The 72,089-nt window shown below is 36.6% G+C and overlaps 2 protein-coding genes and 2 pseudogenes across 3 annotated transcripts; 3 read left to right on the top strand and 1 right to left on the bottom strand.

The window, feature by feature from the left end:
* Positions 1–25,130: 25,130 nt before the first annotated feature.
* On the top strand, positions 25,131–34,946 carry LOC143616530 (puromycin-sensitive aminopeptidase-like). Its single transcript, XM_077089337.1, has 30 exons — positions 25,131–25,256; positions 25,773–25,850; positions 25,961–26,002; positions 26,084–26,224; positions 26,310–26,385; positions 26,621–26,697; positions 26,967–27,080; positions 27,146–27,220; positions 27,317–27,424; positions 28,155–28,367; positions 29,296–29,357; positions 29,456–29,483; positions 29,600–29,686; positions 29,777–29,802; positions 29,885–29,948; positions 30,046–30,126; positions 30,206–30,277; positions 30,375–30,443; positions 30,526–30,635; positions 30,723–30,803; positions 30,893–31,076; positions 31,166–31,314; positions 31,601–31,739; positions 31,802–31,948; positions 32,784–32,865; positions 32,950–33,125; positions 33,204–33,314; positions 34,237–34,353; positions 34,511–34,582; positions 34,806–34,946. Exons 1-30 carry the CDS (start codon positions 25,176–25,178, stop codon positions 34,884–34,886), a joined length of 2,943 nt encoding a protein of 980 aa, XP_076945452.1. The 5' UTR covers positions 25,131–25,175; the 3' UTR covers positions 34,887–34,946.
* A 10,405-nt stretch (positions 34,947–45,351) lies between these two features.
* Positions 45,352–46,790, top strand: LOC143616117 (uncharacterized; annotated as a pseudogene). Its single transcript, XR_013150604.1, has 2 exons — positions 45,352–45,537; positions 45,729–46,790. The product of XR_013150604.1 is annotated as an uncharacterized LOC143616117 (transcript).
* A 1,958-nt stretch (positions 46,791–48,748) lies between these two features.
* On the top strand, positions 48,749–50,303 carry LOC143616098 (BTB/POZ domain-containing protein At5g41330-like). Its single transcript, XM_077089040.1, has one exon. The coding sequence runs from the start codon at positions 48,818–48,820 to the stop codon at positions 50,237–50,239; it is 1,422 nt and encodes a 473-aa protein (XP_076945155.1). The 5' UTR covers positions 48,749–48,817; the 3' UTR covers positions 50,240–50,303.
* Positions 50,304–50,449: 146 nt separating this feature from the next.
* On the bottom strand, positions 50,450–53,889 carry LOC143616107 (short-chain dehydrogenase TIC 32, chloroplastic-like; annotated as a pseudogene).
* Between the last annotated feature and the right edge of the window lie 18,200 nt (positions 53,890–72,089).

Below are 72,089 nucleotides of genomic sequence, written 5' to 3'. Positions count from 1 at the left end.
TCCGCATGAATCCTGGTAGAGGAAGCTGAACACTAACCTATTAACAACCACGCGTTGAACGGTCGATTCGAACACTAATGCCGGTATTCACCGCATCAAGTGAAGAATCGTTGCGTAGGGAAGGCGGCAAAACCCGCATAAACCCAGGGAATGACAAGACCTTCATGCAGGACAGTTAAAGGGGAAGAGTTCAGCCATCCCACTATGTGATAGTGCCGGTATACCCGCATGAATCCTGGTAGCGGAAGCTGAACACTAACTCATTAACATCCGCGCGTCGAACGGTTAAAAGTCATTCTGAAAGGATAAGGAAAAACCTACGCGCAGGTCAGACATAGGTAAAGTGTAGCCATCCTACCAAGTGCAAGTGCCGGTCCTATCCGCACACTCACAAAGGAGGAAGCAAAACTTCAACCTACTGTCAACCACATTCAAGGTTAACTTATTCTAAACACTTGGGAAATCGCTAATTTAAACTAAGTATGCAAGTCATATAAGGTTTATAAAGCAATGAACCCAAAGGAAATAACAGTCTTATCCACAAAAAGATTTGTATTTCACAAAGATATATTACAAAGAATGGCTGGGTAACTACCCGCCTACAAAACAAAATCTAGTCTATCCTAGCAGCGGGAAGGGATCTTCAAAATCAAGCTTCAGGACCACTTCCACTTGGACCCGCCCCATCAGTGGAGCGTGGCGGTTCAAGGTAAGCCTTGAGGATAGCAAGTCCATCATCAGTAGCAGCGACTTCCTTCACCTTCTCCACCACCGGATGCGGGAAGGCGGCATATTGGTTCACCGCTTGGTCGTATGCAGCTTCGGTGTCCACATCGAACAAAGGGAAGTTGGAAGGCGGGAAGCCTCTCTCAACGAACCCTAGACCAAGCAGGAAGCCGGCCTTTTCCCCATCCTCATGAGAAGCGTTGAGGGCTGCGCTCATGGCATCATCGTAAGTAGTCTCTGAGAAGACCCGATGCACAACCTACAAAAAAAAATACAAGTGTCAAACACCTTTTCTATGTACAAAGGAAAGCGTGAAGACGTAAAGCTAAACATACCTGAGACAACGCTTCTCGAAGAAGCCATTCCTTGGCAACCAGAGCTTCTTTAAGGGCGGCTTGAGCTTGGGTGCAGGCGCGTTCGGCTTCGCTTTTGTTAAGGTTGGCAAGTAGCACTTCCTTTGCGGCAGCCTCTTCGACGCCCTTAAGCTTCCGCTCGGTATGGTCAAGCACGCCCCTCTGGTCCAAGATCTCCTGGAGCTTCTTGGCATCTTCCATCGCCAAGGCATCATGAGCACGTTGGAGAGCCTCTAATTTAGCCTTGAGCTCCTCGTTCTCCATGCGTAAAGGCTCAGCAACGGCTTCAGCCTTGGTGGCCCTCTCGGTTGCGTTCCTCCTTAGCCACCCGAAGCTGTTCGTTAACAGCTTGGGCAGCCTTGGAGCGGGCCTCGAGTCGCGCTTGAACCTCAACCTCGAGGGCCTTGAAGGCCTTCTCCTTCTCCGCAGCAGCTGCGGCTAACTGTTGGTTCTCCTCCCGAAGAGCCCGCGCTTGAGATACTTCCTTGGCGCGAGCTGCTTTCAACTTGTCGTTTTCACGACAAAGCAGCTCGACGCGCGGCTGCATCCGGGCCTGGAGAACCCGAAGCTCATTGGTTAGCCTACCCTCCTGGTAGCTAGCCATGGCTTCCCCCAACGCACCATGGGGAGCAGCGTGGCGAGCCCATTCCACGCACTCCACAGGGGTACGAAGGGTTGTTCCTCGGCGGATGTTCCATCGCGGAACATACACTTCATTGGAATCCGACACTGCAAAAGAAACAAAGCAGTTAGGAAAAGATAAAGAAAATATAAAGGCCAAAAGAACCCTACGCACCTGTAGGGTCGATCACAGGCCGATAGCCACCAAACCCATTGCCTGAACCTAAGGGAAATCCATCCAAAAGGTCGGGCAGATGGGAAGGTGACAAAGATTGGCGAGAAGCCCTCCGCGTACCTGATGGGCCGGCCGTCGGTGCCGGTGGCGGAGGCATAGTAGAGGCCGCCGTGGTCGCCGCAGTGGTTGCCGCCGCAGAATCTGCAGCAATCGTAACCGCCGGCTCGGTGAAAGATGCTGTAAAAATCGCACTTACCACCGGCGGTGACGTCATCTCGGCTGGAACAGTCGGCTCAAAGGAGTGAGCAACTGATCCAGCGGAAGCAGGCGCAGGCGCCTGGGTCATCGCCTCAGGTAGGCTGACCGAGCCTACCGTCATCGGCGGAGAGGTACTCCTCTGCGCTCCACCCTGGAATGCGTCAACATCCACGCCTGCAAAAGAAGATAAGTTTCAATACATTTATAAAGTGATAAATCTACAAAGATAAGGATGTTTGTACTTACGGGTTTTCTTGAGCTTGAACGTACGGACGGGCGGGGACGAATCCGATGGAGCCGGTCTCTTGACGCCGGCCACCGTCGTCGCCATTGGTTCTCCGGAGGTAGCAGTCGTAGCCTCCGGAACAGTGGTCTTCTCACCACCGGGGTTCCCCGCCACCTCTTCATTATCTGACTCAGTGTCAGATAAGACCACTGGATCGGCTGTGGAGGCCGCCTTCTCCTTCCCTTTTCCGCCGGCAGCCTTCCTCTTCCGCACCAACGGAGGACCATCTGCGGATTCCTCAGAAGAAGACGGGATGTCAGGAATTCCAGCAGCAGGTACAGCATTGAGAGGTGGAGGATAGAATAACGCCTTACCTGGCCGCCGGTGGCTCAGGATCTCGTGGCCCAGCGGATAGACCTCCACAAACCGATCCGCTGTTTGTTCCAGGATGGGCAACTCGTTCTCGTCTAGAGCACGAGTACCCACCCGCACGGGACCGTCAGCTTCCCGCGGGTACATGAGCGACTCCAAATCGTTCCCCTCTGAAAGAAAAGAAACAGTTAGAAGACAAACTCATATCAGCAAAAAAGACAAGACATACCATAAGGAATAGAATTCAAACCGTATTCGAGAAGGATGGGAAACCGAGACGCCTCCTTCCATACCCGGCTCATCCCCAGCATTACCATCCCGGACTCCGGAAACCGGTAAATCGGAGATTGGACAAGAGATATCTTCGCGAACCATTCCGCCTCCTGGTAGCTGGAAGCGTGAAGGCTCGGAAGCGCTTGCCCCTTCTTAAACTTCATGGCAATGGGGATGGCGCGGGCAGAAATGTAGAAGAACTCCCGCTTCCACGATCGGAGACTGCGCTCGGTCACGCAAATCTTCAAACCCTTGATCCAGGTTGTCAGGGTGTACCACCCCTAGATGCACCTCCAAGTATAGAAGGTCATCAGGCGGTCCACATAGGGCTCAATGCCCAGAATTCGGCACACCCACTCGAAGTGCCGAACCTTGGCAATCGCCATCGGATGCACCTCGGTCAGGTGCACACCGTGCCTCTCCAAGACACGGTACACAAACTTTGTCAATGGGAACCTAAGGTTCCCATAAACAAAGAATGCAGCATATACCCCGATCTTGCCACTGGGGGCATCGTACACAGTCTGCTGAGGTTCAGGAAACTCAGGCTCAAGAGACTCAAGCATGAATTTCCTGACAACATACTGGTACAGATCGATAGGTAGAGCACACTGGCACTCGCCAGCAGTACTCCTATCGTCGGCTACAGCTTCAGCATCATAAGAAGACATATTGCAGAGGAAGAAGAAACGATTTTGGAGGAATGCTCAATTAAATAAGAGAGTATTCACCAGAAATCGCCTTAAAGATGAAGAGAAGAAGTGAAGATGTGAATTACAAAGGACCCTCTCCCCCTTTATATAGGGATCGCAATTAATGCGATGAATTTAATGCGGAGGAGAGAGAAATTGAAGGTGCAATGAAATCGTGACATGTGGCACCAGGCAAGCTGGCAACAGCTGTTGAAAGGACGAGTGAATTTAATTTAGCGGCCACGCGCCCGGATAATCGCGCCCACGCGCCGTAAAAAGCGTCTGGAATGACCATATAATGTCACGTCGCCATAACTTCCAGCACGTCCTGACACGTCCTGACATAGTCAGAAGAAACCGTCGCACGACGACTGTTCTTATCCTTTCACCAACTCTTCAAATTTCAAATATTCAAAAAGATTCGAAAAGTAAGCGGGAAAAACCCCTCACCCTGGCTATCCAGTTGTCCGTAAGACGGCTGCGGGTACAGTGTAAAGGCAAAACCCTTCACATACCTAGCACCCGCAGGGAACAAAGGCCAAGAGTACCCAACTATGAAGTCGGGTGCGGGTACAGTGTTAAGGCAAAACCCTTCACATACCTAGCACCCGCAGGGCACGGAAACCGGAAAAACCCAATTATGAAGCCGGGTGCGGGTACAGTGTTAAGGCAAAACCCTTCACATACCTAGCACCCGCAGGGAACGGAAACCGGAAAAACCCAATTATGAAGCCGGGTGCGGGTACAGTGTTAAGGCAAAACCCTTCACATACCTAGCACCCGCAGGGAACGGAAACCGGAAAAACCCAATTATGAAGCCGGGTGCGGGTACAGTGTTAAGGCAAAACCCTTCACATACCTAGCACCCACAGGGAACGGAAACCGGAAAAACCCAATTATGAAGCCGGGTGCGGGTACAGTGTTAAGGCAAAACCCTTCACATACCTAGCACCCGTAGGGAACGGAAACCGGAAAAACCCCGACTATAAAGCCGGGTGCGGGTACAGTGTTAAGGCAAAACCCTTCACATACCTAGCACCCGTAAAAAGTCATACCTCGGCATCCAATTGTAAGTCAGGCGCGGGTACAGTGTTAAGGCAAAACCCTTCACATACCTAGCGCCCGCAGGGGATTAAACGCCAGGAACACCTCGGCAACCATAAGTCAGGTGCGGGTACAGTGTTAAGGCAAAACCCTTCACGCACCTAGCCCTGCAGGGATTTACCGCCAGGGATACCTTGGGAGTAAAGTAACTAATAAGACGAAGTGCGGGTACAGCGTCAAGGCAAAACCCTTCGCATACCGAGCACTCCATGGGAATTGAAACCAAGAAGGATCTTCTGGGCCATGCTTGCAGAAACGGGATTAACATCCCCGCATAGCGGGAACGTCAAGAACTAGATTGTTTGAAACTTCAGGATGGAATTGGTGGTTATAACATGATTGATCACTATGTTCAAAACCACCAAGACCTCATGGAGAATCTACACAAAAGGTTCTAAACGCTCCTGACTTGCGGGGAGGTTACAGACCTATCCGCATCATCCCAGAGATCAAGCAGAACATTGGGAAATTCTGCGTGACATTGGGAAACCCGTTGGTAAGACTTCCCCCGGAAAACCCATAAAATTAAACCCTTTTCAAAAACCCCTTGCTTAAGTCCAAAAGTTCACCTCACTTTATTAAACATTCATGAGCAGAACATTGGACTGGGGGGACTTGAAGAGGTAGGTCCCAGCAGAGGCGGTTAGGACCCGCAAGACTTCCTTAAAAGGAGACGTCTGCGCAGTTGAACACGCAAGACTCCTTAAACGGACGTCTGCGCAGTTGAACCCGCAGACTTCACCATAGGGACGTCTGCGCCGCGACCTACCAAACCTGCAGGACCCACCACGCTCTGAGTTGTGACGACCTCACATGCGGTACGCAAGCTGGTCCCGCAGGAAATGCCTCCCTATGGTTTCCAAGTATCCCCTGTTCCCGCAGGTGCGGATACCCGCCATTAGGGACTGGCCACCCGCGCAGCATGGCTACACGCATAAGGCTCAGACTCGTAATAATTCAGTAGTCACCTGAAGAAGGAATGAGCAAAGCCGGGAACATTCCCGCATAAAGGCGGGAGGGGGAAAACTCCCGCCTAAATGAGCCAGTCCGTATAATAATGGAGGATCTTTTGTGTGATACCTGACGAGGTATGGACAAAAGATCTGACCAACGATACGACAGCTCACTGACAGCAGCATGGCAACACGCCACAGCACTGTGACCATTAGCCGCCGCCTGCTCACCAACTCATGCCATACCACGTGCCTAGCCTGTAGTTGGTGGAAAAGGAAAAGTGAACAGCACGCCTGGTCACTGTCAGCCGCTACCTATCCACCAATTACCAGCAGAGCACGTGCGTAGGCCACAGTTGGCAGAGTAATAGGCCGGCTAAACCTCCTTGGAAACCCACATTCGGCTATAAAAGACATCAAATGGTAATATCATTTCATCATCTAATATCTTGTATAATTTACCTGATAACTGCTCTAGTATTAATAATATACTTTTATAATCAAAGAGTAATATAGACTGATTCTCACGCCGGAGGGTGGTCACAAGGAGGAACCCCCCCCTTTCTTAGTGACGAGCTCACGGTGTCTGTTTTACAGGTTATCGGAAGAACCATCTTACCGGAATTAACCCCTCGTGGGAAACGTCTATCTAACCCTCAGGTTACTGGTAATCTGTCAGGGTTCGACTGGTGTTTCTTCAGTTAATATATTATTATTTTGTTCTAGATGGCCAAGATCACGACGAAAATTAGACTTATAAAAAAAATTATATAGCTAAATCTTTTAATGAACTAAACCGGTGTATAAAATGAGGTTATTGTCTTTTTACAAAGACGTGGAAAAGTTCATGGGTTCAAATTTTATAATATGCAAAAAAATTTAACTGTTTAAAAAAATTAATTATCAAATTAAAATATTATCTTAACTTGTATGTTTATGTATAAACTATTTAAAATTTATAAATCTGAAATATGTATATCTAAAAACAGTAACATGAACTTTTTCAGAGCATTTCTAACTCATTTTCTACCATACATCCATATATATCATATAATTATACTAAAAATTACTGTTTTTTCTCTCTCATATTTAATTAAATAATATTTTTTATAACGTTATCATTATCTTTTCTCTTTCCTCCACTCATAATCATTTTTAGAAAATATTAAAATTATACAGTATGAATAGTTAAACCCAAAATTTAATTTTTTTCATATAACAATTTCTCTTTCCTTTACTTACAATCACTCATAACCATGTCATATAATTTACAAATTTTCTTCATATATTTTTAAAAAACGGACTAAGAATGCTCTTAGTCAATATCTAAAAGACATTATATAGTTTCTACAATATTTGAAACATTTAAGTTCAAGAGTGCATATAGTTAAATCACTCTTCAAATGCACATCACAAACAAACTTAAAAAAAAACTTTGAATGGCCCGCGTGGGCTAGACTCCGCCCACCACGCCATGCATGAAACGGTGTTGTGTAGTGTGGTGTTCCCCCATGGCCGCATGGTTTGAGCGTCACACCAGCACCCCGCACCACCCTTCGCAAGGTATACCGTACAATATAAATTCATTTAATTTCATCACTAAAGAGAAACAAGGAGATATGGATAAAGTGAAATACAAGTCTACTCCATATATGAAAGAACATGATTCAAAGTACACATCCTTTGCTATATAGATCCTATAGCCGGGAAAATTCTCAAAATAGTCCAAAATTAGAGAGAGAGAGTCTGAAAATAGTACATGAAATTTCATTATTCCAGAAATAGTCCAAGTAAATTTATCGGCGTCGATAGGTTTGAAAAAACTTGAAAAAATCCGATGGTTTTCAAAGATCCAATACAAACTGCCAAGTATCCCACTACCCACCTACCCTCGATGGTTTTCCAATGAAATCCGTCTGGACCGATATTTTTGGAATGAAAACCATATCCTATGAAAACCATCTCCAAAGATCATGTTTTTTTGAAATTGATCTGAGCCGATTAATTTCAAATGATTTCGTCTTCGAAGATAACTTTCAAAAAAACATGCACCACCAACCACCACCACCATGATCTCTATTTTCCGGCCACCACCCCACCCACCGCCGCCGCCACCACCACTCCCACTTTTCCGGCAAACATCACCTCCATTACCCGCCCATCATCATCACACCTTTCCGGCCACCACCCCACCCACCACCATTGAGATTGATGAGGATTACAGGAAAGGTGTGATGATGATGGGCGGGTAATGGAGGTGAAACCCATTTAAGATTGAACACAATGCAAACACTGAAAACAGAAATGGAATCTCAATACTCAATAGTGGTACTAATTAAGGTCGTCTAGAAACTGAAATGCATGATAATGAGAAGTAAATGGTCTAAATAATAGTTGGGATAAGGATTAGAAAAGTATAATATTGATTGTGATTGGTTGGCTTGATGAAGAGCATAATCCAGTGCTTCCCAGATGAACACTGTTATAAACTCGTATGCAAACCTCAGCAACTGCAAACATATCTCCACTTTCCGAAGCATACTTGATCTTTTCACAATATGATGTTTGCCGAAGCATATAAAACTGCCCCAGCAAAATATATATATTTTTAATTAGTAACTTTTTAGTTATTAAAATTAAAATATATGTTATTAAATATGTTGGAGGAATCTGCCAAACAATTGAATAACCGAAAGCAATAATAAAATTGAACCTGTGTCGTGTGTAATCACGCTGCCTTAAAAGCGATTTGAGCATTATCGGGGTACAAATAGATGTTACCAGTCGCTCTCCAAGGTTAGCACAGAGATGAATTGAAGTATTCTTGTGTACTCAAGAAAAAAATCAACGATGAAGATTGGATGAACGTATGACCAGAGAGTTGGGAATGATGGTTAATCTATTAGGGTTAATATGAAAAAGAAAAAACTGTTTTTTTCTTTTTATTAACCACCGTGACATAAGATGTTGTTTAATATTAATATATATTAATTTTTTATTTAATAATATTAATATATGTTGACTTTCTTTTTTATTCTTTTTATTCCAACAATCCCCAACAAAAAAATAGTCACAACAGTTCAAAATATTCTGATCATATATTGAGTTTTTTTTGTACATAAGTGTTAATATCTTAAAATTTGATTTAACACGTAGTGGAGTGAGGCAACATTAGATTCCATTAAGTGAATAACTCTTGAACTTAATGAATTCATATGGGACCCCCACAGCACGTACCAAACCCGAAGTTCTATTCAATCTTCGCGGTACTACAACAAATTATGTGGCCATTTACAAACCTTGGAATTCATGAGTGATCTAAAGAGATAACCCATTTCTTATAGAAAGCGGCCTCACCTTCACACTCACATAAGTGATTTCAATTAAAAGTCTACCTCATGCATAGACTAACTCACACTTTGGTTATGAAATCATTAAGAACATAAGAATGTTCAACCTCTACACATTTTCGGTGAATTCATCAAGTTCGTCTCAAAGAACCACCTCATTAGGCTATGAATTCATTAAGAGATAATTCTCAACCTTTATTTAAAACACTACCTTTCGCCATAGGGATGAGAATGTAGTGTAAATTAGGATTCATATGGTTTCGTTTGACCACTGTGGGTGCCCACCATATGATCCTCACTATTGGGCTTAAGACCTATCCCCCTCGACGTTGATAAGACCAAACCTTTAGTCAATGCTTTAGTTAATAGATCTGCCAAATTTCTCTTAGATCTCACAAATTCCAAAGCCATGACACCGTCTTTCAACATATGTTTTACTGAACCATGTCTCAGGCGTATGTGCCTTTTCTTGCCATTATACACATCATTCTTGGCGACACCTATAGCAGCCTGTGAATCACAATGAATAGGAATAGGAGTTACCTCTCTTCCCCATTGTGGAATATCACCTAATAAACTTCTCAACCATTCTGTTTCTTGCCCTGCTAACTCAAGAGCAATAAATTCAGACTCCATAGTGGAGCGTGCAATACATGTTTGTTTAGAAGATTTCCATGAAATTGCACCACCTCCTAACATAAACACATACCCACTAGTAGAACTTACTTCATTATTATCAGAGACCCAATTAGCATCACAATATCCTTCTAACACGGCAGGAAATTTATTATAATGCAAACTTAAGTCTATAGTACCTTTAAGATACCTTAATAATCGATGAAGGGCATCCCAATGTTCCTTACTAGGATTCTGTGTATAACGACTGAGTCTACTAACTGTATAAGCTATGTCTGGTCGAGTGTGGTTTATTAAAAACATAACACTTCCTATGATCCTTGCATATTCATGTTATGATACACCTTCACTTTTATTCTTTTTAAGGTGTACACTAGGATCATAAGGAGTTCTTACGGGTTTTACATCAAAATAACCAAACATTTTAAGTACTTGTTCAACATAGTGTGATTGATTTAAAGAAATACCATATTGATTTATTTTTATTTTAATTCCTAGAATTACATCAGCCTCACCCATGTCTTTCATCTCAAATTTAGATGATAAAAAAGATTTGGTTTTATTAACATAATTTACATTAGCACCAAAAATCAACATATCATCCACATATAAACATATAATGACATATCCTGATTCAAATTGTTTAGAGTATACACACGAATCAGAATTATTCACCAAATAACCATCCATTTTTAAGGTATTGTCTAATTTTTCATACCATTTTTTAGGTGCTTGTTTCAACCCGTATAAAGATTTTTTAAGTTTACATACTTTATTCTCTTGACCTGAAATAATAAAACCCTCAGGTTGTAACATATAGATCTCCGCATCTAAATTACCATTTAAAAAAGCTGTTTTAACATCCATTTGATGAACAACTAGATCATGTATAGATGCTAAAGCAATAAGTGACCTAATAGTTGTGATCTTAGTTACCGGAGAATATGTGTCAAAATAATCAATTCCTTCTTTTTGAGTAAACCCTCTAATTACAAGTCTAGCCTTGTATTTATCAATAATCCCAGCAGGTTTTAGTTTTTTCTTAAAAATCCATTTACTAGTAATGGGCTTAGTCCCTTTAGGCAATTCAGTTAATTCCCAAGTATTATTAAATAATATAGAATCTAATTCACTTTTAATTGCCTCTTTCCACAAACTAGTATCAACAGAAGTTACAGCTTCTTGATAAGTTTTAGGATCATTTTCTATCAAGTATACAGAAACAAATTCCTCATTAAGCATATCAATCTGAAAGTTTTCAGTTAAAAAAGTTGTAACAAAATCTGGTCCATAACTAGTCTGAGTTCTACATCTCTTACTCCTTCTAGGCTCAATATTATCAATAATCTCATTAATTGAACTAGAAGATGGTTTATTAGCAAACAATATAGCATTAGATAACACAATATCTTTACATCTTTTCAAGGGAAATTCATTTTCAAAAAATTCAGCATCTCTAGATTCAATAATTGTTCTATCACTTAATAACATGAATCTATATGCAGCACTATTTTGAGCATAACCAGCAAATACCGAATCTATAGTTTTAGATCCAATGTTGGTTCTTTTAAAATCAGGCAATCCAACTTTGGCCAAACACCCCCACACTTTAATAAATTTTAAATTAGGAGCATAGCCTTTGCATAGTTCATATGGTGTTTTATCTTTTCCTTTATTTGGAACTCTATTAATTACATGACAAGCAGATAAAACAGCTCCCCCCCACATGTTATCAGATAACCCCGAACTTAAAAGCATAGCATTCATCATATTTTTAAGGGTTCTGTTTTTTCGTTCGGCTATGCCATTTTGTTCAGGAACATAAGGTGCACTAAACTCATGTATAATACCATTTTGTTCACAAAATTCTTTAAAAGTGCTAGTAATATATTCACCACCTCTATCAGATCTTAACCTTTTGATTTTTCTATCAAGTTGGTTTTCAACTTCAGATTTATAAATCATAAACGTTTTGCCGGCCTCATCTTTAGACCTTAAGAGATAAACTTTAGTATATCTTGAATAATCATCAATAAAAGTCATATAATAATGCTTACCTCCTTTACTAGTTGTATTTTTAAAATTAGCTAAATCTAAATGAATAAGTTCTAGCAAATCAGTACTCCTGCTGGTTACCTTTTTAAAAGATTTTTTAGCATGTTTGGCTTCTACACATACATGACACTTAACCTTTTCACGCATATTACTAACATGAATCGTGCCCGCTTTTAAGTCTTTTAATAGACGAAAATCCAACATGACCTAATCTAGCATGCCACATATCAGGAGACTCAATAATATAAGCAGAATTAGATGTATTATCAGAAACATTAACAGTGTTCATCACAAATAATCCACCACTAAGATAGGCCTTCCCAACAAAGTTGCCATTCTTTGAAATAATAATTTTATCAGATTCTATTACTTGTTTTAGGCCAACTTTGTTGAGAACTACCCCATATACTATATTCCTACGAAGATAAGGAACATATAAAACATCAGATAAAGCTAAAGTTTTTCCAGAAGTAAGTTTTAGAAGAACCTTCCCTTTGCCGTGAACTCTAGCCATGTCCCTTGTTCCCATGTAAACCGGTTCACCATTAACCACTTCTTGAAAATCAGACATTAAACTCCTGTTGTTGCAATAGTGCCTTGAACCAGAGTCTAAGATCCATTCAGTTTTGCTTTCCACCATATTCAGTTCAATCACAGCAGCAATTATTTCTTCATTTTCAGCAACATTTAGTTGAGCACCTTGATCTTTCCTTTCATGACATTGATAAGCTTTGTGACCAGTTTTCCCACATACATAGCATTGAGACGGTTTTTTCTTGAATTTTCCATCAGTTTTTGAAATACCAAGCTTCCCTTTTCCTTTCCATAATTTTTAAAGTTGTTATTTTTCTTGTCTTTCCCCTTATACTTATTACCATTTTCAGTTCCTGAGGACTCAATAAGATTAGCATTAGAAGCATTTAAAGAAATGTTGGAAAGCTTATCTTTGAGTCGGTTAGCCTCTTCAGTTCGCATATGAGCAATTAGTTCTTGCAAAGACATGTCTTTTTTCTTGTGTTTGAGATAATTTCTGTAATCACTCCAGGATGGAGGAAATTTCTCTAACAGAACATTTGCTTGTAAGACTTCACACATCTTCATTCCTTCAGATAAAATAGCAGCCACAAGATTTTCATAATCGTGCACTTGATCCATTATTGACCGATCATCAGTAATTTGGAATCGCAACCAATTCCCTACCACATATTTTTTCCTTCCCGCATCATCAGACCCGTATCTTTTATTCAATGTATCCCAAATATCCTTTGCAGATTTGTATTCAATAAACAAGTCAAATAAATTGTTGGTCATATGATTTAATAAATGACCATGAACAGCCTTGTTATCCTTCTCATATTTTTTAACAGTTTCTGTTGAAGGCATGGATGAAGAAGAAGCAATAATCTGAATAGGGGCTAATTGAACATAGTATTTGGATGCGACTTCAAGTAAAACATAATCTATATCCAAATGCTCAAAAAAGATTAACAACTTTTGAGACCAACGATGGTAATTGGTTCCGTCTAATGGTTCGAGTTTCGACATATCAGGAATAATTTTTGACAGATTCATAATCTCTAATTGGGTGATTTGAAACAAAATCGCTTTTAAATTGTTGGAGGAATCGGGGTACAAATAGATGTTGCCAATCGCTCTCCAAGGTTAGCACAGAGATGAATTGAAGTATTCTTGTGTACTCAAGAAGAAATCAATGATGAAGATTGGATGAACGTATGATCAGAGAGTTGGGGATGATGGCTAATCTATTAGGGTTAATATGAAAAAGAAAAAACTGTTTTTTTTTCTTTTTATTAACCACCGTGACATAAGATGTTGTTTAATATTAATATATATTAATTTTATATTTAATAATATTAATATATGTTAACACCCATTTTATTAAAAACAAGTAATGCCAATCATGTTAGACTACAAATGTAGGTTTCTAATATCACCTACAAAATTACGAACTTAACAAATCATAGATAACTCATGTTGAAACATCCCGCCACCATATGCATAGTTCGACATAAAATGAATATGTTCAAACACACTAGTTCAAAAGGTAAAAATATAATACTTTGCATAAATGCATACTTCGAACCACGTAACTCCTCTTTATCGTTAATGTATGATCAAAACACACACGTTTGTCGGTAAGATGTAACCTAATTTTTTAGCAAGACAACTGTATATATGGCTTGGCAATTAAAATAGGGTGTTCAATTACTAACATTTTATGACCATTAAGCCTAATAGAACATTTTTAACTACACTTTACATGCAATCAGTATTTAGTAATTAGTATCATAAGTCTGGGCCCAGTACTAATTGGTTCAGCCCATAACTTCATTTGCTAAAAATGAGCAGCAAAAAAGTAAAATCAAATTCCATGATAATCCATCTAAAAACTTTAATTTAATTATTACTAGGTTAGATTCCGTATACTACGCGGCGGTAATAAAACAAAAACAACAAAAACTAAATAAAAAATACATCATAGATAATTATAAGCATTTTCAATATATACCATAAAATTACAAATAACATATTTTTTGTCATACTTTAATTCAAGGTGCAAAATTACAACAAAAAATGCCGCTTCCCATATTATGAATTTGTAGAAAGATGGGCATTAGCATTCTTCTAAAGTAGCTTTAGAGTTTGCAGTATTAAATCAATGTTAAACATTCATAGCAATCTTCTGCCTTTCAAGCTTTTATAAAAGTAAGTTCTTCAACTATTAATTACACATTTTATATTTAAACGTATTGTTTCACTAAAGTCTTTTATCATTTGATTTTAAATAAATTACAATGGAGGTTCAAAGCTTTACAATGTTGAATGAAATTGATGTTCTCAAAACATCTCCATCCACAGTTAAGGTTAGAGTTTTGAGAGTATGGACCGTCAAGGACAACAAACACGCCAACGAGGACTTCTTGATGGAGATGATCTTCATGAATCAATCTGTAAGTTTTTAATTATTTTATATTTTCATTTCTCTATAATAATTACTACTCTTTTCATTAATTATTTACACATGGCCAATTAGAGTTGGCTTATACTTAAAAGATCCAGTTTTTTCTAGAATTGGCTTATACTTAAAAGATCCAGTGTTTTCACAAGGTCAATCATTGTCTAGAGTTGGCTTATACTTAAAAGATCTAGTTTTTTCAGATGGCCAACTTTATGTAGCTTTGCCAAGAGTGAAGAATAGAGCCGGTATTAAGTTAGTCATACTCAACAAAGAATCACAGCTTACAAATAAAACAACAAACGTTGTTTACAACGAGATTTTCAGAAATTTAATGTGATTAATTTAAAACCTGGTATGTATCGTAAGCTTAGTTTTCAATTAATATTACAAAATCTACTACTAATATGTGTTTTTTATTTTTTATTAGGTTTAGTGGTTCATTTATGTTATATTATTTCTTATTCACTGCATTGTTTATTTATAATAAATTATTTTCTTTTTATGCTATAGACATAATTTAACATCTTTTGTAATATCTAATAGAAAAATCTTATGTCAAATATTTGTGTTGATTGAATATGTTGTTTATAATTATATTGTTTGTTTATATGTTTTCCACCCGTGTAATATGGGTTATTATCCTAGTGTAAAGTAAAAAAAAATCTCCTAAGTCCTAATAGATAAGCCTAGCAAATTAATACATACAAGGGAATCAATAGTGAGATAAGTTCTAATAACTAGGAATTTAGGCATGTTTTTAAGATTGATTAATTAGCTAAGTGAAGTGATCTAATCGGGCCCACCACAACTGTCATTCCTTGGGGGCTAAGCCATGTTGAAGTGGCAATGTTGTAAATACCTTAGTGTTGAGGGGCAATCAAGTAGGTTGTTTTCCTCTATAAATAGATTACTCACTTACTTTGGTCTTCATAACCATGGCTCCTCAAGCAAACAAGCTCAAAAATCCAAAGCAAAGTCACAAGATGAGGAGTCGAAGGTGCAGCCATGTAAATACTGCAATCATAAGTTTCCAAAACCCACTATGATTGCAAACCATGAGTTGGGATGTTTAAAGAGACCTCCATCTCGATCTCCATCACCCACTTTCACCCCAATATGAGTCAGACTTCTATTATGATTCACCACCATTGTCCCATAATCTTCGCAACCCGAACCCCACACCAACTGCACCCATATTATCATGAGAATCTTTTAACTAATAAATTTCAGTCCATATTAGGTGGTAAATGAAGTAAACATGATTGTTTAATAATGACAAATTTACTATTGTTCAACATTTGATCAATCTCCATCTGATCAACGTTTCCGATATCATATTAGATTTTGGATTTAGAAGCACATAATAAGTTCTTGAAATGAGAGTTTATATGTAGATGTTAAAGTTAATGTTAAATAAATATGGAGAAACCAAAGGCTTACTTTTTAATATGGATTTAAATGACACTTGACAATTTGAGGGATTTAAAAGTTCTCACATAGGATTGAAAGAAGTTAGAAAATGACATGCGGCATTAGATGGTTTTTGTTTATTAGTAGAGTAAGATTTCTACAAAGAGAAATTTATGTAACAGTTGCACGTGGTGAAACTTGAGCTTAGTCACAGCGATGCCGAAGTCATGGACCCAATACCACGGGTCAATACTTATAAAAATTTTTGGACAAAATCATGAATATTGACCATATGAAGCGAAAGCACGGCAGTGACCGTGGTCACCCCCGTCCCTCTTATACTTCACCTGTGACTATTGTAATGTTACCGGATAACTAGTCTTATCTTACTAATATATTAAAGCAACAAAATGCTTCCATATGACATTCAACTAGACCATCCACCTAGGATGCCACTTCATCAATTTTCCTAAAATACAATTTCCACCTAATTGTTTTTTAAGTTTATTTAAAATTCGTCAAAAGGGATCAGACCCTTATAATATCTGTGATGTTAGGGACCAGACCCTTACCATATTTGTGATGTTAGGGACCAGACCCTTACAATATCTGTGATTTTAGGAACCAAACCCTTAAAATATCTGTGATGTTAGGGACCAGACCCTTATAATATATGTGATGTTAGGGACCAGAACCTTACAATATCTGTGATGATAGGGACCGGACCCTAATAATATCTATGAAGATAGAGACCAGACCCTAATAATATCTGTGATGGTAGAGATAGAATAGTTTACAGTATACCATAGGGAATTATGAAAGAAAGTATGTAAGCACGTATGTATGTGTGTATGTATGTATGTATGTATGTATGCATGCATGTATGTATGTATGCATGTATGCATGCATGTATGTATGTATGCATGCATGCATGAATGTATGTATGTAAAGTACGTATGAAAGAAGTAATAGTAAGTAAAGTACGAGATACGTATCTTCGGACACGTATTAGTAAGAATATGAATGTGATGTATGTTAACTGATTAACTAGAACTCACTCAGCGTAGCTGACTTTTAGTATGCACGCAGGCAAATAGGTTGAGACAGTTAGCTTGAGGGGAGACACATGGCATGAACCGAAAAGGCTGGAATCTATGAAGAAGTGTTATGATCGTTATATGTTAATGTTATGATAAGACAAGTTGTGTGTTTAAGACAAAAAATAATGTTTTGTAATGTAAAGCTTGAAGTTTTAATTATTCCGTGAAAGTTTTAATTAACTCTGATTTTAGAATTGTGTTTATGAGTAAATCTAACACCAAATGTAGGGCACCCGGGAACGGGGCCTTACATGTAGTGTGTTTGGTGTGTGAGTTGGAATGTGTCGTGAACCTCCCCTTTTATAGCTGAAATTGGGTTCCATCGCGTAGCGTGATGGTCCCTTCTCTTAGCCCATCGCGTAGCGCGATGGCAGGAGAATGGCGTGTGGTATGCTGACTCAGCCCTAGCGTCTGCCACGTGTCATTCCGTCGCGACACGTGTTGAAGAGTCATAATGCTCCATCGCGTAGCGCGATGGTCTTGTCCTGGGCTGAAGTGCAAAGTGCGCCATCAAAACGCAACATTACGCCCATCGCCCGAGTCCGAGTCGGTGTCCGTGCGCGTCGGGTGCTTCGCACCCTCCGCTAGGACTATGGAGAGTGGTTAGCCACATAAGAATATTACTATGGAAACTCTCTTCCTTATAAAGAGCTTCCATTTCTTTTTTTGTTTCCATATGGGATGAAAGTTTTCTTCCTTATTTATACTCGTATGGAATACTTTCATGTTCTTCCATCTTTCCATGTGGGATGGATTTTCTTACTTCATTAGCATAATATGTTTTATTTTTTCTTATTTCATTTTTTCGATTACTTGTCTTTGAGATTATTTTTGATCCCTCAACTTTCAAAGTTGACATATTTAACCCAAAATAGTTATGGGTTTTTTCGGGATGCTATAATAATGTTACCCAAATTCATGTTTGAGTGTGACTTTAATCTTTCAACCCCTGATTGTTTTACTTATGTTTAGTTTTTTATTATTATTTTTATTTAGATCTCAAATTTCAAGAACATTATTCATTCTTTTTTATTCCATTTATATAATTGATTCTTTTTTGTTACTTTAATGATTCAAGAAACTATGTTACATCTCGTGTTACACACGTACGTAAATTATATAAAACTTCATATATATATATATATGTGTGTGTGTGTGTGTGCGAGCGCGTGTGTGTTACATACATTATAACGAATTGTAAACGTCAGGTAATCTAGCATTATTATTATTATAAATTATTATTATTATTATTATAAGGTATCGCATTGTTATTTTAATTAAAAGAACCCAACATACAAAAACAAATAGATAAAAATAACAATTTAAAATATAATTCTAAGTTATGCCACATATTTCTAACTTATATCATGAAACAAAAAACACATATTAGTTAAAACTTCATCGTCTACTGAAGTCATATGTTGTAAACTATGAAACGTAAACATGTAGATATTATAACATAAGTTGTGTGTTATAAAAACTAATTTTATTGAAATTATAAAACATTTAAGTACATAACATAAAAAGAACTAAAAATATGAATATAACAATGAGATATAATTATAACTTTAATTAAACCGCGCGTTTAATAAAGCAATAATATAATGCAAACCTCGTGATTTAAACCACCATTTCAATCCAAACATCCAGTCCAAACGTTCATAAATAATTTCTCAAAATCCAAAAAAAAAAGTAAATAAATAACAAATTCTCAAAATTTAAAAAAATAACAATGAAAACAATTAATTGTGTTTATTACTCAATAAATAATGATTATAACAATTTATTTTGAAGCTTTCTTCAACTTATAAGTTAATGTTTTAAAATTAGTGTTCAAATTAACATGTGAAAATTATATAAATGGAAAATTGATGAGTTGGAAGCCTATGTGAGCATGCTAGTTGAATGCCATGTGGAAATCTTGTATCGCTTTAATAGTATAGTAAGATTATTATAAGGTATCGCATTGTTACTTTTATTAAAAGAAAACCCAACATACAAAGACAAATATAGAAAAATAATAATTTAAAACATAATTCTAAGTTATGCCATATATTTCTAGCTTATACCACGAAACAAAAACGACATATTAGTTAAAACTTCATCATCTGCTAAAGTCAATTGTTGTAATTATGATGCGTAAACACATAGATGTTGTAATATAAGTTGTGTGTTATAAAAACTATTTTTATTAGAATTATAAAATATTTAAGTACAAAACATAAAAAAAAAGCTAAAAATATGAATATAACAATGAGATATAATTATACTTTTTATTAAATCGCGCGTTTAATAAAGCAACAATATAATACAAACCTCGCAAATTAAACCACCATTTCAATCCAAACATATAGTCCAAACGTTCATAAATAATTCCTAAAATTCAAAGAAAATAAAATAACAAAGTCTCAAAATTTAAAAAAAACAATGAAAACAATAAATTGTATTTATTACTCAATAAATAATGATTATAACAGTTTATTTTGAAATTTTCTTCAACTTAGGAGTTAATATTTAAAATTAATGTTCAAATTAACATGTGGAAATTATATAAATTAAAAATTGATAAGTTGGAAGCCTATGTAGACATGCCAGTTGAATGCCATATGGAAACATTTTATTGCTTTAATAGTATAGTAAGATAAGATTATTATTATTGGACTATATTATGTAGTGTGAGCCCATGGGTCCACCTTAGGTGATTAGGATTTACATATCATTCTCTATATATTGTAATGCATTATTATCAATGAAGGCAACCCAGTATTTACCATTGTCTTATATGGTATCACAGCCAACCTCTACCACTTTCGCTGCCCCAAACACAAACGAACCCTAGCGTCGCCACTGAGTTCAAACCCTAGACAGGGCGGCGTGCCACCGCCGCCGCCGCCCTGTCCCACCTTCGTTTATCCGTTTCGTTTCTTCTTTTCTTTATTTAGTTTTCATTTAAATAAAGCTTTGTTATCACTTATCTAAGTCTTTTCATCCATCGCCACCATCAAACCATTCTTTTATTAGCCGCCCCTTTCATTCAAAAGGTTTAATATCTTGTTTGTTTACGTGAGGCTCCATCCACTCTTGCACAACAAGACAAAATTGTTTTGAATTAAATCTTGATTCCCAAACAAAGCAGAAGTGATCCAAGCACGGGTCGAATTTATTTTTGGTGTTTGTTTTACAAATTTAAGGTTTCTTCATGGCTACCATGACATGAACATGTACTTTGAGCCTTTGATGATGCTACGACACCATCTCAGCCACCATTCCACTCCCCGATCATATTCCTCAAGCCGCTCCTTGCTGTCGTGCCGCCGCACTCTTTTGTTTTTATTTATTGCCACCGACTTCGGTCCGCTGCTAATTGGACTACGGTCCCTGCTATTGCCGCCGACTTCGGCCTGCCGCTTATTGGACTTCGGTCCTCCGTCGCGCCGCCTACTAGACTACGGTCTACCGCCACGCTGTTAGTTAGTCAGTGTTCTTTTTCTTTTGGTCGCTGCGCCGCTGCATTGCATGTTTCTTGTAAGATTACGAATAAATCATTGAAGCCCGTGGATGATAAAATCAAGCAAAATATGGATTTGTTGGCAAAAGTTTGGGCTTCTAAGTCGATCAAAACACATTTATCTTATTATTATTGTTTTATGTTTTTAGTTTTTTTTCCAGTCTAAGCTTCTGGTTTCCTTCCGCTCTAACTGCGGGGGAGTATTGGATTATATTATGTAGTGTGAGCCCACAGGCCCACCTTAGGTGATTAGGGTTTACATATCATACTCTATATATTGTAATGCATTATTATCAATGAAGGCAACCCAATATTTACCATTGTCTTACAATTATAAGGTATCACGTTGTTATCTTTATTAAAAGAACCCAACATACAAAGACAAATAGAGAAAAATAACAATTTAAAACATAATTCTAAGTAATGTCATATATTTCTAACTTATACCATGAAACATAAAACCTATATTAGTTAAAACTTCATTATCTTCTGAAGTCATGTGTTGTAAACTATGAAGCGTAAACTTGTAGACGTTGTAACATAAGTTGTGTGTTATAAAAACTATTTTTATTGAAATTATAAAACATTTAAGTACACAGCATAAAAAATGCTAAAAATATGAATATAACAATGAGATACAATTATAATTTTTATTAAACCGCACGTTTAATAAAGCAACAATATAATAAGAACCTCATGACTTAAGCCATCATTTCAATCCAAACATTCAGTCCAAACGTTCATAAATAATTTCTCAAAATTCAAAGAAAATAAAATAACAAAGTCTCAAAATTTAAAAAAAAACAATAAAAATAATTAATTGTCTTTATTAGTCAATAAATAATGATTATAACAATTTATTTTGAAACTTTCTTCAACTTAGGAGTTAATTTTTAAAATTAAAGTTCAAATTAACATGTGGAAATTATATAAATGGAAAATTGATGAGTTGGAAGCCTATGTGGGCTTGATAGTTGAATGCCAAGTGAAAATCTTGTATTGCTTTAATAGTATAGTAAGATGTTAACGAGAAAAAAAAGGAAGAATAACTAAGTTTAATGATAACAGAGTCACACAAGTATTGCATATATATATATATATATATAGAAAAGAGTTCAAATAAGAATAAAAAGTTTCCTAGGAATGGTAAGAACCAATATATTTGTGACATTTGGTATTAAACCTATGGTAAAAAAATAATTTTAGGAAACTATGTCGGTTATAATGGTGAAAGAGTATTTCTAGGAAACTATGTCGGTTTTTGGTAATTTTAAATCTTAACCCTTGGATCCCCTAATCTAATGGCTCACAATTATTCTTACCATTCCTAAGAAACATTATCTTTTTACAATAACATATCCCTATATATATATATATATATATGATTATTATTATTATTTGACAGACACTAACGGGTGATGTGGATCCTTTTCAAATTGGTGGTCCTGAAAAAGGGATATACGTGAGGCCTTTTTTTTTTACATAGCTAATATTTTCATATTAATTTTAAATGTTTGCACTAATATTTAGACTTAAAAAGTGTTACCTTATATAATAGTTGAAAAGTTTCTATTTGATGCATTCATCTTTTTAAAGATATCAAGTGGTCCGGAATTGAGGTTTTGTTGCTGTATGTTAGTTGAATTTTCTATGTTTTACGATTTAATAATTTTACAGTAATTTAGGATATAAGAGCATTCTCATCCCACCCCTCATTTTATGTGAGAGGTGTTTTTATAATTTAGAGAGTGATTCAGGGTGTTGTGAGTGAAGAGTTTTTATATTTTAGAGAAAGTAGTGATTTTTCTGTATATTTGAAAAGTTACTGTTCATCCCCTATAATTTTTTAATATATTTTGAGAGTGGTTGTGAGTGAAGGAAAGAGAAAAGGTAATGATAAAAGGTATAAAAAGTATTATTTAATTGAAATAGAGAGAGAAAATGTAGTGAGTTTTAGTGTAATTTTTGGTTTAGGGATAGAGGGTGGGATAAGAATGCTCTAACTTGTGGTATTGTTTGAATTTATAACTAATTTGAGGTGTTGTATTCATAAGTTTGGGCATTTTACTGGTTCCAAATTGCTTTGAATAACGCAAACACCATCAAGGTATGCTTTCTTCAATTATGTTTTTATAGAATTTGTCTTTTTATTAATTAATTCCCTTATCACTAATTGCTTATTTTTTTTCTAATGTATTGAATTTACATAATATTTATTTTTGTTTTATTTCAGTTATTGTATATGAGATATGACATTTTGGATGTTGATTTAATTAGATGATTACGTTTTAATTAATATGTGTTTTTTATTCTCATGTTATAAGTTATAAAGATATTTTAACTTTTTATTTATCTTTGTTAGTCTTTGTATGTTTTTGTATTTGAATTAAAATGACAATATAATGTCTCATAATTTATGTAAAAGTATCATTTTTTATATGAATATGGCATTTGCATTTTACTAAATTTATAATATATATATATATATATATATATATATATATATATATATATATATATATATATATATATATATGACGTTTTAAATATGTTCCCCCCGTGTATAACACGAGCACTATCCTAGTTATAAATATAAAACTGTAAGAATCATATAAATAGTTATAAATACAACCGGCTTTCACAAACCATCCTCAATCTCCAAATTAACCAGCTCAACGTTTGCCTCGTGGGCCGCAACCCCCTTTTCTTTTATCACCTTCTCATAATCTGCTCATCTCATCCACTAACCGTCAACAACCACAGACCGTTCGACCTCTCTCCTTACCTCAGATGAATTTTGCATCCCTCTATCTTTCATGTCTACTGATAGTTCATGATAAAACCAAAACCTTACACTTCATTCATAGTATATAAACTTTTTTTTTGAAAAGTGAACTTCTATAGCACAACAACAACAAACAACCAAAGCAGGGACCTCCATAGAGCACGGAGGACTGCCACAACCAAAACAAAATTACATTAAAGCATTTTTACACCAAGTAGACCAATCCCCGACGGATACTTAGACCTATTCTTAAACCATAAGAAGCTCAGAGATTTGATATCCTCGATAATTTGTTTAACATTTGCATCTCTTCCTTCGTGAACCTTCTCGTTTCTAGCCTTTCAAATCTTCCAAGTTGTAATAATCAAAATTCCTTGAAGGGTATTCTTCTGTTCCTCTCCTATCCTCAAAGTGGAGTGCATATTGAAAATGTCTTTTGCTGATAAAATAAAGACAGGAGGAACCTTGCATCAAGCTCCAACATGTTGCCAAATCATCATCGCGAACACGCAACCAGTAAAAATATGGTCAACCGAATCGATCCTTGACTCACAAAAAACACAATTTGAAGATTGAACCCCTATATTCCTTTTGCTAAAAGCTTTAAACGTAGGTACTCTATTTAAAATGGCCCTCCAAGCAAAACTTTTACATTTAAGAGGAACCCAATTATACAAAATCACTGCGACCCGATTCATACTACATAAACTAATTACGTGCAATCAAATCTTATGTTGTATACAATATATAAATTATATTGTTCTCTAGATTAAAATTGTTTGTCGGTGCATAGGTGACTCTTCTGAATATTTTTCTTCAAATATGTTTTTTTGTTTTAAATATATTCATTTTTCGAATTTAGTTTTGGGCTTTAGTCGGGTACCGTAGTGAACCTAATCGACACTGACAAATTCGTGTTGACTAGCGGCTACTACATCCTAGTTTTACCAAAGTTCGGGTTTTACCAACTGTTGTTATTTTTTTAAACATGTTCATTTTACGAATTTCTTTCTTGGGTTTAGTTCCGGCACCGTAACCAAGCTAACTGATGTCGACTGAATTCGTGTAGCTTTAATTTTAATCATGGCCGTATGCTCGCCAATATAGCTTTAGGCGGCAATGTAACCAACCTAGCATTCGTGTCTCTTTGGCGTTTATAGATTACCTTTTAGAGTTGGTGCATAGGTCCTAAATCGAATTTGTTACAACACAACAGGAGGTTTTGTTAACTGGCTAATTTTAAAAACCATCGCTCTGGCACCATCATATCTTAAACCTTTGTTTCATCTTTTATTAGGTTGGTTTTTTCAAGGCTATCAGATTCCCACCTCATCACTCACAAAGGTAATTTCTTTTTTATTTTCTCAGTTTACTAATTGAATTGATTTTTGTTGGCTGGCTATAATTTCAAATTAACCAACCCTATCTATCTTTCTTGTACACAAGAAACACTCAAATCTTTAAATTTAAATTAAATTAAGGGTTTTAACAGAGGTTGGTTTGTTGATCTGGGTATCTATCTTTTTTAGTCAAAATTATTATACCCTTCATTATTTATGCGAATTCATCAGAATCTTGATTATTAGCTTAGCTGATTGATGATGGCTCGATTGATTATTCCATGCAAAGGTTCCAGTTTTCCAAGGACTTGTCTCTTGGGTTTCATTTCCTCTCATCATGTAATCTTTATCTTTATATTTCTCTCTGTTTGTTTTCAGTTATTGTGAAGATTAATTAAGGCTGCCTTACATTTGACTTAAAAAAAGTTATTTTTTTTAAATTAATTAATTAATTAAAGGATGGTATTCTTGCAAATAATGTAATTGAAATGCTTGCTTAAAAAGTTGCTTTCTTGATTTCAAGGACTCAAATGAAACATGGTCTTTTTCGGGACATTTTACTGTTTTTAAGGATTAAGCATGATTATATGGTTTTATTCGTTTCGGGGTTAGGTTACTTGGATGTGTGTTTCAAAGTGTTGATTGTGATTTGAAGGATCAAAATCTCATGATTACAATCTTAAAGTTAGGGATACTTTAAATTTGATTGTTTTGATAATAAATTAATCAGAATCATTAGCAGTTCCATAGAATGTGTAGTAAAGCATCAAATTGCTAATCTTATTGACATTTTGTACTTGTACGATTAAAACATATTACATGAGACAATTACATTTATGAACAAACACATTGCAGCTTCAAGGTGCTTCCCGTGTTTCATCAGTGACTTGTGCCAATACCGTCTCTAAATACAAACGCTATCACACTTCGCAGGTTTCATATAAATATATTTCATTTTTATATTGATGTTAATTCTTAACGATATCATGATTTGTATTTTGGAACTAATTTGAACTTTTTTGCGGCGTATTATTGTTTTGTAGTTAATACATAAAAGTTTCCGATTTCCATTCCATTCTTTACAGGTTAGTGTTTATGCTTCAGAAAAAAAAAATGATTTGTATTATAGTTTTTATTATAATAACTGAAACATGTTTGTTTCTTAGAGACCAAATTTAACAAGTAGGACACTCATTCGATCTATGGCAACCGAGCCTGCTCCAAAGTCAGTTGAAGAATCGAAAATGGATGCCCCTAAAGAAATCTTTTTGAAAGATTACAAGTTACCTGACTACTACTTTGATACGGTTTGTATTTGGTTTTGTTAAAACATATATTACTTGTTTTAGATTTGTATTTATGATGTGTATTAATGAGCTATTTGTTAATTAGGTGGACTTGTCATTTTTGTTGGGCGAAGAAAAAACAATAGTGTCTGCAAAAATCAGTGTTGTTCCGAGAGCTGATGGTATGATTTTCTATTTTGGTCATTTTAGTAACATCCTATTAATAAAAACAACTGATTCTTTTATTTTTGCAACTTTAGACAATAAAAAGCACACTATCTTCTACATTTTGTTTTATTAAATCTAATTTTGTAATTTGGATTATTCTAAGTTACTAACTTTCAAAACACGCATCCAAACACTCTGATTTATGCCATGTCATGTTTTTTTTCTTGAATTTGTTTATTGTTGGGACAGGTGCCCCCTCTCCGTTGGTCTTGGATGGGGTTGATCTCAAGCTGATTTCGATCAAAGTTAATGGCAGTGAACTCAAGGTATGTAATATGGACCCCACCCACCCAACCCACAAGTAGGGCTGTTCAAAAAGCTCACTTGGAATTGACTGGTTAGTAAACGAGCCAAGCTCAAGCCAAGGTTAGCTTGGCTTGTTGGCTCGTTTAAATTAAAGCCCGATTATTCATACATATATATGGCCGAGCACACCCTGACTCAGCTTATTTACAGGCCTACCCACAATGTCTATCCTGATTCCTGAATTTAGATAAAATTAATGGCTAAAGTTGCACATTTTGTTTTTGGTCAGGAGGGAGATTTTCACTTGGACGCACGACATCTTATTCTCACTTCACCTCCAAGTGGGAACTTTATCTTGGAAACCGTCACAGAGATTTTACCACAAAAGAACACATCATTAGAGGTAAAACAGTTATTATATACACTTTCCTTTTGGATTTATGTGATAAAGTTTTGTTTTTTATGCAGGGTCTTTACAAGTCTTCTGGTAACTTCTGCACACAATGTGAAGCCGAAGGCTTCCGAAAGATAACATTCTATCAGGTTCCTTACTGATTTGATTGTTGATTTGTATTCCACTATTTCTTCGCTCTCTATCTCTCTCTCTCTTTCTAAAGTTTTATATGTTAATTGTTTCAGGATCGTCCCAATATTATGGCAAAGTATACTTGTCGTATTGAGGCCGACAAGTCACTGTACCCTGTGCTGTTGTCCAATGGAAACCTTATTGAGCAAGGAGACATAGAGGTGAAAATATTTCGTGTATATTTAATATTAAGCTTTAATCGCAATTTGAACTTTGATTGTTTTTGTTTTAATGCCTTGACCTTGAAATTTGTTAGGGGCGTGCATGGGTCAGTTCGGGTCAGTTTGGACTCAAACCGAACCCAAAACCAAAACTTCGGTTTTTGAGTTTTTGAAAACCGTTTGGTTTTACAGTTTGAGCAGAAAATAATTGGCAAACAAGAAAATTTGAATTTGTGGCTAAATATTTTTGTTACATAATATTTATTTGTTTATTGTATATTTGGACTAAAATATTTGGGTAACAATATTATCAAATTCTTGTAAATTAGTTAAAGCTGAAAAGTTAAAGATGAGAATCCATAAATTCGGTTTGGTACAGTTTTTTTTTTCTTTTTGGTTTTAACTGATGCAAAACCGAACTCGATTACTCGAAGCGAAAGCTTGGTTCTTGCTAAAACATACAACCAAACCGTCATTATATGTTTGGGGTCAGTTATTTTACTTCGTTTTTTTCAGTTGTGGATCAAATATTTTTGTTTGGTGCACATCCCTAGATGTTATATTTATTTTGAAGATCAGTCTTAGGGTTGTTTGGATATCCAATATTCAAGATTTAGAAATAGTTTTTAAATTAAACATTTACCTAAAATTATAGTTATGCTGTAATAAATCATTGCCCGCATATCAAACTTTAATTTTATTTTTCTCATATATTTGAAAACTACTTCAGGGTGGGAAGCATTTTGCTCTTTGGGAGGACCCGTTCAAGAAACCGTGCTATCTGTTCGCGTTAGTTGCGGGCCAGTTAGAGAGCCGGGACGATACTTTCACAACACGCTCAGGTAGGAAAGTTGACCTGAAAATATGGACCCCAGCGGAGGATCTTCCAAAAACTGAGCATGCCATGTATTCTCTCAAAGCATCCATGAAATGGGATGAAGATGTAAGTTCTTTGCGTGCTCTTTTATTACCTTTTTTTATTGTAAAGGTGGAGAAAATGGGCGGGTTTGTGTAACGGATCGAAACACATTGTTTGCGTCTGAGATAAAACGGCTGAAAGAATTCGCACACACTTTTTTATAGGCCTGTAAACAAACCGGTCGTTCAGTGAACCGTTTGGCGGCAAGTTTATTTAATAAACGAACAAACATGAACAACATTTTTTGTTCAATTAGTTAAATGAATGAACGTGTACAAATGTCTCTTTGGTTAAGTTATGTTTGTGAACATTCAATTATGTTCGTTAGTTTAGCTTATTTAAGCTTAGTTTATGTTTATTTAAGCATGTTCATGTATATATATTTAAATCTTTTTGGCCCATAACAATTTTTTCTAATTTTATGCAAATAAAGTATCACTCATTACAGATTTACAATTTAGTCTACTTTTACTAATTTTTAGGCTCAGCATATTGATATTCACGTTTACCAATAAGTGGTCGTCAGTTATGTTTGTTCATCTATGTTTAGTTATGTCCGCTCGTTTACGTCCATGGCGTTCGTTTATACTGTTAATGAATGAACATAAACGAGCACGAACATTCATTTCTCAACAAACAAGCACGAACAAGAAAACTCTGTTTAATTGTTCGTGTTTCGGTTAAATTTAAATGAACGAACATGAACATGCCCCCTTCGTGTTTGTTCGGTTGTCCTACTTTATTTTTTTTGTTTAACTTTTTTATAAACAAATAACATGCTATATAAGTATATATAAACACAGAAAATTTATTATTATTTCAATGATCTACTTTTCTAAAATAAAGCAATATAGGAAGTTTGACTCCGTTTGACTGTTAAGATAAAATAAACTTAAATTAACATTTTTTACTTGGTTGAGTATTAACTCACCACTTTTGTTTCTTTTTGTAGGTTTTTGGTCGTGAATACGATCTTGACATCTTTAATATTGTTTCTGTTCCAGACTTCAACATGTAAGTGTTAACTTGTTAAGCAGTCTTTATTTATTTATTTTAAATATATTTTACCGCATTAACCAATTTTACCTTTTCTACAAACTTGTGATAACCAGGGGAGCCATGGAAAACAAGAGCTTGAATGTACGCACTTGATCGTTATTATTATTATTATTATTATTATTATTGTTATTATTATTATTATATCTTTTCTGTATAATAATATGTTATCTGCTCATCTTTTTTCGGTTGCTAAATAGATCTTCAACTCCAGACTTGTTTTGGCATCACCAGAAACCGCTACCGATGCAGATTATGCTGCAATTTTGGGTGTTATTGGTCATGAGGTATGTTGTTTGTGTATTTAATTTATTTAAGTTTATATACCGTTTAAATCATATTTATGACGTATATATATTATCTTCTCAATTTTGCAGTATTTTCATAATTGGACTGGCAACAGGTTCCCTTATATCCAATTATCAATCGTATTCAGTTTTATATCATATATTTTTATTCTAAACGTTATACTCAAATATTTGTAGAGTAACATGTCGTGACTGGTTCCAATTGAGTTTAAAGGAAGGTCTTACCGTTTTCCGTGATCAAGTAAGCGCATGCCAACTTTTTTTAAATACGTTTCTTTATTTTTATTTAAAGTATTTTTTTAGATTTTAGTGGTTATGGCTTATAACACTGTTTGCAGGAATTTTCGTCTGATTTGGGAAGCCGTACAGTCAAGCGGATTGGTGATGTGTCAAAGCTTCGTATATATCAATTTTCACAGGTTATTTTAACTAGTAACATATATCATTTTCTTATAGTTGGATATTTATTCGTTTTTTACTATGTAACGAATTTTCTAGGATGCGGGTCCAATGGCTCACCCTGTTAGGCCTCACTCTTACATCAAGATGGACAACTTCTACACCGTAACGGTATGATTTTGAATTTATTTGTTCTTTGTGTGATTATTGTTACTCTATTTTGGCAATAAAAAGATGACTAATTTGTTTTTTCTATTTTATAATTCAGGTGTACGAGAAGGGAGCGGAAGTTGTGCGCATGTACAAAACATTATTGGGAAGTCAAGGGTTTCGAAAGGTTAAACCGATGCCAAAACGGTTTTAAATATATGATGTTTATGTTGATTTTTTTACTAATATTAACACGTTTATGATTTTAGGGTACGGATTTGTACTTTGAAAGGCATGACGGGCAGGCAGTAACGTGTGAAGATTTCTTTGCTGCTATGCGAGATGCTAATGATGCAGATTTTGCTAATTTCTTATTATGGTATTTTGATTATTTGACCAAGTCTCTTTTTAAATTTCTATTGTTTGGATAAAAAGATTCAGATTATTTATCAATAAATAATTTAAGGTATTCACAAGCCGGGACTCCGATCGTGAAGGTTACATCTTCTTACAATGCCGAAGCTCATACCTTTTCTTTAAAGTTTAGGTAAAGTTTTTCTTTTCCTTTTGATATTTCTGAGATGTTGACCTTTTGATATTATGTAAAATAACTTGTCAATGTTGACCTTTTTCCAGTCAAACGGTTCCACCTACGCCAGGTCAGCCAATAAAGGAACCAATGTTTATTCCCGTGGCTACTGGTCTTCTCGACTCAAACGGTAAAGATATGCCATTAGCATCAATTTATCATGACGGGAAATTAGAGCCTGTCACATTTGACGGTCAGCCCGTTTACACCACCGTTCTCAGAGTTACAAAGGTGAAGTTTTGTATTCAAAAATTTTAAAACGTATTATTTTCACTTTTAATCTCAGAATGTCAAAACCTACCCGTGCTTTAATATTTTAGGGTGAAGAAGAATTTGTGTTCACCAATGTGCCTGAGAGGCCTGTTCCGTCTCTGTTACGGGGTTACAGTGCGCCTATTCGTTTACACTCAGATCTCATCGACGATGATTTGTTTTTCCTTCTTGCTCATGATTCAGATGGATTTAACCGGTAACTTCAAATAAAAACATATGCTTATTAATAAAACACGCCCATATCATAGAAAATGCACGTTTATTAAAGAAAACACACGCTAAAAGAAGAAAACACGTATTTGTTAAAGAAAGCGCGTACAACACACACACATTTATTAAACAAAACACACTTTTTAAACAAAACACGCATTTATGAAGCAAATTACACATTAATAAGCAAAACACGCGTTTATTCACACGTTTACAATCAAAACGCGTGTTTATTAAAAAACAGAATTATAAAAGACAATATTTTATTGCAGTTGGGAAGCAGGACAAATATTGGCAAGGAAATTGATGCTTAGTCAAGTTGTTAATTTCCAAAACAATCACGCGTTGGTTCTTGATCCACAGTTTGTGCATGGTATAAAATGCATTATTTTGGATTCAAGTCTCGACAAGGTATTTTGTTCGCTTTTTTATTGAATATAGTGTAGACTGTCGAACTAAATTAATTTTTTTAGGAATTTATTGCAAAAGCAATAACTCTTCCCGGTGAAGGTGAGATCATGGATATGATGGAAGTAGCCGACCCTGATGCGGTCCATGCGGTTAGAAAGTTTATCAGAAAACAGTTAGCTTCAGAATTGAAGCAAGAGCTTGTAAATCTGGTATTGAATTTAACTATTAAACTGTTATTTTTATCTAAGTTAATAGACTTTTTCAGTTTGTTTTCACAAAAAGATGTCATTTTTTCCCTTGAATAATAAACCTTGGCAAATACTCGAAGCATTATCCGGTCACTATAACTTCAAAATAGGGGTGTAAGGGAGCCGAGGTGAGCCAGATCTCGACTAGGCTTGAGCTCGGCTTGTTTAAATTACGAGAGCTTGAGCTCGGCTCACACTCTACTTGTTTATTATTTATTAACTAACTAGGCTAGAAATCCGTGTATTGAACCACTATTTTGAATAAAGAAAATATTAAATGGTTGGCAATAATGATTTAGAGATTAAAATAGAGAAGCGGAAAACAAACTTATTTATTAAGTGAATCAAAGGAAGCAGGAAAAGTAAATGAGGGCTCATGAAATTTTGACCACATTTACTTATATTATACATAGAATTATAGATTTGTATATATTTATATTATCTTTTTACATATTTTATATATAATTTTCATATATAAGACAATATATATTATTTAGGTTTTTAGTCATAATTTTATATGTAATAATAATAAAAATAATTATAATATAAATTTATATTAAATAAATGATACATAAATAATAGCCTCATTTAGGTGCATGAGCCAGCTCGGGATCGTTTATTAAACTAGCTTATTTTTAGGCTTGAGCTTGTTTAAGTTCGTCTTGATTTGAGCTTTTAACGAGTGGCTTGGCTCGTTTACACCCTTACTTCAAAACATTTATATTGCAAATGATTGTCTGATTATATGATTTAACAATATCACAAAAATCACTTTCATAATTGAAATGCTTGACAGGTGAAAGAAAATAGGAGCACGGAAAAGTATGTGTTTGATCATGCAAACATGGCGAGACGGGCTTTAAAGAACACCGCCCTCGGTATATTTTGACTTCTTATTTGACCTTTTTGTTTTAGGCACTAAAAATCTTTATGTGTTTGACCATTTACTTTTTGAAAAAAAGGTTATCTTGCATCCCTTGAAGATGAAGAAATTACCGAGCTTGTATTGCACGAATACAAAACCGCCACCAATATGACGGATCAGTTTTCGGCTCTGGCAGCTATTGCCCAGAAGCCCGGTAAAGCCCGCGATGAGGTGTTGGCTGATTTTTATAACCGATGGCAACATGACTATTTGGTAGCCTCTTTACACCTCAAATCAAATATCATTTGTTTTTATATAAAAAATTTAATATGATTTATTTTGTGTTTTTAGGTGGTTAATAAGTGGTTTGCACTTCAATCCTCATCGGATATTCCTGGGAATGTCGAGAATGTTTACAAACTTTTGAGCCATCCGGCATTTGACCTTAAAAATCCCAACAAGGTTTGAATCATCGTATGTTAATTTAATTTCTGTTACCTTTTGTTAAAGGTGGCGATTTCTACAAAACGGGTTGGACATTGTTGCTAATGAGACTGTTGGGTCAGTTTAACTTGCGTAGAAATGAAACATAAACAAACACCACCGATGTGTCAATACGAGCCGTGTGACATGGAGAAAATGGTCATACGGATAAGCCTGTAAACGAACCGAACAAACACGAACGCAAGATTGTTCATGCTCTTTCATTTAACTTTAACCGAACATGGACACGAACACAGACAGTTAATCTAACAATCTTTTTTTTTTCGTTCTTGTTCGTTCATTAAGAAAATGAATATGCTCGTATTCTTTCATGTTTGTTTGTTAAAAAGCTAAACAAATACGTAAACGACCACAAACCAGTGACCTAAACAAACACAAACACACAAATGAACATAAATGAAGACAAATGGACAAGTCTAATACATTAAGAACGCAAAGGAACGTAAATAAACGACAATATATGAATAAGCATAATCGTTAACAAATGACCAAAAGAAACATGTGTCCATGATCGTTTGTTTTGATTAAATGAACAAAATGTGTTCATGTTCGTTCATTTATTAAATAAACTAATATAAACGAACTTCCAACCGAATGGTTAACCGTTCGGTTCATTTATAGGCCCCGGTATGGGCCATATGACAGATACGGCCCGCGTTATTCTTTGGACTGAAAGAATCAACTAATGTGATTTCTGAAAAAGTAATACAATCCGTATGACCATTTTTTCGCCTTATCATACGGGCCATGTGGATCATGTGGTTCGTATGATGCGACATGCACAGTTGCACACTGATGACTGGTGTACACAGACCCCAAATGAAGCGGGTCAAACCAGCCCCGCGAGTCAAAACTGATTTCTACAAATCAATTTGAACAGGTGTACTCGTTGATTGGAGGATTTTGTGCTTCGCCCGTTAATTTTCATGCCAAAGATGGGTCGGGCTACAAGTTCTTGGGAGAAATTGTGGTGCAACTTGACAAACTGAACCCGCAGGTACAAATGACTTTTTTTACCCTTGCTTAGTTTCTCTTTTCTTGGGTCATCTCAAAATCATATTTTCAGGACACCTTTGTAGTCTTTAATAGATTTATCTGATGCAAAATTTTTGGGTCATGCTGAATTTACCATTTTGCTGTTGTCTTGGTTGCAGGTGGCGTCGCGCATGGTTTCAGCCTTTTCTCGGTGGAAGCGATATGATGAAACCCGCCAAAATCTTGCTAAGGTAACGAACGTGCCTTGATCTTTAAGTTTGGAAAACGGGCGGTTTTAGGCTGATTCGTTAAACACCTTTTTTGTCCATTTTTTCCATTAAAAAAACATTTACCGAATTAATTATGTTACAAAAACTATACTTTTACAGTAATACCGTGAATCTTTAAATATACTTAAGAGATTGGGGACTTTCAGTAGGTTTGACCCATTTGACTGGTTGTTACTGGAAACAGGCACAGCTGGAGATGATTGTGTCGGCTAACGGGCTTTCGGAGAATGTATACGAGATTGCCTCCAAGAGTTTGGCTGTTTAGAAATATCTTGTTTTTCTTCTTTTTTATAAAGAATCAAACTTGAATAAAATTTACCTATTTTTCTCTAAAAGTCAACGAAAATTAGATTTGTTAAGACTTTTTAGTTTTCTATTTAGTAATAATCGTTGCAGTGTGTGTGTGTGTTGGGGGGGGGGGGGGGGTAAACCGTTTATTTACACCCATTTCACTCGGAAGCATGAAGTCACGACCACCACCATTGCCTTCGGTCACCATCCCCTTTCACGCAGATAACTTTCGTGAACCATTAAAAAATCGAATGAAAAGTAGAAAAACGTTGAACTATGCATGATGGGCTACGCTGACTAAAAACATCAACAAAACGGTAAGTACAACAAAATATTCTTTAAAGACTTAAAACAAAAATATCTTAATTTCATTTCAAACATCCCATGCATCAAATATCATATTAGCCATGGCTTTATCTTTGACACTTTTAGATCTTAACACGTGCAACCCTCATCATAGACTAGAGAACACAAAGTCATGAACAATTAATTATACATTTCACAAATGCATGTGGTACTTGTTTGAGTGATCCTCTTTTATAATGGAGCACTGTGGGTGACTTTTTGTATTGGCTGCGCAACTAGCGCTACAATATCAGTGCCACTTATTTAGCAGTTAATCCGGCATTTCATCAGCATAAGAATGCCTTGAAATTAATTGCCTTTTTTCCGTGTCACTTAGTGTTTTGTCATGTGCCTGCTATCGTTCAGCTATCGATAGTTTGGCCAAAAGGTTGTCATCTACTCGTTTTGATACACTTAGGTGTAAGCTTCACGTGACGGCACCCACATATTAGTTTTTAACGTGAGTAATAAGGGCGGGGTGTTCAGAGTTAGGTTTTGAGGGTTTAGCATCAAATCGTGAGCCAAAAAGTTAATCCAACTAATAATTTATTCAAATGGATTTTAACTTTTGACCTGATATATGAAGATCCTCATTCCTCAAGAGACCTAGATCACCTGCAAGGTGACAGTGAGTCAATGACCACAACCTACATTGATAAGAGAAAAATTAGGTATTTACATCATTTAAACGATAACAGTTGGATGCCTATAGCTTAATGATTAATTAATATAACATTAGAAGAAATAATCTTTAATAACTTGTCAAATTCTGCTTATAACCATGAATCAAAGGTTCAGAATTTGTGGTTTGCTTTGATTTTTCTCGCCCCAACAATTTTTCCGTGGATGCGAAGACCTTGGCCGCGGACATGATTCCGTTCCAAGTTTGAGGCATGCCATCTCTGCCCGTCAAACATCGAACCATTTCTGGGCTTTTCGCATTCACCCTGAACGCCTCTCTCAGCATGTCCTCACTGATTCCGCCAATATTTAAGCTTTCATTGTTGAACCTAGTGATGAAGCTTTCCAACGATTCGTTGTGCCGGCGAACAACGCTCAAAATTTCTGAGGGGTCGCGGGTGTGCTTGCGTTGCTGGCTGAAATGTTGTGAAAACTTGGCCACAAGGTCATCTCAACTTTTGATCTGACCGTCAGGGAGTTTTTCGAGCCACTCTCGGGCTGCTCCAGTTAGTGTCAATTCGAACATATGACACCAATACGGAAGTGTCCCGCCGCTCACTCCTCCGACTGAGATGAAGTTTTGCAGATGATCGCTTGGGTCTGTCATTCCGTTGTACTTTCCCAAATTGCTCGGAATTTTAACGTTCGTCGGGAAGGGAGCGGTAGCTATACGCGGAATAAACTTCGATTTTTCCGCGAAGGCCGCGGGACGGTAAGGTTTGGTAAAGTCCTCTCAGCATCACTGTGGTACACAGTATGCTTCGGCAGTGCCCGTGGGCGACTGGTATCCTCCCTACCACACCCCCGGCTATCTTCACTTGCGTAACCTTCATCGTAGGTAACATCTCTCTACCCTCAGGAAGCATAGCTATGATCTTGCAAAGTCCTACGGGAATGAGTTCTCTAAGTGTAGTGACTCCTGCCTTAGCTTCTCGAGGGTGGAGGGCCAAACGACTGAGAGACGTCTTCCAGTTCTATATCTTGAGTACGACGGACCACCGGTGGTGGTGACGGAGATGGCGAATCATAAACCAGAGTTCTGGCTTGTAACTGGCTGGTCTTTTCGTACTCTTCTCTCAGTCTCTGCTGCTCTTGCTTATACCATTCATCAGGAGTGAGACCTATTTTCTCAGATCTAGGTTTGTGACGAACCCTTGTTTCGTCACCATCAAGTCTGGGGAAATCTCCAGTTTACTGGAGTACGAATGGTCCGGCGGAGCTCCAAGTCTTCATGCCTCGGGAACTCTTCGGCCCTGTCTTCCAGGACCGGAATGAGAGTGTTCCGGCGAGGTGCAGTAACGTCGAATCTCGGAAACTCTCCGGCCCTGTCTTCCAGGACCGGAGTGCGGTTGTTCCGGCGAGATTCTACTAGCGATTGTCCTTCTAATACCAAATCATCGTGAATTTCAGAACGTCGAACTTTCGCTGGTGCAGTTGCAGGTAATTGCTGGCTCTAACTCATGGTTCCAGATCACGAAAACCTTCAACAAATTGATCTAGCAGCCGTACTTCTAGCAAAATAAACGGATGGCGCCAATGAACAAACACAAGTCCGAACTCGAGTTTACCCCAGGTGTGAGTCTATTGAGTAACAATGACGTCAGATCCAATCTTCAACCTGCAAAACAGACCACCGTGAGTCTCGTTACGGGAAGGACAAGATGGGGGGTCTTCTTGTAACCACCCTCCGGCGTGAGAATAAGTACAGTCCTGATCAGAATAATCAAAGGGAGTACAAGTGTATTGTGTAAGGCTTGAGAGTGTGTTAGTGAATGAATACATGTAAGTGTTGTACATAGTATTTATAGCCGAAGGTGGGGGAAGGTGATAGGTGGAGTTGTCACTATCGTAATATTCCTTTCTCAACTGAATGGATACGTGTCGAGCCACTATTGGATATGACAGCCTGGATCCGTACGATATGGGACGTCCATTACGTGTCCAGGTGTCCTCTTTCCATTGGTCAATGTCACTATCAGGTGGTTATGGAGGAATCTTCTAGAAATAGTTTGTTACAACTGCTCTTCCATATCATGTGGGGGATCACGCGTGCGGTGAGTCCCATGGGCTGCTTGCAGGTTCCTTCCGCGGGTGCTCATTGGTAATCCGCGGACTATGATGTTACCCGCTAAGCATGTTTTCGGAATCATGGATCCCTTAGTTAATCTTGTGTTAATTGCGTGTTTGTCCATATGTTCCTTTCGCAGATGTTCGCAGATGTCTATTAATGATCTGCGGGTTGAGTGAGGATCCGCAAAATGGATTGTGGACCCGCGGATAGCTTTTACTACCCTACCTCTATATGAAGCTAGTACAAATATTATCCAAAGGAAACTTCCAAAACAAATCAAATTCTTATACACTCCAAGCAACGCATTCACAAACATATACACATACAATTCTAACTTTGAACACATGATTCACTAATAACAAATCAATTGATTAATGAAACACAAGCCTAACAAAGAAGTAGAAAACATGATTCACTAATAACAAATCTAATTGATTAATGAAACACAAGCCTAACAAAGAAGTAGAAAGAAAGAAGATGGCGATGGGTGTCGACATGAATAGAGAAGGTGAATTTGTATAAGATCATCAGACAGTGATGGATTCAGGAATTTTTTTTAGGTGGTGCACTACTTTTATATGTTTCAATTTCATAGAATCGGGTGTAAAAAACTCCGGGTCGGATCGAGGTTCGGGTCGGTTCGATGGTTCGGGCAAATTAAAACTAGAATTTAACATATAACTTAACAATTAACATCAAGAACAATTAAATATTTAACAAATGAATCTAAACTTACATTTATAGTGGGAGAATTCTAGGAATAGTAGCAAGGGTGAGTACGAGGAAGGAAGAGAGACAGCCACTGTATAGGTATGTGTTTTATAAAACCCTAAATTGATATAATGCTTACTTAAAAAAATTACAAAATATTTGGTTGCTTCATGGAATTAAACCTGTGACCTTCTGTTTACAAAACAAGCAACTTACCAGCTAGTCCAAGTCTTGTAGTGCAAATAGAGTGGTTCATTTCTAATTTATAAGGTGGTTTCTATAATATTTTCTATATGTCGATACACTATTATTTAGAAACTCGGGTGGTTTCGGGGAACCACCCATTTTCACTCTAAATTTGCCTCTGCCATCAGAAATGCAAAATATGTAAATGCATGCTACATCGACTAATATGCCATTCTCTTTCCTTCATTAGTTATGAGTGGTTGCGAGTGAATGATTTGTTTGTCTCAATTTATTTTTTAATATATGTTGAAATTGATTGTAAGTAAATGAGAGAGAAACTATAATGATAGAGTTTTAAAAAATATTATTAAAAGAAGGTTGAAAGGAGCCGTTGAATTATTTTTGGTTTAGAATCCTCCCACGCCACTTGGGATCGTCACACACCATTTTTTTTCTATACGGCTCGTATAGGGCTATACGGTCGTATAGCACCTGGCTCTTGTCAGTTTGTGTCGGAGCTTGTCGGTCATTGTTTGTAGTGTCTTGTATAGCCCTATACGGGTCGTATAAGGCTATACGGGCGTATAGACAATTTTTTGGACACAATTTTAAATATTAATACGTTAATATCTTACATTTTAATGTATTAAGTACATAACATACTTGGCTAAATATGATATTTTAGAATAGAATAAATTGTATATTAACATTTATATAACATACTCGGCTAAATAATTTGTAGTTGTACCCCGAGAATATTCGTTTTAGGATTATATTATTTTACATTTTATAATAGTCTATACACAATAATCACTCAATGATTAAGCAAACAAGAAAACATTTGGCCAAAACATACTGATAAACATCTTGTCCACATACATAAAAATAAAAGTGCACCCCAAACATCTGGCTTAGGATCCTCCCACACCACTTGGGATCCTCACACACTATTTTTTTTTCCTATACGATCGTATAGCATAAGTTTTATGGTGTGTCAACTAGCAATACGAGTCATTTAACACATATACGGCTCGTATAAGTCTATACGTTGTATAGGTTGAAAAAAGCTGTTATTTTTATCCTCTTGTCAGTCATGAGTAGCCTATACGACCGTATAGCCCTATACAAGCCGTATAGGCATATGGGAGTAATGTATGAAGATCACATCCCTTATTTTTAACCCCCAACCCTAAAGATTATAATATACCTGTACATGGATTTTTTTTTCTATTAAGGAATCATTGTATCCATTTTTATGTTTATAAATATTTAACCCCTAAGATTTTGATATATATGCTTTTGCTATTAGACATTTCATTTTCTATTTTTTTTCAGTCATTTAATTAAAAAATTAATGAAATACAAATATTATTTTTTATTCTTGTATTTAAATTAATTGTTTAATGTTAAAAAAATGTGTGAGGTGGAGTGTTTAACCCATTTTCTTTGGATGACGTGAAGTGAAAGGCAGAAAAACGCGTGATTTGTTGTAATTGTAAAACTAAAAGTAGTTAATGTACGTCTCATGAACTTATCTTATTTGGTCTATTAAAACATTTCTCTATTAATATTAATTATGTGTCCCATGACTACAAACATCAAAAAATTAATTTCTTTTTTTAATTGGATCGTCCGATTGGCTTTGAGTAGTTAACTAAAGTATGAAGTTAGTCAAGTTACTAGTACCTGATACTTGGGTTAACTACATATTAATAATAACTAACTAACCGTCCAATGCAATAACTGATATTTTTATTCTAACACTGCAATATATCGCACACTGCAAACACTACAAGTATAGAAGGAAACTTTTTATTTTTGTTTGAAAACATAGTTCATTAAATAATCTGTGGGATCCATTTTATCAATGTTTTTAAAACCAGACCGGTGCGGCCGGTCCGACCGGTCGGACCGGGATTCGGTCACTCGACCGGTCCGGTTCAACACAGTTCAGTCGCTACTTAAAAAACCGGCCGGCCCGAACCGGTTCACCGGTCCAACCGCATCGGTTCAACTGGTTGGACCGGTTCAGCCGGTTTATTATGGAATTTTTATATATTTTTCCATTTGATATTTTCTTTCATAATTTTTGAGTTCGGCCGGTCTAACCGGTGAACGGGTAACCCGACCGCAGCCTTTTTGGTATATTTTATGATAAGACATCACAAAAAAGCTAGTTTCCATAACTCATTTGTTCCTAAAATTCAAAGTGAGAATGCATTTTTTTGTTACTTCATTGCACATTGAAGAAACACTAAATCGATCTGGATAGTCCGATTAGGTATTTCCTCAGATGTGAGTATTCTGAAGTGCTATGAGAACAGATCCAAGCTAGTGCCTGCAAAACAGAATACCGTTGAGTCTCGTTACGGGAAGGACAGAGTGGGGGGTCTTCCCGTAACCACCCTCCGGCGTGAGAATCAGTACTGTATCTTTATCGGAAATAATACGAGTACCGGTATATTGCGTAAGGCTTAAGAGTGTGAATGAATACCTTGAAGAGATTATCTTCGTATTTATAGCCGAAGGTGGGGGAAGGTGATTGGTGGAGTTGTCACTATTATTCACTCTCTTCCTGAACGGACACGTGTCGAGCTTTTATTAGTTGTGACAGCCTGGACCCGTTTATGGGACAGCCATTATATGTGCACGTCGTGGGATGGCCATTACGTGTCCAGGAGTCATCTTTCTGTAGGCCGATGTCGCTATCAGGTGGCATTAGGAGGATCTTCTAGAAATAGTTTGTTACAACTGCTCTTCCATATCATGTGGGGATCATACGTGTGATGAGTCCCTTGAGTTGTTTGTGGATTCCTTCCGCGGATGCTCGCTGGCAGTCCACGGGTTATGGTGGAGATCCACAAAGCGTGTCTTGGATTGTAGATGGCTTTACCAGTCCATGTGTTCCTTGCGCGGATGTCTTTCGACGATCCGCGGATTGGATAAGGGATCCGTGGGTGGCGGATGTCTTCTGACGATCCGTGGGTCGGATAAGGGGTCCGTGGGTAGTTTTACCACCCTCCCTCTATAAGTCTCCCCAGTCCATTGTTGCTTCCGTGATGCGATGTCGCGGGTGGAATTATGGACTATGCGGGTTATAACTGATGACCCTTTGGATTCCTGTTGCTTTTGTACCGGGGTACTGTTTTGGCGTCTGTGATGTGACGTCTCTTGTTTGAACCATGTCAGGAGTGGTACTCAAGGTTGGTACACGAGTTTTTAGACGGCTGATTCAAAATTATTTTGTTTTGTCAGTTCCCGCCTAACGTGTCGTCTTCTGACTGGACGGTTTCAGCGTGTGAGCTGGATCCCTCTCTCTTCGCATTAATTGCGATGTGTATATATATGAGAGGCCGTTTCAGTTTCCGACTTACTTGCAAAAACTTTTCCTCCAATCCTCTTATCTTCTTTGTTTTTCTTCTTCCTTTGATCTTTCAAGTTTTCCGATCAACCATGGCTGGTGGTAAGAAGAAGGGTAGCAACGTTAAAGAGGGCAAGAAGGATACATCGAAGGGGTTGGTGGAAAATATATGCATCAACTGGAAACCGTCTAATTTCCAGGATATTGTCAACCTTTATGGGTTGGCGCCGGAGTGGGGGCCGGAGCTTCCTTCTCCTGGTTCGTAGCTGATCAGCCGCCGGTGGGGAAGATTGCTTTGTATGGTGAGTCTTTCACCACAGGCAATTTCCGATTGCCCATCACCAGATTTTTTGGTGATTTCCTGGTTGCATCTGAGATTCATATTTCTCACTTGCATCCGTTCGGGGTTATGAGGCTCCGACATTTCGAGTTTTGCTGTAGAGCCCTAGAGATGGAGCCTACGGTTGATCCCTTCCTCGCGATTTATAAAATTCAAACCCGCGGCAGCTGGTTTAGCTTTGCCGTTCAAGAAAAAGCGATCGGGATTGAGCCTCCGAGGAGTGCTCATGAATGGAAGAACAAATTCTTGTGGGTTAATGCGGACGTTATTCCGCTAGCCATGACCCGCCGCTCGCTGACTACCAATTTTATTATTCCCCAACCTCCACACACCTTTTATTTATTATTTTCGTTACTGTTATTGTTTTTAAAAGTTTTACGGTATTTCATTCACAAATCACAAACCTTATATATATTTTCATGAAAAAGAATATACTTTATTTTTCATTTATAAGTTTTAATAACAAAACAACTATGGGTTCGGAACTTCTATGAAAAGGTTAGAATATTTTGCAGGTGGGACCCACTTGATACCTAGAGAGGGGAGAAGAGAAAAAGGACATAAAAAAAGTAGATGGACACACGTGCACACCTTATTATACTCTAAGAATCCTCTTTATTTTAATTAATTAGCATTTAATAATTATAATAAAACTTTTATCGCTTTCATTCTTACTTCAAAACAGGGTCATGCTCCTTTTAAATTACTAAATTACCCCTTATAATAACCCTAAAAGACCTTGCTAATTACAAGCTTAAAAGAGCAACTAACCTCAGGCCACTTGATGCGGGGCGGGGCAGGGCAAAGCTGAGGTGGTCAGCCCTTAACACCGTGTTAGGTCGTTAAGAATAGGGCATTAAGGGACGTCAGTTAGCCGAGTAACGGAGCTTTTAACAAGGAAAAAATGGGACCATATCTAAATAATCAATCACATTTTTTTCTTTTATTTAATGTCTAGTTAAACCACAACGCACGAGATAACAAGTGGTTTAGTTAAAGCTCCACTACCTACATGGTAGTGACGTGACCTAAAATTTAATTAACTAGCAAACTCTCCTCCACAACAACCAATCTTATATAAAATATAAGACTATGGAAAAGAGTAATTGAATTTAAACCTTAACATGCACATCATAATTGAAGAATACCACATTTCAGTTGTCAGGTCTAGACAAAGAGTGATTTGGATTAGCGATTACCTAAAAAGAAACTTGTTATGTATTTTGTTTCTAATAAATGAGTTGTAATATGCCTATATTTTTAAGGCATGAAAGATTTTTACTATACAAACTTGTGTAGGCTGGTATTGGACTCTTCAATGGTATGATATGGTGAAAATTCTTGTGCAAAGTAATCTCAATCATAAAATTATGTCGTATCTCATATTCACAACTAAGAACCATGTTGCGAACATCAATACGAAGGTCCTGAAGCTAAAGCCCACACAAAAGTATCTCTAACATAAACATATCTATGAAGAGATTTATGTATATACAATGTTATATAGAGTTGCGAGAGGATTACGAACTTTTTATAGAGATGATCTAAATCAAACACTTATGGGCTTATCCGGTGACTAGACTACGTCAATAGACGAGCATACTTCAGAGATATAACAAGAAAAAAAAAAGTTTGAATAATGTAAAGGAACATTGAAAAATTCTTCTAATAATCTCATATTTTAAAATTTTGAAACGAGCCAAAAACAGCAATGGATCTAGTGGAATACATAACAAGAATCCTGTTTTGAATCTACACATGAACGAATAGCTATTGTGAAATTTCGTATGTCAATTTACGCTCATGCCATAAATACATCAAGAGAAACCAACTCACATTCATGGCATGGATAAACTAGGATTTTTAATGAAGATGCCCATTTGGTGTGAGCTAGAGATGTTCAAAACGGTTTGGGACTAGGAACCGGAACCGGTTCCTATATTCAAAACCACCTTTTAACCGGTTCCAGGCTCGAACCGGTTAGGGAACCGAACCGGTTCTCCCACCCTCGGACCCCTAACCTATCTAACCGGTTCTTACCGGTTCCTAACCCGGTTCCTGTACCGTAACCGGTCAAAAAACGGCTATTTTTGACCCCAACGGTCAAAAAACGGCCAAAAAAAACGGTTAGGAACCGGTTCCGGTTCCAGAACCGGTTCCGGTTCGGTTCCGGTTCCTACCCGCCCCCACTCAGAAATGCAAGAACCGGTCACGGATCATCGGGTTGAATCAGATAGGGTCCGGTTCCTACAAAAAACGGGTAGGAACCGGTTCGGGTCCGGTTCGTGTCCACCGGTTCGGTTCCAGGAACCGGTTTTGTTGATAATCTCTAGTGTGAGCTTCATAAATGCAATGTAATTAAAGATGGACCATTGAATGAAGGAGGTGAAATTCAGGTGTCCCTATTAAATTCCCAAATCATGGAAAGGGTATTTTCGTAAGTTTCGGGGTTCTGCTAGGGACACCCACTTTTGCTAAAACACCCATTAATACGTCCCGTATAGGGCTATACGGGGGTTATACAGGGGCCCAATATGCCTCAGTACGCTCCGTATAACTCTCTACAGGACGTATTGTGGGGGTGTCTCTAACAAAAATGGGGGTGTCTCTAGAAAACCCCTTTCTTAATCTCACAATTAGCAATCTCACAATTAGCAGCCCTATACATCTTTATAGACTTTTTAGCTTATGTTTCCAATAATATTACTTTTCACCCAAATAATTAAGTAGACAAAATCTCAACACCATCAAATAGCAGCAGGTCATATACTTTCGGAAAGAGAAACAAAACACTCAATCAAACTTAGATTTTCACTTTGGTTTTCTTGATCATGAGAAGAGTGAATGATGACACCATGGTCACCGTTAACGCCGCCGCGTCGGCGATCCAGACGGCGGAGAACAGAGCAACTCAGTCTTCTTCAGTTCAGGTCAAAAAAATTCAATCTTCAATTATGATCTTTTGAATAAACTGTTGATGGGTTTTGTTTATTGATCAAAATCTTTGATGGGTTTTGTTTTTTTTCAATTTTAAGATCTGGGTTTCAAAGATCTTGAAATCTTGATAATCCGTCAAGCTTTGTTTGTTGATTGATTTTTAATTTTTAATCATTTAATACAGAAGAGAAGATGGGGAAGATGTTGGAACATATCATTGTGTTTTGGATCCAAAAAACATTCCAAGAAAATTGGTGATTCTGTTATTGTTCCTGAACCTAGTTTTTTACGAACTGAACCTCAACCACCGACAGCGATGTCTCAACCACCGTCAGTTGTACTTCCGTTCATTGCCCCACCGTCATCTCCGGCGTCTTTTTTACAATCGGAGCCACCTTCGGCCACCCATTCCCCTGGCGGCGTCCTGTCATTCTCCGCGGTCTCCGGTGGCGTGTATTCGCCCCGCGGACCCAATAATATGTTCGCCATTGGCCCGTATGCGCACGAAACACAATTGGTGTCACCGCCCGTGTTTTCGACTTATACCACCGAGCCGTCCACCGCACCTTTTACACCGCCTCCCGAGTTGGTTCATATGACTACACCGTCCTCGCCGGAGGTCCCGTATGCGTGGTATTTCGGGTCGGGGAACCAAAACAATATCGTACCGTACGAGTTTCAATCGTATCAGTTGTACCCGGGAAGCCCGATGGGCCCGTTGAAATCTCCCGGCTCGGGAGTGTCTAACTCGGGCACATAGTCACCGTTTCTAAACTTCCCGACTAGCGGGAAGGTGTCACCCCCCTGTCAATGGGGATCACAGACAGGATCTGGGGTACTAACACCAGATCCTGTGGGTCCCATGCCTCGTGATGGATGTCTGGTCACGAGTATGGGACCTTGTAGAAACCAGGATCAGCCACATTTGGTTGATCATAGAGTTTCTTTTGAGGTCACACCTGAACAAGTTGTCAGGTGTGTTGAAAGGAGGCGGTGTGCCGATGTGGCGAATGGTTGTGAAGGCTCGAACGGGGAGGGTGGGCAGAGACATAAGAGGGATCGATCCACAAATACACTCGGGTCTGTTAAAGAGTTCAACTTTAATAGTACGGATGGAGCTGAACCCGATTGGTGGACACGCGAGAATGTTGTTGGAAACGAAAACGGGTCAATCAAGAACTGGTCTTTCTTCCCGATGATGCAGCCAGGTGTCAGTTAATGATCGGAAACCCGACAAAATCGACGAAAGAAACATCAAGAATTCAGGAAATCAAGAGCCACAATATCTTGATGACCCTTTAGGAGTTGGTGTTCCTACATAGAAAAGATCTCTTGCTTTCCCTTAAAAGAGACATAAAACCTAACACTCCATACATATAAGCTATAAATAAGATGTGATTGAACAAATGTACAAGTGCATTATGACTTATGTGATTGAACAAGAAAATTGTGAAGAGATAAAGATTTTGTAGGTTAAGTGTTGTGTTTTGTTGTTTTGTTTAGGCAAATAGATGGTGAGAATGAATGGTTATCTTTTAATGATGTTTTGTGTCTTCACATGGTACTACTTTTGATGCATTGTGGACAAGTCTTCTATTAGTGATGTCTGATTGTCTGAAGAATCTTATGTTTGGATGGTTTATGTGCTATTGCCTATTGGTGTCAAGACTATGGTCAGGGATTGGAGAGGATATCCAAGAAACCTCCAATAAACAGCACGTTCAAATATACACGAATGTAGATATGCTAGTCAAAGTCAAAGTCAAAATCTATGGTCAAACAAATATTTTAGTTTACTTTGACCAAGTGATTTTTATTTTCATTTTGGCATTTGACAAGAAACAGGATATATTTCATAATGTGTTGCGAATGAACCGGCCAATTTTGAGTGACCAAATAAAACCAGTAAAAACTTGAAAAGAAAAGTGAATGAACCGTCAATTTTGAGTGCACCAGATTAAACCAGTAAACCCTGAAGATAAAAGTGAATGAACCGATCATTTTTGAGTAAACCAGACAAAACCAGTAAAAAGGTAGAAAAAGTTACTAGAACCGGAGGAACTTAGCGATGCTCACACCCATCCTTTTTTTGTTGATCATTTTGAGGACAGCGTTAACCAAACTAACCAACTTAACGAATCAGCCCTTAAAGCTAAAGGTCCTAATTTTTTAAGTCATTGATGAATAACGGCTAGTTAATCCAGATTAATTGTTGTTAAAAGAATACTCAACTTACTTGCCATGTTGATACCAAACAACTTGCAATGCTAGTTAATCCAGACTAGTAGCTAAACTATGACCCCACAAGTAAAGTTGGCAACTTGACAACTTGCAATGCACCCACCAGATTCCCTTTCTAATCATCTATCTTAAGTCATTAAACGTTTAACGAATATCACTTTATAAAATAATCTTTCATGAATTAAATTATACAAATTGGTTTCTTAATAATCTAGATATTTGTTTGTAAATAATTTATACTGACAACTTAATATTTGTCATTTATAACCTTCATTTTCATTGCCAAGAGCAATTCTATTCACGCTTACATACGATTTACACTTGAATTTGCTCACAAAGAATATATGTTTATGTATTTCTTTCACAATCGTTACCGTGAACGCAGTAAGTGGAAATCAAGTGTAAATTTATGATGATTGTGTGAGTAGGATTGCTTTTGAAACAAAAGTAAAATTTCCAAACATCATTGGTTACATTGTCCATACGAGTTATTGTATGACAATGAGTCATAGTTAGAGTTATTAAATTTATCACTATCAATATAGAGCGTCTTTGATACATATTACATAAACAAAAATATAAGAAAAAAAAAAGATAACATTTCTAGTTTTCTACATGATCATGAAAGATAAGTTGTTAAAGAAAAATGAACGAAAATGCTAATAAAAATTCAACCAAGAGATGTAAGTTTACCTACTTCCAAGTAGTTTTTGTATTAAAAAAAAATTTAAAATCTAGGAAACTTTGCAGAAATATTTTATGGGGCATATTCTATTGTGATTGGAACCTCTCCCAATAAATAACAATAAATGCATACTTAAAATCCTCACAAAATCACCCAATTATCTGGTCCAGCTTGGCTTTCTTCCAAAAGCGAACTGCCAGCCTCCTATGCTGACAACCATATATGTGTGACCACAATATTATTTGCTTCTCACTTCCCCCCTCAACAAAACACCTCCATTCTACCACCATTTTATTACACAATCTTGCCTTCAAAAAACTTCAAGAAACCAATAAATCTTGATAAAAATGCCTCCTTTTTCACAATCAGACCCCATCTCAAATGGGTTTTCAGTTTCACACAAAACCCATCACCCAAACCACCACTCTTTAACCAATATCATCACCATTGATGTGGGTGGTCAACTCTTTCAAACCACCAAACAAACACTAACCTTAGCTGGCTCCAAGACCATTTTCTCCAATCTTTTTGAACCAAACAATATTAATAGCATCCCTTTTATTGACAGAGACCCTGAACTGTTCTCAATCCTTCTTTCTTTATTAAGAACAGGTAACCTCCCATCAAAAGCCAAAGCCTTTGACATTCAAGATATCATCTTTGAAGCAAGATTTTATGGAATTGATGACCTTCTTGTTCAATCTCAGTCAAACCCATCTCAGTTTGAACCTTTTAACCTTGAAAAATCAATAATTTTGCCTTTAAGTGGTAGAGATTCACCTTCTGCTATTGCCACAACACCAAATGGGTCAGTTCATGTGTCCCATGGTAGCAAGATTACATCTTTTGACTGGTCTTTACAAAGAAAGTCAACAACTTTGACCAGTTTCACAGCTATTGATTCTTTACTAGCTTTATCACCAAATGTTGTGGCAGCTGGTGCTACAGATTTTTCAGGGCTGCAAATTCTTGATCTTGAATTAGGGTTTGTTACACAAACACTAAGCTGGGCTAATGCAACTAAATCTAGCTCAACTGTTCAAGCTATTGGGACTTCACCTGAGTTCTTGTTCACTAGTTTTGAATCTGGAAGAAGAAACTCAAACTCCATAATGGTTTATGATCTTAATAGTTTCAAAGCTGTTACTGAGATTGCTCATAATGAGATATTTGGAGCCAATATTGACTCTGCAATCCCATCAACTAAGTTGAGTTGGATTCCTAGTATGAATCTGTTAATGGCTTCTGGGTCCCACAGCAGTCCTGCTGGTGTTACAGGGAATATAAAGTTTTGGGATTTAAGATCAGGGAATGCGGTTTGGGAGGTCAAAGAAACCGTTGACTGTTTTTCGGATATCGCGGTTTCTGGCACCCTTTCGGCTGTTTTCAAGATTGGTGTAAACTCGGGAGAGGTTTCGTATATCGATTTAAGAAAGTTTGGATCTTGTGACTCATGGGATTATCTTGGTGAGAGTAAAAAAGTCAACGTTGACAAGAAAGTCAAAGAAGGGTTTGGTTGCAAGATTGAAACACGTGGGAATCAAGTGTTTTGTGGTAAGCAAGGGAAATTGGAGTTGTGGTCAGAGGTGTTAATGGGTTCTTTGAATAATGTTAAAGATCGAATCTTTAGGAAGAACCTGTTGGGGCGCGTTAAGGATTTGGGCGGAAATAGGATCATGAACATGGGTTTTGGAGGAAATAAGATGTTTGTTACTAGGAAAGATCAGCAATGTGTTGAAGTTTGGCAAAGCCCAGTGAGAAGATTTTGATTATTAAGTGTTGAAACTTTTATTCTTTTGTTCATTTGTATGTATTTTGGTTTGTGGTCTATATTAACATAAATACTAGAATACAATCATACATATTCTAATACAACATTAGATATAACCTGGTTCTAACTTATTATACCATACACTGATTCTAGAACATCATCCACCATAATAAAACAAGGAAACATCCAAAGAAAGCTCTCATAAGCATCACTTTGACTTGGTCAATTTCATTCCGAAATCCCATAGTTTCTTGGCCAACTCGCATTTCTAGCCTTAGCGCTCGGTTTAGCCACATTATCATCAGCAAAATACAAGTCAAAATCTTTTACCTTTTACAGGTAAAAGGGGTTTAGCCACTAGCCCCTTTTACCTGTGGATTTAATGCCAAATAGCATGCTGTTGAAGCTCCCTGAAGACAAGATCAAGCAATGGTTACAAACTTATAGTTATTAGCTAACCAATGACATCAGTAACGTGTGGGTTCCGTCTGCGTTTAATTGGGACCTGCTACAGGAAATCAACAAAGGATGCGAAGAGACAAAAAAACAAACCTGTGGGATATTCTTTTGAAAGCGTTTAAAGAGTCCATATAAGAAAACTGTTTCAAGAAATAGCAAGACAAAGTTAACATCATAATTCATAAACAAGAAAAAAAAATGCCATGGAACAGTTGAAAAAACTTGTGATTACTAGACATAAAGTTCGAGTGGCGTGAAAGATTGGTTGCAATAACTCCAGGATGCAACGCGTTGGCAGTTATGTTTTGCCCTTAACAATAAACATGCTACTTGTTGGTTGTCACAACACTATTTTGCAACATTAAGAACTTGTGATTTTAAAATTTACAGCAACCAAGTGTGCAGACCCAACCATTTTGGTGGCCATAAACAAATAGAAAATCAAGGCCTTTTAAAAAAATATATGGATTCGTACTTTTTAATTTTTTTTATTTGGCTTCTCATTATAGCATAAGCTTGACAATATTTTATTTTTTTTCTTAAAAAACCAACCAAAATGTAAATGTGTTATGAGTTTTGACACACGATATGGAAATAGCTTGTGGAGATATTGAAAAACATAGTTGACAACAAATGGACAATTTAAACATGACCATTTACAAGTATAATGTTCATATATCATCCAAATTTTGAGAAATAATGAGTGTCTTCATTAATATAATATTGAATTTTAATCTTCTATACTTGGTATTTTTTTTTGTCAATAATTGAAAACAATTCTGGTTATTGAGTTAATCACTAGTGAATTGATTCTTGTTCCTTCCCTATAGAATTAGATTAAATTCAAAAAGTTAAAAAGTAATTTTTTTTCTACAACCGAACAATTCAGGTTATTGAGTTAATCACTATTGACTTAGGTGCTGTTTGTTTTTTAAGACAAAAACTGTTTGCAATCTGATTTCATGTCTGCAACTTAAGATGTGGTCTGAAGGCCTGCAATCTGAAAATATAATACCGTTTGTTTTATAAACTAGATATCGTCTGCATAAGCTGAAAATTAGTTACCTATCATACATATCACAATAGATAAAAGTCATTTAACGTCTGTAGACTGCTAAAATAATTGGTGGTGGTGTACGAACTGTGGTAGTGGGTGGTGGTGGACGGTTGGTGGCAGACGATTGTGGTAGGTGATGAACGATGGGTGGTGGTGGCGGACGGTGGGTGGTGGTAGTTGACGATGGTGGGTGGTGGACGGTGGGTAGTGGTGATGGACGGTAGTGGTGGCGGCGGACGGTGGGTGGTGGTTGTGGACGGTGGGTGGACGGTGGGTGGAGGTGGTGGTGGTGGGTGGTGATAGTGGTGGACGGTGGTGGTGGTGGTGGGTGGTGGTAGTGGACGGTGGTGGGTGGTGGCGGACGATGATGGTGGGTGGCTGCGCGCCAACAGACATATGCCCTCTGCGGACCTTTTAATCAAAAACAAACATAACCTTAGTTCTTGTTCCTTCCCTATAGAAATAGATTAAGATTCAAAAAGTTAAAGTTGCAAGAGGGAATGGGGATTCAACCCCTGGCTGTCAAGGAAAGAAAACATGCTTTCAACTAGACCATTACACTAGAGGAAGATTATTAGTAACCATGTCTACCTTAATAATTATATATATAGTATAAATATTTTTTAAGAAATTAGGGTCCAAAATTTTTGGAGGCCCAAAGCCCTAGCTTTGGTTTGTCATACTAACCGGGCCGGCCCTGCAGTTATCATTCGTGATAATTACCTTGAGGCGCCTTCCTAGCTCCTTGGCGTGTAGAATGTTAGCAAGCTTTGACTGCCCATAAGCATAGAAACTATTATAGCTGAAAAGTTGATGGAGGAATGTTAGATGAAATCAAGTATCATAACCGGTTATAGATAGAGTTTGGATTTGTTATCTTACTTTCCATGCCGACTTTTGTCTCACTCGCGTTAAATCTTGTATTGTAAAATAATATAATGCTCTATGTCATCCAAAGTATTGATGTAGGTGAGACAAAAATGAGGTACGAAAAGTGAGACAAAAATGAGGTACGAAAAGTGACAGAATCCCGACTCATATGACAAATGATAAAGCGAAACAAATCTAGTAAACCCTAGCTAAGGCTCAAGTTTCCACTTTCATCATTATTCACAAAGTGGGCCCCGCAAAACGCGATAAAATGTAGTAAAAGGATGGACTTATACCATTTTTCATCGATTAGTTTATCGAACATGATTCCTTCTTTGTAAGTCAGCCTATGAAGCAGTGATGAAACTATAACGACCCTCCCTTCTCGTCTGTATATTCGAGCAGTATTTTTCATCGTATCCAACAATAGATTCGTCAAATGAAAGTGTCCTAAATTATAAGACAACATGAGTTCCTTTATGAGAATTTTCTTCTATGAGGAACAAAAGTGTGATATATGAAACGAAATATAACCAATAATACATAACATTAATATAATAACAGACATACCAAGATAGTTAGTCACGAATTGACTTTCGATTCCTTCTTTAGAAAGGGAAAATGGAGGAGCCATCACCCCTGCATTACAACTACAAAGTACAACAATCAATCTATTAGACTTATACACTCTAAACCAAATTTTTGAAAAAAATATTATAAAAGATCTGTGTTTGTGTATCTTACTTGAGGATGTTAAGTGGCAGACCCGTGGATAAGTACTCATTTGCAAAATTTGTTACAGATTCTAGTGAGCTTACATCAAGCTTCATAACATCAATGGTGGCACCAGGACAGCCTTTTATTATGGTTTCTTTACATGTTGTAGCTGCTTCCAAATTTCTCGCAGCCATAACTAAATGTACACCGCGCAAAGCTAGGACACACACGGTTACTAGTCCAATACCACTTGTTGGTCCTGTAAACAGTAAATGACCAGAGGAATAATCCAAATTAGCCACTTAATGAATTAAACTCATCTTAGGTACAAATCAAGATTCATCAAACAAAGCATAAGATCAATATTTTTAAGCAGACTTACCTAAAAGTCACATAAACTGTAAATAATTGAGATAAAGACAAAGAATATGAAAACCTGTTATGATGGCAGTTATGCCATGACCATCAATTCCTTTAGTAACATCTTCTGCTGTGTTTCTGGCTGAGAAACCAGATTTTCCTTTGAAAGCAATTAGCCAAGGCATTTTTATTATTATTATTATTATTATTATTATTATTATTGTTTTTTTTCAAGATATATAGTAAAACCAAAAGTTGGATTCTTGTATGGTTTTTGAAGAATTTACTCAAAGTTGTGCCAAGTTATACCAACAAGGCAATCATTAATAATTTATAAATTCTGTATACTCAATTACTCGAAGCATCTGGAGTGCCTTTTGACTTTTATAAGTGTATCAAGGGCACATTTGTAAGTACAAAAGATAGAAGAAATGACAAAATGGCTTTTCCTAATTAAGTTTTGCTATTAATGATATGGATAATGACCATTATAGTTTATACATTGCATTTGTTCAAATGGTTTTATTTAAATTCTATTTTTTTATAATAAACATTTTGTTTTTATAGTTAATATCATTTGAGTTTAGAACAAGGGAGGTTGGACAGGGAATGAGTATCATATTAAGAGCGGAGGGAGTGGTCATCTTAGGATAGTGAAACTATCCTTGACACTGATCAATCATGCACTGTCACATCATTTTTATCCTCATCTCCCTTGAACTACCCTAGGAGTCGACATGGGGCACCCAAACTACCCTAAAGAATTTTATTTTTTAATTTAAAACAACTCAAAAACTATACTTTAAAAACTCAAAAATAGATAAAAATGCATACATTATAGATTTAAAAACACATAATAATTAAACAACATTTTATTAAATAAAAATAGATAAAAATACTACTCCCAGTTCCATCGGTTTTTGACTATTGTTATGAGTTCAAACGTGTCGTTATCGCGAGCGTTAATTTGCCCGATCATATGTCGTCATTTCGAACACACTTGGTTTTGTGTACGATCACTTGATCCTCCATCTGAAACAAAATAGTTCCAAACTCGTGGCCAAAAACTCAACGTTCGTTGTCTTCGAAAACATAGACTCAAGCCTTAGCTAACGCTACTTCTTCTTCATGGCTCCATCTTCGTGACACACTTTGTTGGGGATTTGGTTACTCCATGTAAAAATTGTTTGGATTTAAAGAGAATGAAAAAATTATTGTAGAATATTGTGTATTTAAATTGAAAATAGAGGTATTCATTTAATGGAACTAAGTTTTAAAATATAGCCGTTGAACAGCTATATTCACACAACTCTCACGGGGAATACTCCCCTAGCAAAGTCGCCGACGAAGGAAAAAGGAGGGGTGATAGGGTTGTACCCCTAGGGGAATACTACCCCTTGGGTGGTACCAGTGCATCACTCCCCCCACCCTTACATAACCTGTCTGATTGAATTCATTCAAACTAGTTGGTTACTAGTCAGGCAGTTCAGACTAATTAACTAGACATGATGGTTGAGTCGTACCTTTTCTTTTCAAAATCTCATCAGATTTCATATTTTATTTGTTGGGAAAATTTCCCAAAATAACGGAAAATTTCTCAGAATGACACAAATGAGGAGAGAGACTTAGAAAATGACCCACCCTTTTGAAAATTTACAAGAAGACCCGTCTCAATCTCATCTTCATGATGAGATTCAACGGTGAATGAGGAACTATCACATGGCTTCAAGTCTCATCGTCACGATGTGATTTGAAGCCACGTGACAGTTCCTTATTCGCCATTGAATATCATCGTGAAGATGAGACTGGGACAGACCATTTTGGGAATTTTTCAAAATGATGAGTTATTTTAGGAATCCCCCCCCCCCCCTCAAATAACCCATTTGGATAGAGAAGCTTCCAAAATCACCCACCAATTTTATCTTCATGTTGAAAACCTTTCCAAAATCAATCTTCAAAGTTGAGATTTTAAGACAAATGAGAAACTGGCACGTAACGTCCAAACTCATCGTCGAAGATAAAGTTGAGCTCATCTCATCATGACCATGAGTTTGAGCTCAAAACTGTGAAGTAATATTCAAACTTGTCACATAAGACGGTTGAAAATATTACTCGATCAAATTGCTCGTTAAGACCTAAATAACCACGCAGGTTGTGATTGGCATAAGAGATAATTTACAGAAACAAAAAACACTTAGAAATTTCAATAATGATTAGTTTTATTCGCTAGTCAATTTTAGGGGATGCAAAATGAACCTAACTTTTTTTAGTGATGTTAGAGTATTCTCGGCAGCTTTATTTTTTTATCTTTTATCTCTATAATTAAAAAAAAAAATACTACGTGTTCTCTCATTTTTAATTAAATAATATACTTTTATATCTTTATCTTTACCTTTTCTTTTTTCTTTACTCATAATCACTTTCAACAAATATTAAAAAATTATCGAGTATGAACAGCATTTTCTCACATTTTCTTAAAATATACTCATAAACAGCATTTTCTCTCTCTTTCACTCACAACCACATTTTAAAAAATAGAGTACACACTCATATATTTAACATAACCTACTATGAATGCTTTTATTATTGTTATTATATTTTTATCACGTGCTTGCTTGGATAATATTATTAAAATTAAAATTAAACATAAAAACAAAAGTCTATATAAATTAATAATTTTATCATGTTACCACGTTTTCTTTTTCTATATCATACTAACTTTTTCTCTCTATCATGATTAACTTAATATTGAAACATTTTATATATATAAAAAAAGTCGGACATGAAATGTTTTACATCATAGACTTGTTTAAAGCAGAAAATAACCGTCGTTGTGAATATATATATATATATATATATATATATATATATATATATTCGAGATTTGAAATAATCGGATATATATAACTAGTTAATTGACTAGTTAAAATAATCGAGATTTGAAATTCATGAAAGAGAATGTTTGTTAAAGAACTAAATGTAGAAAAAGAGTGCAAGAAATAATAACATGTTTAAAAGAGGCGAAGTATTGAAGTAAGTCGAAAATCAAATAAACCTTTGAGAGGTCGAGGAACGCGGGGTAAGGTTTTGTATGGCGGAAACAAGTTAGGCCTTATAACGGATATGCTCGAGTTACTGCAATAGTAGCGAGTTTGAAGTACGAGCATGAGGTAAAGCAAAAGATGAGGGGGTAACAGGTCGTGGGAATAACAGTGTTGTGTCTAGTATGTATAGTTACGAGACAAAAGTTGATGAGTTGGCTGAACTTAACACCATTTGAAACCATTCGACATTGCGGTAGCGGATTTGGGGAATCGTCCGTGTTATACAAAGAGTGGGTTCTCGTGTAAATATCTTGGTTGGGTTGGGTTTGAGTATCCATGAGTTAGGTTGGGTTTGGATTTACTAAGGTATAGCTTTGAGATTTGAATGTATTATTGGGGTTAGTAATGAGTCTTAGTTTGTCGTGGTCGGGATTGCGATGGTCAATTGTTTGATAGTTTAGGTTGTCGTTTTGTGGTTTGAGTTTCGAGGGCAAATTCGAGAAAAGCGAGAAGACATGCTACGAAGCATGAAGAATTTACGTGAGACGGAACGGAAATATGAAATTCGTATCAAAAATCAAAAGAAACTTTACATAAAGGATTCCTAAAATCGGATTCAATCTTTATAAATTGTAAAAATGAAATCGCATGAAGCAAAGTTTGAAATAAAAATTGAAATGCTCATGAGTTTTCGTATTTCAATAATAATCTAGTTAATCTTTGTGTAAAAATATATCAAATTTTGAAATAAAAACATGGAATTAGTACAAACCTAATATAAGTATGAAATCGAATTGAAAATCGAGGGTTTATGTACCACCATAACTTTTCGAATTTTCAATTAAAACCATAACAATAAACGAATTATATAAAGAAAATGAATTGAAAAACGATAATTCATGCATCACCATGACTTTTCGAATTTTTAAATTTTAAACCCAAAACAGTAAATGCATATATAAATAAAGGAAATGAATTGAAATTCGACGATTCATGTATCACCATAACTTTTCGAATTATAATAAAGAAAATGGGTTGAAACTTCTACAATTCGTGTAATAACACAACTTTTAGTAATTTCTATGAATATATAAACTCCGAAAACGAATTAAACTCGACTATTCGCATAACCCAATGACTTTTAAAACCACAACATAAACAATTGAGTCTTCGGAATCACACGTTGTATTAATCATCATAATTTGTATGTTCCAATAAAACTAAAAATGTGTAATCAAATCGAACCGAAAGTTGGGTATTCGTGCATCACCACGACTTGATAAAATTTCAGTTAAAACGTATGAATCAAAACACATAATTAAATCGAACCAAAAGCTGGTTATTCGTGTATCACCACAACTTGACAGACTTTCAGTTAAAACGCATTGTAAAACATTGAGGGTCGGATTCACACGTCGCATGAACCACCATGACTTGTGTGACACCCTAAGGAGTGCAACCATATCCTTATCACAAAGGGGACATGGTCTTTAAGAAGATGAAAAATCCGAACACCAAATTTGAAAATTGCTTGAAATTTCTTTTGGGAAAACTTGTTTTAGGCCTAAGCCTTGGACTTGTGTGTGTGTACTTGTGTTTATGAGGCGTCAATGAAATCAGCAGTATAGTAATATAGTAATAGTAAGTGTGTTTAAACAATCAAGTAAAGGCTCACATAATTTTATCATGCAACCTAAACAGTTAACAAATAAGCTATAGCTACCTAGAACACTACGTCTAATGTCCTATCTTATAGCCACGGATCTGATACCAATCTGTAACACCCCGGCTAAAGCGGAAACGCCTGAGTGTGACGTACAGATTGCTCAAACACACGTGACACTATTAGGTGACCATAATAACATTATTTCATTTAAATCTTCATGTAACACAAGTTTATCAAATAATATAAGTTGTAACAAATAAATAAACAAATGATAAGTTGTTTTTTGAATATCCTATAAGCATGCTATGTGTCTTCTAACTTTCATTCCTTGTGTCTCTACACCTGTAACATATGTATAAAATACGGTCAGCTATAAATATAGCTGGTGAGTTCTCACAGTTTTATATACATACATAAAAATCATGCAATTCATGGAAAAGTGACAAACGAGCAAGTAAAGTCCTTTCCAGTTGGTATCAACCAACGTACTCGGGTAATCGCGCAAGTAAGATCCTTTCCGGTTGGTAGCAACCAAAGTACTCGGATAATGAGGCCCTTTTCCACTCGATACAAATGGACCTGAGTGCAAAAGGGGGCGTATGATCATACTTATAATTTAATTAGTATATTGATTAACGTTTATTGACGAAGACTAAAGTCGTTACCATAATTATCTTGGTCAAAGCGTGAGATTAGGGACTGTTTGCATGTCGCCGCCGTCGCCGCCGGATTTACAGCTGGGAAATCGGGGGTTTGGGTGGGTCTAATACGCGTAAATTAAGCCATGATGGTCGTTTATTATTGTTTGAAATTTCAGTGTAGGGTCGTTATACAAGTTAATCGAGATTTGGGCGTGTCTTGGGCATCGCCGGATGTTACGCATCGCCGGAATCGCGTCTCGTCGGAATTACGGGATAAGGGATGGGAGGAAGGCTGGAATTTCTTTAAACAAATCAATATTTGCATTTTAGCCCTCATACTTTCATATTTATTTAAGATAGAAATTAAAATAAAAATACCATAAACTTTGAAATATTATTATAAAGGATTTTGATAGTTTGATGCTTTGGTTATTTACGTAATAAGCCCGTGAAGTACGGAAATTGATTAAGCAAGAAATATAAATTATCGGAGTCTCGTTTATTAGACAAAATAACTAATAAACAAAAGAGCAATAACTGTAAATTATCGTGAACATAATAAAAATGATGAACGTTAAGCATAGCTTAAATTAAACGATGAAACAGGTCGATTTAACGGGGATATATATATATATATATATATATATATATATAATGGGTCGGGTTTTCGGGTTTAAAAAGTAAGGAATGTTACAGGATTCAACAGTAATTTGGTTTGTGGCACGTCGATATGAATTTTATTTAAAATGACAAGAGATTAGATGACTAAAAAGTCCTGTTATAGAATCCACCTAGCGGCGGGTAAACATGGTTTCGAATAAAATTCATATAAGAACATAGATATTTAGGGTCACAACGGGGGTCGATAGGGGCTTGGTTCGTTATGGTATGTTATTATTGTATATAAAATTGTGGTAATAAGTAAAAATAATATATTGTGCGATATATTAATTATCAAGCTGAGGTCGTGAGTTAAACGTAGAGGTGCAAAAGAACCAGAAAAATGCGATGTAAGACCCCGAATCCCGGGAACCCTACAGTTGGAATTCATACAAAATACTTAAACTCAAAAACAGTTCATTTCATTAAAACAACCAATTCAGAGTATAATTCAGCGGGAAACCATAATTAATACAATAAGTTTCCAAAACCAATTTAAATATGTTTAATAAAACTTTTTTAAAAAAAGTGTTTAATAATGAAATCTTCCATCCACATATGCCCTTCACCGTCTAAGTAGCTTCGTGCACGTCCAAGCGATAAGGCATCCTCCTCATAACCTGAAACTCACACTAAAATGCACACAAAGTCAGCTTGAGCTGAGTGAGTTCAAGTTTTAATAAATAACATCAATAATAATAATCATAATAGTCATTCCAAAGGTTTTAAACTATAAAAGGGATACATCAGTTAGGCCATCATCTTCGATAAATAATCATCCTTATATATATATACATACATAGATACATATAAACATCTTTATAAGTGCATCCCTATATATATATATATATATATATATATATATATAACTCCAAGTAATAACATCAGGGTCGAGCAAACGTACAACCCAAACACGTAACATCTCATCAAGGTATGCAAACACAAAGTCGGCATACGTAACATCCGTAGTTGATAACGACTACTAACATCGCCAAATATTGGTCATACAATAGTACATACGTACATACTATAACATCCCAAGGCCTACCATATACAAGCAAGCCTATATAAAATAGTTTAAACGTTTCATCAAGCAAAATTGCTTAGGTGTGCATGCTAGCCCAAAACTTAAAAATACTTAAAAGAGGGCATCATGAACTCACCTGAAATCAACCAAACACCAGCAACGAGCTAGGGAATCTCTAAGTGCACACTCACAAGTAAGAGCCTGTAATTTGTACACAACGCGTTACTAAACTAGCCCGTAATAACACACTCGCCTAACGGACCGTCCAAACCCAATAGTTTTGACCCGAGGCCTAGCCCATACTCATTTACTTTACCTCAGCCCCTAAAACCTTTCAATTAACCAAACCCACCCTACGATTATGGTCGGGGCTAACCATGATGCACAATTCACCCGTTGGTATGCAAATCGAGTCGGATACGCACGTAATAAATCCTTAAACCAATTGCCAAGCAAATCAGCCCCAAATGGACCAAATTCCCATCTTAACCTGCTCATGTATCATAACTATGTCACACGAGTCGATATGGTTGGCGGTTCCTTTACACAACACTCAAATTAACGTTTAAATGACAATTCGCGCACAACCGACTCGATTGACTAATCCCCAACCAAATCAGCCCCGAGTACTAAAAAAAATAATTTTCTCACAACCCTTAAATCCATCTAGGGCTATCAAAACTGATTCGGTTGGAAATTTGATCGATTAACGCATCAAACTCAATAATTGACGATTTTACATTCGATAAACCCTAATTTTCGAACTAAAATCAATTGACCGACCTAAACACCTTCAATGACCCCGAAATTTTAATATGATGTAAATGTCATACCTGGGAATCTTTCTACACCAGAATCGCTAATTTTTATCCACGGGAAGCGGGTCAATTGAACCCTAGGCGGAACCTGTCATACGAAACGAATAGGCAAAATTGAGCATCCAAACGACTAGGATTGGACGAAGGGAGGGTTGGGGAATGTAGTACATACCTTGAACCACTTCTAAATGCCTTGGAATTTCTCAAAAGTCGAAGAACAAAAGGGGGGCCTGCTTAGCTGCGCCGATCGGACCACAAGGAAAAGAGGGTTAGGGTTTTTTTTATGTTATAATATAAAAAGTTTCATTCTAGCCCCTCCAGTATAAAGTATATGGCATCTTGGAAGAAAAGTTAAATGCTTTAATATACCGGGATGACGAGAGGGCTTCTGAGAAAGGTCGGTTAAATCTCGAGAATTATACATACTTTACATGCTTTAAATCTTTAAACCAGAAGTTAACGGGTTTTACATGCAAAAATCGAACTTGAAAACCCCGAACCAAATGGTAAATTTGGTTGTCTGATCGATTTCTAATCGTATCCATATCGTGAATTCAGTTCTGTTCGGTGACTGGTTCCACAAATCTTTGTGCCCGGTTTAATTAAATATCCAAATTATAACCGATTTAAGCGAAAAATGAACCGAATAAATCTAATCAAATGAAACAAAAAGTGCCAAATAAACCGATATCTTGTTTATAGAAGTCCTTAACTTACGAACACGTTGTTCCTCATAAAGACATAGTCATCTAGTCTCGGGCATGTGATGATGACCCTGACAAAAAAAATGAAAACTTAAAAAGAATGAACTTCCATATACATTCAAAGTAAAAGCAAATAATGTTTATATTATATTTGTTTCTCCATCAATGGCCTCATTACCGTAATTTGCCAACCTTTACCCGCCTACGCTCTTTAGGCTAAAGCCCCGTATCATAATCATAGCAAATGAATGCATTCAGTTACCAAGTTAGCAATTTACCATCGCTATCCAAATTAAGTCGCTAAAAAAATAATTAAAAAAAACATTACAATTAATTGCTGAAATTACGAACCATGAAATCAGGTATACAATTTGGTAATTTGGAACGTGAATTTGATGCGAAATTGAATACCTGGATAATGGTGGTTGTAAAGAAAGCGATTAGAGGTCAAAGGAACGATAATTGGGAGGTGAAATAGGGGTTGTGACCTGAAAAGTGTAGGAATTGAAACGGAAGGTAGGCTTATAAAGTGACACTGGTGGTTCGCATTCATCTTAACATGTCTAAAGAACGGAATTGATTGCTTGGACCGTCTTATTACATTACGTAACCGAAGTGAAATTGATGGTCGCCAGAGTAAGATCGGTAACATGCATTAGGTATTTGTTGGAGTTTTAATGTACATTTAATTTTACGATGTCTTAAGAAGAGAGAATGGAGAGTTCAAAATATGCCTATATACATTATAATGTAATATAGATATTTATACCATCTGGACCACCTATTGTCCAAGAAAAAGTCCACAGTAAACAACTTTGCCCCTTACTGACTTGCTCTTAAAAATAGTGTACATTGTGTAATACTAGCAATTTTACTGATCCACCATTCCACCAACCATTTTACAATACCCTGTCCATATATTCTAGTTATTCTATCATATTAGATTATTAGGGAAATAAATAAATATTGCTAGATAGATGGAAACTCCAATGCAAATAACCAATTATTATTAGAGTCGGGTGGCTCATGTACAGGGCCTAAAACGAATAAAAATAGTACGTTTTTTTAAATAGTACGCATAATATTGTTACTGCTATTATTTTTTGAAAGGTGTGTAAGGGCTAGGTTCAAATATCGGTTATTGGATATGGGTCGGAGATGCATTGTTTGGGTCTAATGCTTAGTCTGTTTCGGTTAGTTCGGGTTTGTGTAACCCGGTATGAGTTAGCTTCGGGCCGGGTTCAGTAATCGGGTACTGTTTAAAAAGACATCTAGTCACCTCTACCCACGAATTTTTTTCAATATTGATATGGTTTTTAGAATAGGATGATTTATTATTATTATTATTATTATTATTATTATTATTATCAAAACGTCTTTGAAAAAACAAACAGTCTGCAGATGGCGTCTGCGTGTGATTTGTGTGGCGTAGACAAAAGAACCTACACAGATCTTTTTTAGCACCTAAAACTAGAAACCACAAACTCAACGGGTTAAAACTTTAGGAATCAGATTCAACTAGTTAAAATACCCAAACCAAATGGATTCGAATAGATACGTTTCCTGTCATGTATTAGACTTAATAATAAAAGAATAAGTAAATTATAATTTTACTAAAACTTTATAAAATAAAAAAGAAAATATCATATCATAAATCAAATTACGAATGAATTAGTAAAAACTAATAGATTGCAAAAAAAAAAAAAAAAAGACCACCACATATCCCATATCTGCGAAAATACCATCACAGGATTAAAACCCGCGCTTTAAATTTCACCACATGAACCATGATTGCAATTAACTCTTTTTAAATTTATGTATTCTTCTATTACTTAAATATGAAGATATGAAGGGAGCAGTTTGTATAAATAAAATAAAATAAAAAGGAAAAATTGGTGAATGAATTCCACTTGTAGAGGATCATCCAAATATACATATTTGCTACAACTATGATGCAAATTAACAATTTGGCATTAGCATGACCACGTGCAGGCCATGCTAACTAAGAAGTAAGAATCATCTCCACGCGTGTAGGCCATGCAAATCCATCAACTTCGCTATAAATTAATCAAGCAATCCATCGACCATCAACCACCCTCAAGATCGATCAAACATACATACGACAATGATAAAACTTTCAGTTGTCGCAATATTGGCCTTGGCAGCCACCGTAGCATTTGCTAGGGATTTTGCCTACAAAACCACAATAGATGATAACAACTCGTATACTAGATTTCCAGAAGGCCTCACAGACAACCCCAAAGGCTCGGCTGATGATAACAACTCGTACACTAGATTTCCAGAAGGCCTCACAGGCAACCCCAAAGGCTCGGCTGATGATAACAACTCGTATACTAGATTTCCAGAAGGCCTCACAGGCAACCCCAAAGGCTCGGCTGATGATAACAACTCGTATACTAGATTTTCAGAAGGCGTCACAGACGACCCCAAAGGCTCGACTGATGATAACAACTCGTATACTAGATTTCCAGAAGGCCTCCCAGACAACCCCAAAGGCTTGGCTGATGATAACGGTCAAGTCCCAGATCGATAATCAAACACGAACTAAACAAATAACTCTTGTTTATATTAATCAGAAAATCTAACTCAAAAAAACTGATTACAAACCTCAAACCCTAACTCGGTTTGACTCTTGATGAACCCTAACTTGGTTCACCAACTTCTTACTCTAATGTGTAACCATAACTTGGCTTATATAGACTAACCAAACTTGCTAATCAAGACATTACCAAATATAAAAACCCTAACAATTCTTGGGTTGGGCTTTACAATTGTGCCAAACAACAATTGTGCCAACAATCACCCCCCCCCCCCCAATTGTTGTATCCAACTCATCCAACTCACCCCCTAATTTCCTACTCGAAATTGGCGGATCTTCAACTTCACGCTTGTCATCTTTTTCTTGATTCTCCGAGGCTTTTCTTAATCTCTTGCAATGTTCTTTGGGCTTCACCTAGCTTGAAGTAACATTTGCTTCGTTTGATCATTATTCGCCTTCCCTTAGGCTTGAATCACTTTCTTGACCACGCGTTTAGTTTCTTGAACACTCTTCTTTAGACTTTGAATTTTGGAACTTGGATTTTTGATTGAAATCTGACTCGTAACCGGCTTGTCTTCTTTCAGTCCAATACTTTGAAGATCCCAACCTGCAAAATGCTTCATTCCAATAATAGCTCGTTTACCGGGACTTGCTATCTTGAGGCAAATCTTGTATAATCGGTCTTTGGTCCTTGTCACCTTCATCAAAAGCTTACCTGTATCATCTTTAATGGTTAGCAAATCATGTTTCATGTGAATCTCGCATCCACATTCCGTTGCTTGACCAAGACTTATGATATTGCACTGTAGACTAGGGATGTAGTATACATCGGTCAACAGGCGTTGCTCCTCCGTTTTCCCTTCAATTAAGACCGACCCTTTTCCCCGAATATCAATACAAGATTCGTCTCCGAACTTCACCTTTCCCGTGGCTAGGTCATTCAATTCATAAAAATACGCTTTATTACCCGTCATGTGATTCGATGCTCCATTGTCGAGATACCAAACATCTTTCTCCATCGGCTCGGTTTTGAAACGCTTTGGAATCACACCGTCTTCATTCAATAAAACTGTCTTTTGATCACCTTTTATCATAAACAAAGATGGATCAAAATCATCAATTTTGTTCAAATTAGATTCTTCATTTTTCTTCATACGTTCCGGGCACATAGATGCAAGGTGACCAAACTCATCACAACGATAACACTGAACTTGTGATCTATCCTTTCTTCCCCTTTGACATTCGTTCTTCTTTGTCCCTTGTGACTTGACCCATGATCTTGACCACCTCGGTTTTCGCAACCATCTTGGTCCTCATCGTCTCGGTCTTGACCTTCGGTTTCACGGCCTCTTCCACGCCCCTGTGAACTCGGCCAATCCTTACCTCGGCTACCGGACTGATCATATGACTTGCCTTTGTAACTACTTTCCGATCGATTGAAAAGTAACTGACCTTGTGAATTTGAAGCACGCTCTCTCCCTCGTAGACGTTCCTCAAATGACTTAAATCTTCCAACAGCATCTTCAAACATCAAACTATCGAGATCAACACTTTGCTCGATTGAGGCTACAAGTTGGAAATACTTATCTGGAACTGCATCCAGTAACTTCTTCACCAAGTCATCTTGCTCGAACATGTGACTTAGACTCGTTGCCTTTGAAACCATACTTGTTATTTTTCCTGCAAACTCGTCAACAGTCTCGTTTTCCGCCATCTTGAGTTTCTCAAATTCACTTTTCAACGTTAGCAGTCGAGCCTTTTGAACTCGCTCGGCCCCAACATAACGTGCCTTCAAAGCCGTTCATATATTCCGGGCATTCTTGTATTGAGAAATCTGAAGAATAATATCACCATCCACCACTTGAAACAAAAACGATCTTGCCGTTTTATTCTTTTTCGCATCAATAACCGTACCCTCTTCTGGTTGAACAACTTCCCATAGGTCTTGATCATCCAATATCGCTTCCACTACAATCGCCCATGTGATGTAATTAGTTCCATTCAACTTTGGAACTTGCAGTGATACCCCCCACTCGCTTTGGGTTGGATTACCGGTCTTTCTTCGTCACCTGCCATTGACGTAGAACCCCTTTGCTCCACTTCGTTGGAACAAATACAAACCAATCAGTCTGAACAACTTTTCAAAACCGAACCCGATTACGAATAACTCTCGAAAAACCGAATTACCAATTGTTGTCTTTGAAACAAAATAAACAAAAGAAACCCACTTTTGCTTTCAACAAAAATAATAAATCAAACTATGATTTTCTTTTCTTTAAATTCTTCGTAAGAGTGCAGCAAATTCAAAAAACCAAAACCACCTTTTTTTTTTGTCTTTGAATATTGACAGAATGTCCCTTTCAAGGTGCAATCGGAAACGGCTTCAACACAAAGCCAATCGAAGACTCCAACCAGCCTACTTGTTCTCCACGGTAACTGCACCAAACCCAGATTCGAAAACCTGCTGTTTCCGAGTTGATGCCGCACAACAACCTACTCGCTGCGCCGCCGTAACAATACCCACGATTCGGTAACCCAACTTGGTTCCGATATGCGTCGGTGATAGCTCCTCCTCAAGCCACCGCTCGCCGCGATCACTATACCGTGAACCGCCTCACCGCCGATCAAAGTTAACTCGATTATCGATTTCTTGAACTTGGCTCTGATACCAATTCAAGTCCCAGATCGATAATCAAACATGAACTAAACAAATAACTCTTGTTTATATTAATCAGAAAATCTAACTCAAAAAAACTGATTACAAACCTCAAACCCTAACTCGGTTTGACTCTTGATGAACCCTAACTTGGTTGCACCAACTTCTTACTCTAATGTCTAACCATAACTCGATTTATATAGACTAACCAAACTTACTAATCAAGACATTACCAAATATAAAAACCCTAACAATTTTTGGGTTGAGCTTTACAATTGGGCCAAACAACAATTGTGCCAACAAACGGCCGGTTCTACAGAGTAGACGGCCTCACAAGCAACCCCAAACGCTCAACTGATGCATGATAACACTATTATGGTTGAATGAGTCTGCCAGTTTTCAAATTGAATAAGGACGTTGGTTAAGTGGTTGTGGAGTCCAAGTCTTTTGCCTATTTCTCTTTGTTTAATTATGTTAAACTCTTAATATGTAAATAATATCAAGTATGTATCTAGTTTATCTACTCGTAAGTAATAATCTCAATCAATCGTTTTAGTCACTCATCTTTCTTTGATTACTGATTCGTGTGCTGATTGGTGAGTGCATGCTCATATTGGAACAAGCGTGACCACCACCATCAATCCGTCACGTCACCGCCATCGATCATAATAAGATGCCAACGTTAATCATCGTTTAAAAATATTAGCTTATATTATTTGTTTTCTGTTAGGACCTATGGTTTTTTTTTCTTTCAGCTCAGCCGATGTATTTAAATCCTCAAAGCGGGCCCTAATGGTGGATTGTCACTTGTGAGCAGCTGAGGTAAGTGGATGGGCAATGCAAGTGTTTAATGAGAGTTGAACAGTTTTCAAAAATTATGCAATCTCTGTTAGTAACGACAACTTGAAAGAACCCTATAGGGTTGGTCAGGGAATGTAAGGTATCTAAGATTCAAATTCTTGGGAATGTATAAAATGCCATTAGTAACAGCAACTTCTGCCATGTTTTTGTCAAGTTGTCATTAGTATTGGAAATTTATGCAAAGTTGCCATTGGAAATTTTTGATAAGCTGCCGTTATTAATGACGATTTCCGCCTTGTTGTCATTACTAATGACAACTTCTGAAAAAGCATAGTCACATTTGTTCTTACTTTTAATCACTGGTGATTGAAAAAAATCTATAATATATATAAATGAAAACCCTAAAATCCTATGTGTCGTGATGTGGTCGCTCCCCCTTTTTATGGAAGCCACCAGATTGCTTGATTTTCAAATGGAGGCCTCTCATTGATTTAACCCAAATTCATGGGTATGGGTCTTACCAAACCCAGATAGCTCTTAAACGGGTTATAACATCTCATTAAATTAAAAATTAATCTTACCAATTATTTGATATGAAAATCTTATAAAATAGGGATATACTAAAATTTAATATACAATTTAAAAAGAAAAAGATATTATTTATAATTAATAAACAATTTTATAGTAAAAAACATAAGCGGGTCATGGGTCACCAAATCCAGATAGCTTTTAAACGGGTTATAACATATCATTTATTTATGAAACCCTTTCATCATCAAACCCTAAGTATATTATTAATTTTCTTCCAATAAAGAAAATTAAAATCCAAAAAATAAATATTAAAAAACTAAAAATGTAAAACAACCATTCTCTCAAGTCATCAGATTGCTTTATTTGTAAATGAAGGCTTCTCACGCATTTGACCCGAATTCACGGATTTTATCATCAAACCTCAAGTATATTAATTATTAACTTTCTTACAATAAATAAAATTAAAATCCAAATATATATATATATATATATATATATATTAAAAACGAATAATGTAAAACAACCCCCGTAATACGGTGGATAAAATCTAGTAATATATATAAGCGAAAGCCTTTAAAAGCTCTCTGGTTGCTCCCTAAATTCTATAAATATTAAAAACGAATAATGTAAAACAACCCTCGTAATATGGGGGATAAAATCTATAAATACATAAAATGAAATTGCTTTAATGAATCTATTAACCAATTCCCATTTTAAAAGTACCTTTTATATTTAAACTAAATAATATAAAAGTTACTAGAAATCTCTTCCATTCATTATGTTTTTTTTTCTTTTTTTTTCTTTTATATTTAAAATAAAAAATTTACTGCAACAATCACCTAGCACCATACGACTTATTCCAAGTTGTTAGCTCCGTGTTATGGTTGGGTCTCACGCAAGGAAATCTCTCCCACACCCATGATTGTAATATAGACATCGCACCCCCAATCTCTCCAGCTAAATTATGAGTTGCCCTAGATAAATGAGTATACAAATATGCTAAAATGGCACTTCCCCAACTAAGGGCACCACACGTAGATAAATTATTTATAAAGTCTAAATATTTAACATCGGCAAAACTACTCCCTTTTCCCGGAAATAGGTATGAACCAATTAGAACAAAAATAATTGACGTGGCGTGTTGACGACATTGATCGTCAGTTGCATTTTCAAGAAACTTTGATTTGATTAAAATCTCTATCACACGTGCCATATTTATCTTTTGATGATAATAACTTTATCTTTCAACAGAATACCTGTTAAAGCATTAAATTTTTCCTTAATTTGTATTGATGAAAGACTCTGATCATTGCCACAAATTCCATTCCCATCAACACTTAAACCCCACAAACCTTCCACGTCTTGTAATGTTATTGTAGCCTCTCCAAAAGGCATATGAAACTTGTTGGTTTCAGGCCGCCATCTTTCCACCAAAGCGGATATCAAAGCATTGTCAACCCTTCTACTATCACACATAATAACACCAATGAAGCCGACAAAAATTATGTATTCCATAACTTTTGATGGAATGGGATTTTCACGAATGAAACTCTAAAGCTTCTCGGTACCCCTCCTGACTCGTAATAACCCACCATCTTCTATTTTTGAAGGATCGGAGAAAATATAATCCACCTTGTGCTCTTCGCTAGGAAACAACAAATCATTGTTTAAGGGCCCACCAGTGTAGCAAATCACCATTAGTAACGACAAATTTGCAAAACAGGCCTTTTTAATAAAATTATGGTAGAAAAGTTATGGAGTAAGTAATGGTGAGTTTTTAAAATATTGGTCCCCCGCCCCATCTTATATTGATTGTTAGATGGGATTGAAAATTAGTAAAACAAATACATGCATCTTTATTCGTTGAACCTTTAAACAATTTATTACATACATTCATTTATTTTTCTCAACCTAAAAGTTAACACACATATTTATTTTCAACCACCCGTGACTAAAAGCAAAAATTGATGTGACTATTAATAATGACAACTTGGCAGAACTTGTCATTACTAATGGCATCTTGTTAAAAGATTCCCTTGTTAACAGAAACTTGTCATAAGTTTCCATTGCTAATGGCAGTTTTGCATAAATTTCCAATACTAATTGCAACTTGACAAAAACATGGTAGAAGTTTCCGTTACTAGCGGCAACTTATGCATTCCCAATCATTTGAGTCTTGCATACCCTAACCAACCAACCATATATGGTTCATTCAAGTTGTCGTTACTAGCAGAGATTGTATTTTGAAAAATTTTCAACCCCATACTTAGTTGTGAAAAAGATTTCTCAAACGCCATCATTTCAAAAAAAAAAAAAAACTCGTTTAATGAAGCTGCAAGCAGGCAACGACAGCAGTAGACCAATCAAGCCGTGAGTTAAGTATGTAGTGTCGTTTTATACACTCAGTAAGGAACACCTTTTCACCCTGACAAGTTGATGTTCTAATCTACAACTACTTTGGTTCTTGGCCTTCAGTCACTTTTAAAATGATATTACAGTACACTATGACGTTTTTCATGTCTCATTTCGGGTGGTGTGAGTCGTTGGCTTCTAGGGACTTTTTCGGAATTTGGCAAACTTGCACTTGGGGGTCTTTGTATTGAAGAATTTGGTTGGCACGTTCATGAACACTTAGTTTTTTGCAAAAGTAGTTGTGTTTGAGAAATCTTTTTCACAACTAAGCATTGTTGAAAAGTTATCAAAAATAATGCAATATTCGTTATTGATGGCAACTTGAAGGAACCCTATAAGGGAGTGTAAGACTCAAATACTTGAAATGTATAAGTTGTCGTCAGTAACGGCAACTTATGCTTTGTTTTTGGCAAGTTGCCATTAGTATTGGAAATTTATGCAAAGTTGCCATTAGCAATGGAAACTTATGACAAGTTGTCATTAACAAATGAAACTTCTGACAAGCTGTCGTTAGTAATGCCAATTTCTGCCAAGGTACCATTACTACCAGCAAGTTTTGAAGAAGCATAGTCACATTAATTCTTGCTTTTAGTCACGGGTGGTTAAAAATGAATGAGTGAGTTAAACTTTTAGGTTGAGAAAAATAAATATATGCATGTAATAAATTGTTTAAAGATTCAACAAATAAAGATGCATGCATTTGTTTTACCAATTTTTAATTGCATCTAACAATCAATATAAGTAGATGGGGTGACGGGACCAATATTTCAAAAACTCGCCATAGCACTTACTCCTTAACTTTTCTACCATAACTTTATTAAAGCGTCTTGTTTTGCAAATTTGTCGTTACTAATGGTGATTCGCT

This window comes from Bidens hawaiensis, unplaced genomic scaffold (assembly GCF_021521415.1).
Source record: "Bidens hawaiensis isolate Kalapana, Puna unplaced genomic scaffold, B.hawaiensis_p1.1 tig00002306_1, whole genome shotgun sequence".
In the NCBI taxonomy this organism is placed as follows: Eukaryota; Viridiplantae; Streptophyta; class Magnoliopsida; order Asterales; family Asteraceae; genus Bidens; species Bidens hawaiensis.
Note: the sequence above shows the minus strand (reverse complement) of the source record. Positions and strands in the feature narration are given on the sequence as shown.

Bases quoted from the DNA above. Each gene is read 5' to 3' on its own strand.
- LOC143616530 (XM_077089337.1), top strand. From the start codon at position 25,176: ATGATGGCTCGATTGATTATTCCATGCAAAGGTTCCAGTTTTCCAAGG. The intron at 27,081-27,145 runs GTAAAACAGTTA...TTTTTTATGCAG, and splicing joins AAAAGAACACATCATTAGAG to GGTCTTTACAAGTCTTCTGG. The intron at 31,740-31,801 runs GTATTTTGTTCG...TAATTTTTTTAG, and splicing joins TGGATTCAAGTCTCGACAAG to GAATTTATTGCAAAAGCAAT.
- LOC143616098 (XM_077089040.1), top strand. From the start codon at position 48,818: ATGCCTCCTTTTTCACAATCAGACCCCATCTCAAATGGGTTTTCAGTT.